Source organism: Aulonocara sp. 'chitande type north' Nkhata Bay, linkage group LG20 (assembly GCF_057382095.1).
Source record: "Aulonocara sp. 'chitande type north' Nkhata Bay isolate Kocher_YH1m ecotype deep benthic linkage group LG20, A_spYH_male_GT1.1, whole genome shotgun sequence".
Classification (NCBI taxonomy): Eukaryota; Metazoa; Chordata; class Actinopteri; order Cichliformes; family Cichlidae; genus Aulonocara; species Aulonocara sp. 'chitande type north' Nkhata Bay.
In genome coordinates, this window is record NC_141363.1 from 24,034,363 (window position 1) to 24,106,451 (window position 72,089).

General features: G+C 38.5%; 1 long non-coding RNA gene across 1 annotated transcript; it reads left to right on the forward strand.

The window, feature by feature from the left end:
• Positions 1-22,216: 22,216 nt before the first annotated feature.
• Positions 22,217-52,993, forward strand: LOC147305661 (uncharacterized). Its single transcript, XR_015126671.1, has 3 exons — positions 22,217-22,389; positions 49,880-50,027; positions 52,212-52,993. It is a non-coding gene; the product is annotated as an uncharacterized LOC147305661 (long non-coding RNA).
• Positions 52,994-72,089: the final 19,096 nt, after the last annotated feature.

Genomic DNA, 72,089 nt, shown 5'->3' on the forward strand with positions numbered 1-72,089 from the left:
ATAAATTTAATAAAGAAATAATATTGGACAATAAGTCAGATATATTTAAAGTTGACTGCAAAGCAAACTAAAGTGAAGCAACTAATGGTGAGGTGTGGCGCTTACTCTGTGTGGCTTGCCATCACACCGCCCCTCCCTGAGCCTGGTTCTGCTGGAGGCTTCTTCCCATTAAAAGGGAGTTTTTCCTTCTCACTGTCGCCAGTGCGCTTGCTCACTGGGGGGCCATGTGATTGTTGGAGTTTTTTCTGTTTCCTTTGTATTATTTTGGGTCTTGGCCTTACAATATACAGCATCATAAGGCAACTGTTGTTGTGATTTGGCGCTATTTAGATAAAAGTGAAGTGAACTAAACTCATTTATTCAAATCGTTTATATTACTTTGGAAGTAAATCTTAAATAGATTTGTTTGACATTTGGTGGGGGAGAACAGCCTTAGTTGCACTTCCTGAACTTACGGCTGTTTCAGCTCCTGCTCAAAGCAGGTGGACACTTCTTACCAGAGACAATGAATGACTCTATATAACATGATCAGCCCTGCTCATTGTTGGTGCCTCACTGGTAGATGTGTATGTGGATATATATGATTGGTTGTTTTGTAATTTTTCTACTCTAAATCTATCCTATCCTATTTTTAATAATATAATGATGAAAGCCAGCTTAGCAAAGTTGTACTAAAACATTTGACAGATTTTCGAGCGCCGTGTACCACATAAAATTGTTTCAAGGTCAGTTAAAACAACCAGAATTCCTACATAAGGCACACGGGATTATAAGCGGCACTGTCGATTTTCAGAAAAATCAAAGGATTTATTTTAAGTGTGCCGTATTTTCCACACCACTAAAGTTGCAGCATTTTTACAAACCAATTCTGGTTCATCCATTTCATTCAACGATCCGCTTTCGCCCTTCTCATTTTTGCGCCACGTACGTATGAAAACAAAGGTACTGCGCATGCGTGTTTTACCCATATTCTATCGCAATATTTAATTTTCTTATCGTTGCCCGACATTATACCGGTATTACTGTGAACGGTATGATATGGCCCAGCCCTACTGCATGGACCATGGAAGTAGGTGAAATTGTGCCAAAAACCACTTTTTTTTTTAAAGTATTCTAACTCTTTTAGCAAACCTAACCAAGCAGGTCCCAGTCATATTGTCATGGTCCTGGGTCGTGCGACCCAGTGTTTTGTGTTTTAGCCTATTTTGATGTTTATTCTTTGTTTAGGGTCACTAAGGCAGTCCAGCCATTTGTACATATTACCCGTGTATTAAGTCTCCCTTGCCCTTCGTGTGTTTATGTCTGCGTGTCTTATATTGTCAAGTCCATGCTGTCGGTTATGTCATCTCCCCTGTACTACGTCTCCCCGGTTCATGTGTCTTGTCTAATCTCCATGTTTCCTGTTTTACTTTGAAAGTCTGTATTCACGGTCAGTGTATTCAGTTTCACTCCTTCTGTCCTGTCGTTAAGTTCATGTGTGTCAGCTGTGTTCCCATGTGTGGCCACTTCCCCTGATCATCCCTCATGTGTATTTAGTCTCTGTGTTTCATACAGTCTGTCTCGCGTCGTCTGTGTTACCACCTCCTGTGTTCTGTACCTCCAGCCATAGTCTTTCCTTAGTTTTGTCCAGTTTAGGTTTTCTGTTGAGTACTACACGTATGCTGCCCTCATTCTGTTTTTGTTCTTTTCATCAGCCATAATAAAAGGCTCGTTTTGTTGGAATCCACTCCTGCATCCTCGTTTGTGTTCGCACCTGGGTCCACCACACACCTTTCCGCACGGTCTGCCTCCGCAGACCGTGACACATAATCTGTGATGACCCCAGTGATGTAGCCAAAGAGAAAAACAAAACATGACTTTTGAAATCCATCAATTATACTTTTTGTCTACTCCATAACAGTACTTGGAAGAATAAATTCTAAAAAAGACAAACAAAAAATACTGTTGATGACTTAGCCCTCATGGGGTCAACCAGGCAAAGGGAAGCAAAACCTAACAGTAATTGAAACACCCCGCCTCCCTATGTGGATGTTGGGGCTCTTTCAACCAGGAGTGGCACAGATGCCAAAGGACAGCGTTCAGCATCTAAAGCAGCTTTAACAGAATGGCAGTATTTGACTCCCTGAATGATGAAGGGTTGGCTTTTTTGTTGGTGCCAGCTGAGTAAAAGCCCCAAACCTGCTTGATAGTACAACAGCTGCTCCTGGGGGCTACACATGAATATGTCAACAGACTCTTCCAGCCCATTTATTTGATTTATCCTCCTTTTTGCAAATACTGCTTATTTATTTGTCTGTTTATTTGTATTTATGGAAATTAACTTACAAGGATCTTGTTTATTTGAAAACGTTTTAGCAAGTTGCTCCATGTAAAGGCTGCTTGAGTCAGTAACCCAACAGCAATGGCAATTTCATTTATTTGGCACATTTCATTATGTGTAAACTCAATGTGCTTAACACAGGTGATAAAAAACAGTGTAGCTTTAGAATGCCTTAAGGCAGTGAAAACTGGAGTAAACTGAGTAAAAGGAAACAGTATTATTAGCCTGATTATATGTAACTGCACAAGCCACCATCATGTTGTTTGAATTAACATGTACAGAAAAAAGTCCCGATCACTCTGTGACATGTGGCCTCTAGTGCTTTAAGTTTGTTTTTATAAACTGTTTACCTTTAGAGTGATGCCACTTAGTTGTCATAAAAGATAAAAGATATCTACATCTGTCTCTCTTCCCTTGATTTTTTTTATTTCAAAAAGAGCTTTAGGTAATAAATGCACTCATACTATCTAAAACCTAAAGCTGCATGCTCCCATAGGTCCTCATTACTGCCTGAATTTTGTATGTCTTGTTTTTTGCTGTGCAGAACTCACCAGATCCAATAATAGATGGGCCCCAAGATGTTTCAGAACATTACAGTATATTTAATTCATTTTTTTATTATGAATATCTGTTGGTACCACTGCTGGCCATGTCCCCCAGCAGCTATTTAAACGACTTAATAGCCAGGCACAGCAGCTATATTTCACATATACTTCTTTCCTGTGTACTTACAGAGGCAAGCAGTAGAGGCACAGCAGTGATTGAAGTGAAGCCCTTAGTGGTGACAGTTCCAGCCTTGATATTAATGGAAGCCCACATAATTGCGCAAGCCATTAAGGAAGTACAGATGCTATCAGGGAGTGCACACATCGTTATTTCTCAGTGTAACACCTCATTAATATTTGTTGTTTTTTAATTTTTTTTTCTCCACCTCCCTCCTACTTTGAGAGGATGAAGGGAGGACTGGATGCTGTGCGAGATAGAAAATGACAGCGAGATGAATCTTCCTGACTCCAGGCAGATGTTTCCTGTTAAGCATTCAAATTAGAGGCACACCTTGATGAGAGCTTCAACAGGACACCCAGTAGAAATATTTTGGTAGATCATAAAATAGATGTAGGCATCCTCATCGCATGACTGAAACTTCCCTGAGTATTTCAAAGGTCAGATGGCTAAGAGCGAGGTGTGATCTATTCAGAGCTGGCAGAAACAGCAGCATCCCTCTCTAACCTTTTACTACTCAGGTCATTGTTGGGTTTGTTGTCACCTCTGGTCTTTTTTTACAGTCTCTGGAAACATCAAGTGTTGGACCTGAAGTGTTGAACTGGCAAACATGGCCATGCTGTAAATATTTTACTTGCAATGTGTCACTTGTTCAATTTAGCTGATCTTTAGTAATTAAAAAGATGCTCTGATGATACAGATTCTCTCATGCAGATTTGGTTATTGAACTAGAGCAATGATGCTGGAGAAGCGGTTGACCTTCGTGTATACCTGAAGGAAAATGATCTCAAGAATAAAACTAGGTCTGATTTCAATTAAGCACACTGCCACACTTCCTGTATGATTTGTGTGTATATCAGAGTTAGCTAATCACCCCACATCATTTAGGATTTAGGATATTTAACAAATAATATTTAGAACATACCTGTTCAAAATGCCAGATATACAGTAGATGAAAAGCTCTCTTTCCAAGTACTTGCTAAAATTGTACCAAATAGACAATTAGCCATGGTTGCTAATTAACCAAATACATATATTCCTGAATTAATTTAGAATAACGTTAATTGTACATTTTTAATTCCAGAGGTCATGACAACTGATCAAACATAGAACATTAAAATAATTCCAATCTAATCCATTGACAAGGTGTCCAAATATATTTGAATATAATGTTTTCTGTTTTATATCCATGTGGGCATCGATTGATGGATTGACCTCAATCATTCATCTATTCTATTGTTCTATTTTTTGCTCTTTTCTATTTTTTCCCGTCGAGGAAAAAGCCGTTCCATTTACCAATGTTGCAGGTATCTGGATCCAAACTTCGCAGCTGCTCCAGGATGAAAATTTCCAGTTTGGCTGTTGCAGAATTTCAGGGTGGCTCTTGTTGACTTTAATCGCCACGGCTTGGTTGGTTTCTGTGTTACGACATTTGGTTACAAACCAAAGCCCCCTTCTCCAAGGAAAGCCTCTACCTCGTGGTGCTTTCCCAAAATGCTCCCTTCAAATATTTCGGGCTCATTTGAGTTGAAGGATGGGTTCACACTAAATCTGACCCTAATCAACTTAATATGAATCAATCAAAGAAAATTTTGTTTTGGAGAATTTTGAAATGATGAAACTGACAATTATGAAACATTTTGTTAGTGTATTTATTTCTTTTTTCTTTTGCATACCATGTCTAGCTTTTCTGTATATGGTCATGTTGTAGATTTGGGAGCAAACAAGAAATCGATTAAAATGTTCTGTTTTATTTTAACAATCATTAACTTCATATATTCATATTTATACAAGCAGTGCTTTTATACCTGTGTGTGTGTGTGCGTGCGTGCGTGCGTGCGTGTGTGCGTGTGTAGGTGTGTCATTAATAACCTTTCTGTGTGGAACTTCAGGAAGCAGTTGCTGGTAAATGTGAGGTGGACATCACATTTCTGACTTTTGGAGTACCATTGAATTCCTGTACTTTCTGCACCCCTTTGTAGTCCTATCTATGTTCCTAACACACACACACACCAACACAGATGTGCACATGCCCTCCTTTACATGCACATACTATTGCTTACCCACACACATTACTTGAGTCTTACCTGAACTGACCCCTGACCTCCTAATTGCACCTCAAAACTGTTTCTGGGTCTATTTCAGTTTAAACATGGATTAAAAAAAAAAGAAGGATTTTACGTTCCTGTTGGGGAACCATCAACATGCTGCTGTGTTGTTACCTACACTTACATAACAAGCACACAAAGAGCTTTGCTTATGTTTTAGACTCCAGCCACCACTTTTATTCTTAATTATGTACAAAATCTTTCACATTAAAATTAACACAGGTTTTAGTCTTTGTAGGATTGATTTATACAAGGCAAATTTTTCCTGTAAAAAGAGAACACATATTGTTAATATAAACAAAACCGCGGTTACCTGATTTAAGATCTAGTTTGCTCTCTTGTTTTTACATTTCTTATTACATAACAAATCCATGCTTCATTATTCTTAATTTGTGTTGTTCTTCCATGAAAATACATGAATTAATCTTATTTTCTACTTTAAAAAAATAATTTCAGTTCAAAACAATAGCTAAATGGGTGATAATTTCCATTTAAATTTAATTCAGAAGTGTCATCAAAGAAGAAGAGATATACAGATACATAAGTGTTTGTGTTTGATAGTTGCAGTTTGGCACATCAACAGTTCGTATAGGCAACAAAAGAGTTAAGCTGCTGTAGTTGGACACTGCAGAGGTAGTTACGTTTGTTGCACTTCCTATGACCCCACAGTTTCCCAAGACACATTACAAACAAAAGTAATAGTAGTAAATACTAAAGTCATAGTGAATGTAAAACTCCTTGAAACCATGAATTCAGGAAAGTAATCACAGGATTCTCAAGAGTACAGAGAGGATTACTGTCATACTTTTATAAGGCATCACCTAAAAAAAATCACATCCATAACAACCAATTAACTCATATGAAAAATAGATGAAATGAGTAAGATTTATGCAAAGATTCCCTACATGTTTCAGCAGTCGTGATGCAATAATTTATTTAAACAGAGAGCTCAAGGAGAAATGATTGAATGTATTAAACATCTAACCCATAATCTGCAAAAGATTAAAAATTACACATAATGCCCAGTATGTAAACCAAATGCTGCAAATAATTTTTCATTGATTACCGACCATGGTGGAGGATCAATATTCACCCTTTAATAACCTCAACTTGGGCATTCCCACTGCTTGTGTGGCAATCCCACATAGAAACATTACTGTAATATATAGCTTTGTTTACAGTTAGAACCCTTTGTGCCACTACAGTTATTTATCTCCACCACCTTATTACTGTTATTTGCAGTGAGGTAACTACTTCAAGGCAGTTTTCCAGCTTCTAACTAGACCAACTGGGAATATGTTTGTTGAGAATGATATGACTGGGAAACATCACCATCACTCCTCCCCAAATTACTGTCATGTTATAGTGCTCCAATATAATTACTGTATATGAATAATGCTGTGCAATATCGCTTTCTAAATGAAGCAGGCCTTAAATTGGCCCCTGAAGGAAGTCTAAGTCGTTGAAATTGAGAAAGTATTTGATGAACTGGTCTAAGTTTTATATTGTTTCGACTTGCAAATCCAGTTTTCCTCTGTATATACTACTTGACAACAAACCAACCTAGGCCAAGTGTGGTAATCTATTGGAAGCTGCTTGGGAACGCTGTAAAATAACAAAATAGGACTTAAAGTAATCAATAATATGATGCGTATTTTTCTTTTAAGATTAAGGTTCAACATACAATGCATTAGATACAAAATAGTACATTTTTTATTCAAGTCATGTTTATGATTCACTCTCGGAGAAAATAGTTGCTTTGTATTTAATTTCGCCAGTGTCGTCACAGTACCTTTGCTTGCAGATCCCTTCCCAGACGCCTTAACGCCCACTCACATCCTGGGCCAGCTGACCTCAGGAATTCGCATGATAAGGTGGGGCCAGGTTTCACAATGAGCTCACCCGAAACTCTGGCTGATTGGGACCCACGCCCAGTTTCACACCTTGGCTCAGGCGATTAGAGGATCATCAGGGGGTCCTTTTGTCCCTCTGTGGGGGGAAACTCCCACTAGGTTTATATCTGGGACTCTCCACCATTTGACCTTAGAACTGAAGAAGCTTCTCGGATGAGAGGTGAAACGTCTTCAAGCAACTTAAAGAAGTCCAGACGCTTTTCTTTGCAAGCTCCTTTGACTACGATGACCTGGATGACTGAGAACCTTCACAGACACCTTGCTTGCATCCTTTACTTATTCCTCTGAATAGCATTAAGAAAACTTGGATGTCCTCAATGATGGTGGTCTAGATTGATTTCCAGGTCAAGCGGAGAATGGAGGACAAAGAAAAAAATAGAATACGAAAAATGAGATGCACTAATAACTTGGCTGAAGCTGAAAGAAGTCAAACTAAGTTTTAGAAAAAGTTTGTGTCGTCAGGGGCCAAGCTTACATCAGATAGACCTTGTTCTGTTCCTCCTAGTTATTAACTTAATACATGAAGGTAACTTATCTTATCTCGAAATGATGTGAAAGCCTCTGCACATTATCTGTGTGGAGAAAACTGCCTTTAGCTTCTTGTGAGCACAGGCATATTATCCCCAAGGGTTGATTAGACTGACCTAGTGACTTCGGGATGATTATTGGCATAACTATTATAGCCAAAATATTTAAATTGGGCTATTTCAGAATTTGCTGCTCCCTGGGGATATCACACCACCTGTGTCTGCTCCTCAACGCCTCAATCCCTGTGGGGCTGAAACCTTCACCAAACACAGGCCAGCAAAATGCAAACAGACTAATGAGGGATTTATCTTCTTCCCTCCTTTTAACTCATACATCCCAGCTCCACTTCTGCCCTGTATTAGCATGGTTTTGTCCACACTGAGATCATAATCCATTTGTATGTCCTTGAATGTAGCACAGTAAAGTCTTTTCTGTCAACAGCCCTGAAATCACCCCAAGTGCTCAGCAATCTAATTAGAATTATTCTTCCTTTCCCTCGCAGTGCCATCCGACCAGCTTTGTGGGGGGTTGTTAAGCATGTATTACTCCCTGTGGGTGGCTTGCCACAAAGAGACGGCAACACCCCATCAGAAGAAATATTATACAGTGCCTTCATTACCCTGTGAACCAGCAACATTTCCCACAGCTAATAAGTAGTATAAGAAATACTTTTGGTTTAGCTTAAACAGTGTTTCTTTCTTTTCTGTCTTTCTATTTTTTTCCTTTTTGGTGGCATTTGGACAGATGACATGTATTTCATGTAATTAACGTGCTATATTTTTTGTCACAAACTCAAAGCAATTTGAAGTAGAAGTTCATGTTTCAAGAAAACATCAATTACAGTCTTTTTAATAGGAAACTCATGTGAGCATCCTGAGACAGGGATGAGGAATTCTCTCCACAGTCATCCTAAATATCTTTGCACTCTTTATCCACTTCCATTTCCTCTGTTTCTCTTCCCCTCCCTCTTCATTTTGTTCCCCTTTCAAATATCCATTCTTTCTAATTGGATCTGATGAGGATGGGGATTTCATTACCGGCTTGCAATGAATTATTATGTGGTGTAATTGGCCCTCCAGTCCCATAGGAGGTGCCCTGCTCCAGCTGACTCAACTGGAGGAGGCTCTTCTGGCCCAGGTGGAGGCTTTTGTACAGCTGAGGTCGAACTTTATCTCAGTAGATCAATTTGTCTTTGTGTCAGAATTTCCAACAGATTCTTACTGGAGTTGTTCGAAGATGAAATTTAATGGGTCTTCAACAGATGCTTTAGAATTGCCCATATTTATAGTTTCAGAAAACTAATGATCAAAATCTTTCTGTTCCATAGTCATGAGTTAATTAACATGTGTTAATGACTTCTGAGATGCTAATTGAGAGACAGTGTTTACACCACAATAAGCAATGCATTCAGGTGGCCGAAAAGAGCTCATGACTGATGTATGGCTGGCTAGTGGTGCATGGCCCACATGACTCTCCAAAATATATATTTAATAAATCAGAGTGACTGATAATTACCCTAAAGACACTGAAAGATTATCAGATGTTTTCCTGTTTTACTCATTGCAGCTATGGCTGTATCCTTTCTCATTTCAGCAGATTAGCAAACAATGCAAGCAATGTGGTCCTGGAGAAAAAAAAAAAACCTAATGTTGATTGTTAATTGAAAAATTAGAAAGTCAATCAGAGGCTAGAGATCTAATTAAACTGGAATGGAAATCCTGCTACAGACTCAATTGCTCTCTCCAATTTATAATCTCCTGAAGGTTCTGATTTGCCTGGTAAGTGAATGCAGCTCTCCTCTGTGTGATGCTAAAATACAATTGGCTTTTCTAGCTTAGCCATCTGACAGGCTGATTTGGATTCAATCACAGTCCCTTCTCTGGCTGTGAAAAAGATGAAAATAATAATCTAAAGTCATTATGCGGATGGGAAGTCTCTAAACAAGGACAGACCTGAGTATCTGCTTCTCCCCTGAGAAGCCCATGTGGAGTCATTTTCTAATTCAGGCCCGAAGCTTACAGGATAGAGTAAGCAGTGGAGTCTGCTCTGAGCTGGCATGCTTGAGCAATGCCTCAAATGTCTTAGTTAAGGACAGCACATTATTCGTTAAGGAACTGATGGCAAAATGAAGATGTCACTTATGACAAACTAGTCTGAGTGCACTGGGTTGCTGCTCATCAGTTATGTTGTCAGAATCTGAGGTAGCTGTGCCTGAAATCTCTTGCAACCTATGAAGACTGTTGCCTCCACTCACATCATTGTTTACCTTACAGTTAGTGTTTCTTGTGGAAAGGGACGGGCAAACCTTGTTAATTATAAATAACAAGAGCCAGATAATGTAAAGAGATTCTGAAACCCAGCAACGCTGTGTCTGTGGGGGAGTTCTTTGACAAACACGTGAAAATGAAAATTCTCTTAGCCACATGTAATCTATATTGGCTGTCTCTAATATGTTATGGGATTTCATGGGTGCTGACTGCAGCAATTTTTATTTCTGCCCAAACATTTTTCTTTCTGCCTCCCGGTGATCATTACAGAGATCCATGGAAATGACTGATTGAGGGTTGTTGAATATGTGAATTGTCAATAATCAAACCCATGCCACAAAAATATTCACCATCCGACTTTGAATTTAATTTGGCAAAAAAAAAATCCTAATTCTACAGCTGCAACAATAAAAATGTCTTTGCTAAATACCAGCATGAGCATTGCCATTTCAAATAGGGCAACTAGCTAAAAGCACTAAGAAGTACTGTCTCACAAAGCCAGTAATATGGCTGCACACTGCTTTTATGGCTACTGATCGTGATGGCGTCACCAGTGTTGGTAAGGTTACTTTTAAAATGTATTCCATTACAGATTACCCCAAAATGTATTTTGTAACGTATTCCGTTACGTAGTCTGAATACTTTGGATTACCTATTATATTATCATACTTTTTACAACTACATGAATGTTCTATTGCTGTGTGAATTATTACTTTTACTGAAGGTTACTCGCCATACCAATACCGACGAAAAAAGTGTACAGGCGAGTCTTAATAGCTTACTTCAGGCACTCTTTTTGGCTGCAGTGGTTATTATTATGTTTGCATGCTTCCATCTCCCGTTTCTAGTCGGTGACAACTTGTACTTTTCAACTATCCTTTTTTTCCCTCCCTGGCGCTCACAAACACATAACAAGTATGGCAGTCCATTCTCCCTGCAGCACGGACTACACCGCCCATGGGGCTACATTCTTTAGGGCTATGCCTGTAAAACTCTGCCTATTGCCTTCATATTAAATCATTTTTGTGAATAATTTTTTTAATATTTCTTCATGTCGTTATGCGGGTCACAAGTAGGGGTGACATAGGCCGCGAGATTGAGACACAGGCATTAGAGCCTCTTAATACGTGTTTTGTTTGGGGTGTGGAAACCAAAAATAGAGAGGGTGTAGCCGAACATATGAAACAGGAGAATACCGCCGTGTAATCCCTTTATTTCAGCAAAGTAACTGTATTCTGAATATCACCTTTTTAAACGGTAACTGTAACGGAATACAGTTACTCATATTTTGTATTTTAAACAGGTAACGGCGGTACATGTATTCCGTTACTCCCCAACACTGGACGTCACTCATATGAAAAACATGAAAATTAGCATGTGGAGATGTACTGTTTCATAATGAATAGAATTAAACAAAATAAAAATAAAAATATTCAATAAAGTTTGAGGGTATTCTGAAAAGATATCCCCAGATGAATGATATCATTTAAATGCTATCTATTTCACAAAAGGAGCATAGAGCTCCTCTCTGTGCTTTATTATGTAAAAAGCTCTCTGCAAACAAACTGAACAGTCATTTGTTCAGTTTGGAGTTGGCTCCACTAAGCCATTTATCCCCTCTCATTATCTAAGGCGTTCTCTTTCCCTGATGGGGAAGGCAAGGGCAAACGTTCACCTTCGCATCCCTACTTGATCTAGTTCTCCTAGGTTGACAGACAAAGGCTAAAGCAGGACAGACTGGATTTTCTCTGCAGCATGTCTTTATAATCCTACTTTGAAACATCCAGGATGATCTGTCTCTTTGAAAACAAAACTGCAGGTTCATAGAAAAATATATATTTAAATCACAATCTGATTTGAGTGACGTTAGTTTTCAGAACCAACCTGCAATTCAGGTTTTGATTGGTGGATTGTTAAGCTTTTTCAGCTTTTTTCTTCAAATACACTTAGACATAAATTATACTTGTGCTGTCCAGACGTACTAGTTTGTAGAAAAAAACTTTTAAATTGCTATCAGCAGAAATGGCAAACATTGTGCTTCTGGTGATATTATACAGTACTCAGAGTAGTCCAAGCTACCTTGGCTGTGCCCTTGTCTGACTTGGCACATTTTTACACCAGGTGCCCTTCCTGACCTGATGCAGCCTTCAAGAAATCTGAATCTCTTCCTGGGATCAAACCAGGGCTCTTTTGCTCACTGGACAAACATGTACACCACTTGGCTATGGAAGGGCAGAATACAGCACTAAGGATTTACAATTCATTTAAAAGTACTACTTTAAAAAAACCCCATCTCATATTAAGTAAAATGAGCTTTATCAAGGCATCTCTAAATTCTATTAATTTTCAAGATATACGAGCAATCTCTGTGTTCTTTCCCTGCCTATTTTTCCTTTTCTCTTCTTTGCTGGCTGCATATAGTGTCTACTTCAATTACTGTAATTTTTAAAATAATTTATTGTTTTATTTTTTTTCTATAGTACCGAGTCTTGAATGGATTTCTAAAAATTTTCTTGGCACTCCAGCCTCTTAAGTGGATTGACTTGTGGCTATTATAGAAAAAGAAATTGCTTGTGTAATAGTCCTTTAAGAAGCCATTAGGGAGTCAACAGTAATAAATTATGAACAATACTGTAATGAGCTTCCAAGATAGAAACCTCATAGAACTTATTAATGATGACTGGTCACAGACACTTAATTTGAAGCATTAACTCTCATTCATTTGTTAATATTTATCAGAATTGGGGGGTGTATAAAAAATGACTTTGAGGAGCCGAAATGTTATTAAGCTCGGAGCTGAAATTACTTTTGCTGCCTTGCAGGGCACAGGACTCTTGAGTCTTCAAATGAACTCCCTCGCTTTAGAGTTAGGAGGAGTTCAACCTTATCCACTGTCTAGTACTCTACATGTGCTAGTCTGAACCTTGGAGAGAAAATGAGACCAAAAAAGTGAAACAGAATAAAAATTTCTCCAAGTTTGTACATATTATTTTCACAGCCTTGCTGCTGGGTAGGAGGCTACACAAGCGACCTTTGAACAGCCTGAGGGATGTCAGACACCTCAGCACTCCCAGCAGAGTTCTGGTGCCTAAGAATTAAAATCATTTATAGAGCGTGGAGTAAGGACCAAGGAAGAGAAGGGTGACGGAGATAAACAGTAGGGGTCAGAGTCTTACTTCACTCTCTGGTGGCCTATCTCCCTATGTCTGATTATCCTGTGGGATCACCGGCTTGCCCCCGCTCTTTCTGATGCTTTGTCCAGCAGCTGTGTGTGACAAGGCCTAGAGAGAAGGGCGGGGCAAAGTCACTCCCATCTGGTACAGTCGGATCAGCTTGGTCTGAGATGCGGGTGTGGGGGTCATGTGTCCCTCTGCATCAGTGACAAGACTGTTCTGCTAGTGATGACACTCTATCCACTGGGGAAGAATGTTTTCTTCGCTTGAAAGAAATAGGACAATTGCGTTACTTTTTTGTGAGTATTTTTTTTAACACAATAAAGAAATTCCTTATCAGGTTAAATACAGGGAGTGCAAAATTATTAGGCAAGTTGTATTTTTGAGGAATAATTTTATTATTGAACAACAACCATGTTCTCAATGAACCCAAAAAACTCATTAATATCAAAGCTGAATGTTTTTGGAAGTAGTTCTTAGTTTGTTTTTAGTTTTAGCTATTTTAGGGGGATATCTGTGTGTGCAGGTAACTATTACTGTGCATAATTATTAGGCAACTTAACAAAAAACAAATATATACCCATTTCAATTACTTATTTTTACCAGTGAAACCAATATAACATCTCCACATTCACAAATATACATTTCTGACATTCAAAAACAAAACAAAAACAAATCAGCGACCAATATAGCCACCTTTCTTTGCAAGGACACTCAAAAGCCTGCCATCCATGGATTCTGTCAGTGTTTTGATCTGTTCACCATCAACATTGCGTGCAGCAGCAACCACAGCCTCCCAGTGTCATGGGCTGGGTCTGTGACCCAGTGTTTGAGTTCTTATATGTATCTTTTGTATTCATTTGTGCCCTAGTTTAGCTCACCTAGTTAATTTCTAGATTGCTGTTTAGTCTTGTTCCTTAGTTGTTTATGTCATCTCCCCCTGTACTAAATCTCCCTGGTTCATGCGTCATGTCTGCGTGGTTATGTTTAGTTCATGTCATGTCTAATCTCCATGTTTCCTGTTTTACTTTGAAAGTCTGTATTCAATGTCAGTGTATTTAGTTTCACTTCTCCTGTCCTGTCGTTAGGTTCATGTGTGTCAGCTGTGCTCCCATGTGTGGCCACTTCCCCTGATCATCCCTCATGTGTATTTAGTCTCTGTGTTTCATGTAGTCTGTGTTGCGTCGTCTGTGTTCCCACCCTCCATGTTGTCACAGCCAGTCTTAGCATTCATAGTTATGGTTTCCTGTGTCTTCATAGTTTTTCCTAGTTTTACTTTCCCAGTTTAGTCATAGTTTAGTTTGTCACTGCGTTTCTGCCTTGTCTGCACTCCCTGTCACCAGCCACAATAAAGGCTCACTTTCAGTTAAGTTTACTCCAGTCTACTCTCGTGTGTTCGCACCTGGGTCCACCACACACACCACCGCACGGTCTGCCTCCGCAGATCATGACACCCAGACACTGTTCAGAGAGGTGTACTGTTTTCCCTCCTTGTAAAGCTCACATTTGATGATGGACCACAGGTTCTCAATGGGGTTCAGATCAGGTGAACAAGGTGGCCATGTCATTAGTTTTTCTTCTTTTATACCCTTTCTTGCCAGCCACGCTGTGGAGTACTTGGACGCGTGTGATGGAGCATTGTCCTGCATGAAAATCATGTTTTTCTTGAAGGATGCAGACTTCTTCCTGTACCACTGCTTGAAGAAGGTGTCTTCCAGAAACTGGCAGTAGGACTGGGAGTTGAGCTTGACTCCATCCTCAACCCGAAAAGGCCCCACAAGCTCATCTTTGATGATACCAGCCCAAACCAGTACTCCACCTCCACCTTGCTGGCGTCTGAGTCGGACTGGAGCTCTCTGCCCTTTACCAATCCAGCCACGGGCCCATCCATCTGGCCCATCAAGACTCACTCTCATTTCATCAGTCCATAAAACCTTAGAAAAATCAGTCTTGAGATATTTCTTGGCCCAGTCTTGACGTTTCAGCTTGTGTGTCTTGTTCAGTGGTGCTCGTCTTTCAGCCTTTCTTACCTTGGCCATGTCTCTGAGTATTGCACACCTTGTGCTTTTGGGCACTCCAGTGATGTTGCAGCTCTGAAATATGGCCAAACTGGTGGCAAGTGGCATCTTGGCAGCTGCACGCTTGACTTTTCTCAGTTCATGGGCAGTTATTTTGCGCCTTGGTTTTTCCACACGCTTCTTGCGACCCTGTTGACTATTTTGAATGAAACGCTTGATTGTTCGATGATCACGCTTCAGAAGCTTTGCAATTTTGAGACTGCTGCATCCCTCTGCAAGATATCTCACTATTTTTGACTTTTCTGAGCCTGTCAAGTCCTTCTTTTGACCCATTTTGCCAAAGGAAAGGAAGTTGCCTAATAATTATGCACACCTGATATAGGGTGTTGATGTCATTAGACCACACCCCTTCTCATTACAGAGATGCACATCACCTAATATGCTTAATTGGTAGTAGGCTTTCGAGCCTATACAGCTTGGAGTAAGACAACATGCATGAAGAGGATGATGTGGACAAAATACTCATTTGCCTAATAATTCCGCACTCCCTGTAGTTACATTTTCCACTAACTTTAGGGACTTCAATTCTGAATTTTATCACTGAGTCTGGAAGAAAAAGTTCTAGGTTTTCTACTCTCATGGATCCCAGCACAGCAACTCTTTAATAACTTTAAAATGCATTTGAGCCCCCTGCCTTTTAAAGTACTAAACATTAAGGTTCCCTGCACTGGTATGAATTGTTCTCATTGCGATCTAAATTATACAGCTTACAGTGGGAGTACTTTTAGATAAAGCTAATGATCTATCTTAATGTGTTATCTTTCATCTTTTAAGCATTTGCACAACCACAAACATTATTCCACTTTTGGGGATAAATGATTGGATGCTTGTTTTTCATTTCTTTCCTTTCTAGATCCATTACAAATACGTTTTATTCATATTCCCTCACTAATTAGTAGTGAATGGTGGAACTCTAAGAGGGGGTTAGTAGTTTGAAGAGATATCGATGTGGCGATATTCACTGCTCTTTGTTGATTTAGCCACTCAAATTCAGCAGGATACAAGCAGATATTACATGAGGTCTGTGGCTGATTTCCAACTCCTAGACACTAAAGAAAGAATTAAAAGTAGAATTCAATGGAAGAAACTTGGCATCAACCCCTAAAATATAAGTTGATGCTTGCCATCCTTGATGTAATGAACCATAGATGTGATCAGTCCAGCATGGTATATCACTATAAACTTTAAACCGTCGCAACACTGCAAAGTAATCCTTTACATAGCACAAAGTTAGTATACTCCAGTTTATTCCACAAAAACATAATTCAGCAAAACATCTTGTATAAATCCCAAGAAGTATATTCTGTTCATTTGGATGCAGCATTTTCAATGCAAGTTTTTTTCAGTGAACTTTTTCATCCAATGACGTCTTTAGTCTCAGCTGACTGCAGGTTTCCCCAGTTTTATAAACGGCACAGTTGAATAATGAATGAAACAAGTATCACTGACTAACAATAGGCTGTGAGCTCAATTTCATGAGTGAACAGTGTAAGCTTTTTGGAATTTCCTTACCTGGACTGCTGTGCATGCATTAAGACATAGATAGTATAGATGTGTATGTGTACTGCATGTACAGTTTAAATTTCCAGTCTATAAAATTCCATTTGCTGAGCAGTCCTTACATGTAAAAATAACATCCCATCTACCTCTGCTGTCATCTCATTCTTACATTTTTTTAAATTTATTTATCAGGGTCACACATTAATGCTATTTTCATTCCCAGGAAAAACCAGCGACTGTATATTCATCTCACAGACACATTTTGTAACAAAATACACTGGAATAGTTTGTGTGATATTTGCTGAGCTGTTTGAAAAGGTGGTTATACTTCCTCTTCTGTAACTAGCTAAGATGTTGAAGTACCACAACCACCACTTTATGTCTACACCATGAATGTATGACATGGATGAGAAGAAAAAAAGGATGTGTCGAGGCTGTAAGTGCCTGTGAGATCTCATTATTTATGCTGTCACTGGAAGCAACACCACGCTGGAGGACATGAAACATTAACACATTCAGTAGTAATATGCATCAGTCTCCCTATAAGATTTAGTTGCTCATTAACTAAAGGTTGTAGAATTTACTGTATTTATTGAAAATCAATCTTTTTGTGTGTGTGTTCATAATGACTACAAATAAGAAAACTTTATAGATGTTCCAGTACTCTTTTATGGCACTTTCTTGTCTATTTTCAAAGTTATTTAGAGTCTCATGATTGTGTAGGTAGAAACCACACAGGTCAGTGCTCCTTGCTTCTTTCTGGACTTCAAACAGTCCTGATAAAGCTTTGATGTATGTTTATGGTCACTGGTGTATAGGATGAGATTGAGCCAGATGATCTGGTATGGCAAACCCTAAAAAGAGGAGCGGAGAGAAGAAGTACATTTCCAACAAACTTAAAGCAGCTGAAAAGAGTGGCAGCTCTCTTTGGTTACTGGTTGATCATGTGCAAGTGGAGAATCGTCAAAATACTTCCACATTACATCAGCTTTCTTTAAACTAATGGGATTAGTGTGGCTATTATAATTATCGGTGGGATTTGTAATTATTATATGACAGCTCTCTGAGGATTAATTTGGGGGGATGAGAAATTAGACTGCAGTGAGAGAACCACGTTTTCTCAAAGGCAGAAATTAGATGCACTGATATTCACTGAGATTCACTGTTTCTATTTGCCCTTCCCCTCTGGTTTGCTTTACCTCCATGCCTAATCCCCTTTCCTTTGGTGATGAGCCAGTCAGTAATTGCTTGATGAGGAGTAAGAGTACATGAGCTACAATTCCACCTTGTTTTCAGAGGGCTCGCAGTGTGAAGGGCAGAGAGAGAACCTATAAGGTAAGTTAAATTACAAATTATTCCCTGTGCTTGTTAGCTGGATGGTCAGTGGACCATGCCAGCTGTCCTGCCCTCTGCCCCCAAACTGCCTCAGCTGTTAATCACAATGTCACAGTGACTGATTACTTGGCAGCACTTCGGTCATTCTAAAGCGGGATGGATATATGGAATAATGACCCCTTTAATACAATCTTTATTAGCCACGTGTATAAAATTGCTTCATAAGTGCCACAAAACAGATAATTATAGTCAATTCAGATTAAAAACAATTCGAAACAATATACTCAAAACCATGTTTTTCTCCATAATACTGAGAGATTCTCTAAGTCTTTATTTCTCTGAATAAAAGGAAGTAACTAGATAAGTAGATGATGACTGGGGTTTCTCAATGCCATCTCAAATTGATGTCTAACTTCTCTGCATGGCCATTCCAGTAAATCAAAATGAATAACAGTGATGAAAGTGAACAAATCAAATAAAACAGGGTCACACATCACTGGAAGGGCAACAAATGGGTACTGAATTGGAAGTAATTTTTCCCCCCTGTGTCTCAACAAAAATGGGAAAAAAAGCCATCAGCTCTGGTCAAAAAGCAAGTTGTCATTTTGCCTAAAGCACCGCTAACCGCATCAACAAAAATATAGGTCTGTGTGGAACTTTGCATGACAGAGGAGGGTCACTCATTTTAATGTAAAAAGACAGTTCTTTTGTGAAAAAGCGCTGAGCGATCCAGAACTCGGGCGAGGTAAAAGCGGTTTGAAAGACCTGACCTTTGTTCGATTTGATTTCTTTTCTGTTCTGCAGTGTCAAAGGTATTGTAGAAGTTAGAAAACTCAGTAGTTCCCACATTAATCTGCTGAAAGTGGAGGGACGTGTAAAAGTTGCTAAATTTAATCCAACAAATACCACGTAAGTAGAATTCCATTTATTAAAATGATGTAATAAAAGTGATAGTATAATGGGTTCCATGTGTCAAGACTCCTGATTCCCTGAAATAAATTATATAGAGAGACAGGAAACCATTGATCCATCAATATGATCCTGATAATGTAAAAAACACAGGAATACTAATTATGATGAATATAAAATACTCACTAGATTTAAATAAAAGCTCCTTTTTTTGAGAACACTTTCAAACATGCATGAGGCCAGTCCAGGGTTTCCACCGATGAACCTAACTACTTGTGACAGTTGTGAAAGAGCAGCATTTTAAAATGGAACAAAATCATAGAAACTGAATCCAGGGAGACAGCCAAAGTCCGTGACAGGGTTGTCCCTTACTTGCTGGTGACGTTGCAGCCTTCCACCTACTCATCAGAATTTTAAATGGCTCTTTACTTTCTACATTTTATATTTTTTCACTATGATTTGTATCTATTTTTTTGGATTGTTTCTTAAATGTTGATATGAGAGTGTAAAATCATCATCTCATTGATGTAAGCTAAATCCCATCAGAGTTTATTTAACACTTATGACAGTTTTGCGCAGCTGCCCCAGAAACACATCTGCTGCAAGCAGACAAACAAACCCAGAGTCAACTGAATACACACAATATCTAAACAAACAAAAAAACACTCCCACAATTATCATGAACAATATAAATGCATAATTGCATTGTTCAAAAATGCATATTCATACAATAAAAAAAAAAAAAAATACAGCTATTTTCACAAAAGTAGAAACATGCGGTCCTTGCTTACATTTTTTCCCCTCCATCTACCTCACCGGCTGCTGCCCTAGAGAGCACTGCGATGTACAGTTCATTTGCCCTGGCAAGCCTCTTTCTCTAGGGGGGGTATGAAACATGCTGGAGCCCATTAAGAGTCAGTGGCCACCATGTTTAGTATTGAGGATGTGGCCTCGCCTCTTTTCTAATGATGTAAATACTCACTGACAGCATCCCCGCATGTAGCTTGCATGATGAATCACATGGAGCGGGTAAACAGTAAGTATTACCTGTCTCACTGTTGATGTACAATTATGTGTGTGGGCGCCTGCAGACATGACAGACTGGGGAGGTAACAGCTCATATTTTTCAAACATGAAGATAACACAGGTAATACAGTGAGGCCAGATGTATTATTTTTCTGAGAACTTCAGGAACTTTTTCTTTTGCTCTTCTCTGAGTACTGAAATGAAATTAGGCATGTGCTTATGTTGTTGTTGTTTTTAATCTTTCCTCTCTAGTCATGGTAATTTCTGCACAGTTTCCATTGTATGCTTAAGAGTTCTTTAGTTTTATTTTTACTGTCTTTTAGCCCTGACTAGTTGAATCATTGAGAGAAACATGAGTAAAGGCTCTAACTGAAGCCCATGCCCCTGTGGGGAGCCCAAATCCTCTGCATATTCAGACTCAGTTTCTCTCACCTCCCCCTCTACCCCTGCAGGCCTGGCACATGTGTGACATATAATTGATTCATTAATAATGTGAACAGATGTTTCTGGTCCAGTCTGGCATCATTCCGGCTCTCCAGCATAGTATTTTACTGTCACAGCCTGCCTATCTGCATCCCATTAAATGCTCATTGACACAGAAAGGAAGAAGGTTATTTATTTTTGATCCTCAAGAGAGTGGAAGGAAAGAAATTACACATACACATAGGTTAGATAAATTGTACTATTTATGCATGAGCATGTCAGTGAGATGAGTGCTCCACCAGTACTCTCTGAAAGGGTCAATTTAACTGTGAACTTGGAGACATAACTGGAGATTTTGAACCTCCAGTGCCAAATTATTAATCAAGCGTTCATTTCTTTATATGCCTTTATATATATATTCAAACTCTGCTTCTGTGAATTGAACAAATTTTACATAACACCCATTTACACTACATTGTGTTTGCACAATGAAAACGGTCATTTGATTGGCTAGACTGTGATAATAAAAGGCACTTATTGGGATTCTTATCATGTTACAAATTGCACACGAGAGTTCTTCTGTTATAAGCATATGAGGGTGTTTGTTTTTGTTTGGCCATTTATGTGGTCACTTCACACAAATGAAAGTCCATCATAGCCTCATGCTGTTGAGACCCATTGCCCTTTCACACCCGGTCAGCTTCCAGCCCTCTCACTGGTACAATAAGAGATGACAAATAATCAGGAGGGACTGAAATTGAGTGAAAATATAACTGTGGGATGTGCAGCAGGAAGAAGAGCAAAATGTCATCTTCATCCATAGCAGCAACATACTACACTAAACCTTATCATCAGGTAATTGTACATGCAGAGAATATCACTTTTCACTACTCTGAAAGGATAATAAGTATTGTAGCCAAGATGTGGGGGCTTTTGTTCTAATGAGATGGAAAGAGAGGCTTTAGAGCTCATAGTGATGGACTAATTAATCAGTCTATGTGGCAGTTTCCCACAGCTATCCATTAGGGTTTCATTCAACAAGTCACTGGAGCTTCAATCTTAGTTCCATTGTTGAAAATAGGTCCATAATAATAACATGATTGCGGATTGATCACTAGAAGGTTTTGGAGGGAAATGCATGTGGTGAGGAATAATGATGCCCCGTGCAGATAGCCCTCAACAAAAGCATTTTCTACAAATTCAAGATCCAGAATCGTTTTTGAAATTGTACAAAATCAATTATGTTTTTCCATCAATGTGAAACAGCAAAATGACAGCCACAGTTACTTATATTGTCTCATTTTTTTGTTAGAAGTAGAAACTACCGCAGGTAGCTATCTGGGCCTTCATCATTAAGTATGAACTCTTGTTATCCAATAGCCTATTTGGCTTGGGAGCTGTCTGTTATAAATAAACAAGATACAAGCCATTTAGTCCCGTCTCGATATCAGAGTCCAAAGACCTGGTTTCGATGACTGAATTTGTTCAAAATGCAGCAGTCTTCAAATCACCCCGGTACAACCTGAGAGGGATGTCCTAACATGTACATAAATGTAAAATAGATAGTTGAATACTTACTGTTTAAATATATCCAACAAGCTTTCAATTAATCCCTGTCTCATGGCAATGATTTTTCAGATTAGGTGGAATGCAGTCAGTAGCTTGATTATGTTAAGAGGCAACTGTTTTTTCCAGTTCAAGTAAAGCACCATATTTGTGAACTACAATAGTCTGCAGGAGGAGTTCAATCTGTTGTTCAAGCTCATTGTAACCCCTATAGACATGGTTACTAGTATTTTCTTGTTTTTACCTGGTAATATTATTTCCGACACCCCTTGAACACACTTTGATTTTCTGTAGTTCAGTGAATGCAACAAAATCACGTTGCTGCATTAAGCTAGGCAAAACGGAGCAAGACACCGAGAGCAATTAACAAGCTACACAGTGAGTCTTTTGGTATAAAATAAGTGTTATAAAGTATTTTCAACAGTCTCTAACTTAAAGTTATGTACTTTTCAGAGGCCTTTATGTGTTTTACTCTCGACCAAAACCAGGCAGAGCGTGTATTTGTTTCTTGGGAATTCCGGTGAGTTACTAGAGATGATAAGTTAGCAGGAAAACTTATGCTAATTGTACATGTGGTAAACACTGCAACAGTGCGAATTCTGTATTGTCTAAAAAAAGCTAAAACCAGTCGGAGTACTTGAATTGTGTGTGAAATGGAATGTCGTATTTTTATTGTCTATTTGATTGGGCATCTTCACAAATGCGCAAAACTAATGCAGGATGCACTTTTCTTTTAGCCATAAATGTTGTCCAGTGCCTTTCCTGCACTTTGTAATTTCAGTTATAGGTTAATACATGTAACTAGTTTTAAATAACTTATTTACGTTACAAACATTTCATGATGTGATTACATATGCCTTAAAAAGGGGTATATAAATACAATTGATTGTAATGCTGTAAAGCAATACAAATGGAATTCATAGAGACAGAACAATGTTAAAACAACAGTGTACTTGATTTTGAAAACTTTATGAGATCTCATTTTATTTAGAAAAACTGTTAAGAACTATTTTGTTTATTGCTCTGTACTGTATGTGCAGACTGGTTTTTTGTGATCCTGGATCTGAAGTGGTTCTGGATATGGATGGCGATCCAGACCCTGTGAAAACTCTTGGCGAATCCAAAAGCAGTGTGGCCAGCTGTTCTGGATGCAGGAGTAGAGTTACAGTCTGAATTACTTCGAATCGCAGGATTTCAGATAAGCAAGAACAAAAACTGCTTACTTGATACGGATTGTTTCTCTGGGAAACAGTTGAACTCCCAATATCCTGCTCATCAGGAGTCAGGTCTAAAGAGACTACTTATTTTATTTTATTTTGTTGTTATTTTCAAAAGAGCGCTCTTCTCTGTTGATTTTCTGTTAATTTTCTATGCTGTTTACATTGGGTTATTGCACCACTGTAACATTGTAATAAATCTGCCGGCTGTTCAACACTCAATTCTCTCAAATTTATTTTACTCCTCTCGAATCTAGTCTATAAGTTTAATCCTACTATACTAAGCAGGTGTTACATCATTCTACAGAATAGGTCAGTGAATGTCATGTTGATTGCATTTTAGGGCAATAATAGAGGAACAAGCTTGCATTTTCACTACTAGTGGCACATCACAAGTGTGGCATAACATGTGACCTTGCTGTTATTGCTGTCCAGCTGACAAAAAGAAATTTTGACCAACCAATTAGGTATATAGGGTATATAAAAAGTTAAATCTTACAGCATTTACTTAAGCAACACAAAAATTAAAATGTGCTACATGCTTTCCTTCTCATAGTGAAATTGCAAAGTATAAATGTCTGACATTGATACTGTGGACCATCATATTCTGCTAGATAGGCTGAGAGACTGGATGGGTATATCAGGGGCTGCTTTGGACTGGTTTGAATCCTATTTGCATGAACGATCCTTTTCTGTGGCTACCTCTAAGTACAGTTCCTCTTCTACTTTTCTTGCCTATGGTGTGCCACAAGGTTCAGTTTTGGGGCCTTTATTGTTCTTACTGTATTTACTTCCTCTTCAACACTTATTGAGCACTTTTAAGGACATTTCATATCACTGCTATGCAGATGATATTCAGGTATATATCTCCTTTAAGCCCCATGATGTTTCCAAGCTACAAATTTTGCACAAGTGCATAGACTCCATTAGATGTTGGATGGCTGGAAACTTTCTTCAACTAAATGAGGAGAAGACTGAAGTTCTTGTTTGTGCTCCTAAAACTTTTGTACCTAGTGTTATGGAAAACTTGGGTCCACTTGCTACATTTGCAAAACCGTCTATCAGGAGCCTTGGTGTTAGTATTGACTCAGCTCTGACTTTGGATGCCCATGTAAAATCTTTGGTTCGCTCCTGTTTTTATCATTTGAGAAACATTGCTAAGCTGAGTCCCATTGTATCGCGCTCCGAATTAGAAATTGTCATTCATGCATTTGTTTCATCTCGTCTGGACTACTGTAATTCTTTGTTTACTTGTTTATGTAAAGCCTCTTTGGATCGTCTGCAAGTTGTTCAGAATGCTGCTGCAAAGCTTCTGACCAAGTCCTCCAAGTTTTCCCATGTCACACCCCTGCTGATTCAGCTGCACTGGCTCCCCGTTAAATTCAGGATCCAGTTTAAGGTTTTGACCTTGACTTTCAGGGCCCTGCATGGACAAGCACCAACATATATAAGTGAACTTTTGCATCCATACATTCCCATCAGGTCCCTGAGGTCATGTGACCAGGGCTTGCTTGCTGTCCAGCACACGAGGCTGAAAACAAAAGGCGACAAAGCTTTTGGAACTGTGGCCCCCAGATTGTGGAACTCTCTCCCTTTGAGCCTGAGATCTGTGGACTCAGTGGTCACTTTTAAAAAACAGCTAAAAACCCATCTTTTTAAACTTGCTTTTAGTTGATTTTTAGGTTTTAGCTTCTGTGAAGCACTTTGTGATTTTTATCTTGAAAGGTGCTATATAAATAAAGTTTTACTTACTTACTTACTTACTTACATTAGGATTTTTTCCTTCTTGTGCCCTTTACTTCATATCCTCCTTCTGAGTGCTTGGTCTGGCTAAATGCTTGTGTCAGTAAACGTTTGTGGCTTACTTTGCAGCAGCTGGTGAATTGACCAAAAGCCACCCCTCAGGCTTAACACTGCAGGCCTCATTAATGCAAATCTAGCTTTAACAGACTGATGGGAAATTGGCTCCCTCCACTCCACTGTGAGACTGTAGAAAAGGCAGGAACAAGGTGAGAACAGAGATGGGTTAAGTAGCCCGGACATGGGATTTAAAAGCAAAGGTTTGCATCAATCAACTGGTGTGGACATAGATACCAAAACCACAAAAGCCTGAAATGAGAAATATGGTCTAGAAAAGTAGATTTTTCAAGCAGTTAAGTGCTTTTGCACTTGCAGTGTCTGCCACTGTCTACTGTTGTCAGTTGCAAAAACTGTTGCTACTGCAATAGAAAGTCATGATATTTTTTTACAAAGGATCCACTGAAAATACAGTGTGGGAAAGGATACAGGAAGAGGTTATTCAACAGCAGAGAATGAACAGAACAATGAAAAAGCCCATAATGGAATGAACATCTGCTTATAATATGGGGTAGTAAACAAATTCTATAATATTTGTTAATAGGGCGCTCCATATAAGTTTATTGTGTCATATGGCTAACCATATCCCTGATTTTAAGCAGCAACTCACTGTGTCTGAACAGTGACAAGCAGCAGCCTGGGGTGTACATGCTGTTAAGATGAAGTTAGTTGCATGCCACTGCTGTGGCACGGCATCCTGCTGCTGCCGCTGTTCAAGACAGAAAGAAAAGCTTCCAGGCAGCATCCACGATAGCAAATGCTCACTGTCTGAAAGCAGCATCGCTTGCATTGATGGGAAAGGTTGGAGAATAAATCATTATTCCAGAATCGCAATGTGAAGGAGAGTGAAGCCAAACCAAGCGGTTAACATGTCACTGCTCACAAGACGCTGGCGCTGCTGTCTTGTGTGGAGTCAAATGGAGAAAATAATCATTCTAACAAAGGCAAGAATGCCAAGAGTTCCTATACCGCTAAAATTAGCAAATGTTAGTCACCGTGGTTGTTGTTTTTCTTCTTGCCACTTCAAGGTTCTTGGATATTGTTCTGTCATGCAAATCAGATGACGCTTAGTAGCACCAATTAAATTGACATGGCCCAAAAGTTTTGACATTAGCTTGAGTATTTTATAATGAGGAGAATTCAGTTCAAACAAGCACACGTGTGTCCGTGTTTATTTTGTCTGTTTTCACAAAGAAACTCAAATGTACTGCTCAAAAAAAGCTCAAAAAAACAAAGTTAAAAATGATAAAATAATATTTTTCTAAGCAAAGAACAGGAAAACAAGTGATTCATTGCACGTGTTTTGATTTTTAAATGGTCTGGTAAAGGTGAATCAGAACAGTGCAAAAATATATAATAACTAATAATAACTGCTTTCACATTATAACCAAGTGCTTCTACTGTAGCACAGAGTGAGACTTTCTCTTACTCCAAATACTTTATTTTGGACCTTGCAATTTCTTAATTACAAACCATTTAAAAATATCTGGCTGTGCAAATGATTAGTTTAATGGTTACACCTACCCTCAGTGATTATTGCCATGCGACAGGCTGAAATCTGATGAAGTTAGACAGTCATATTGGTAGAAAATTAGATTGAGGGCATGTTGTTCATGGTTTCATGGCAATATTACAGTAAAGCGTGACACACAGAAGCAAAAGAAAATCCTGCACTTTGTTTGAGGATTCATTTCTCACCATCATGTCGCTTTGAAACAATAAATGCAAAAAAAGTGATCTAGACCAAAACATCTAGACTGGTGTTTACTTTGTGTCAGTAAATACCACTGAAAGAAGATAACAGAAACATTATATCTCAGCAAGTACAGTCAGCACCTAAACGTGTCATGAGGTTTAGTTCATCTGGAGTGCTACAATGATTTAAAGACATGACTATTTACGTGGGAGGAGGAAGTCACTACGCCTGCCTCTGTCTTTTGGTCCCTGCCACTATGTAATGAAGGGGCACAGCAGCTCTGCAGGTTAACATTCTGTCCATCTCCTGAAGACAACACGTCAGTATGGATTAGGGAACTGAAGTAGCCATGAAGGGGAAAAAAACTCTCCCATCTCCAATTACAATAAGCAAACAGCTCCTGGGAATGAAAGGAAGAGAAGGGATGATATGCACTCTAGCAGCACCCAGTTCAGCCCACACAAGACAAAGCAAACATTATTAGCTTAATAACATTTTCAGTTCACGGCAACCAGCATAACAACAAGCTAATGGAACACGAAAGCCCAAATTAATGAGAACAAATAATTTGTAATTACAACACAGTTTAAAGGCTCTCACAGGTCCTAAGTTGAATGATTGCACAGAGAGTTTGGCCTAATTCTCTGTAGTCAGCTTTGTGTGAATACAGTGTGCGGGTATGGTTTCCCTGTACCATGCAGGACTTTACAGGAGCCTGATGTTTCTCAGATAATAGTCCCATTAGCAGGTCCTCTTTTCCTGCTACCTAGCCTATGTTATGGGTTATTACCACTGCCATATTGAAGATTGCACCCTTCTGACATGTTTATGGCACATTACAGCACACGTACACTTGTCTGTATAATAACTGTCTAGCCTACAGTGTTCTTAATGATAAAACGAGGTAGAAACTGGTTTATGATTTAAGTGGCTGCAGAACATCAAGCCATCTGCTTCCGCTAGCATCATCTGCTTGTTTTGTGCTCATTTTGATTAATGCAGACTTAGGATTTACATTTACAACCAATGTAAAAGTAATCAGGACAAGATGTTTTCTGATTTTTTTAACTATGTTTTATTTTTCACTATGAATGAGCTTTCGGCAGCTCATCTCCCTCAGACTCATTCATTCCAACCTTTAGCTTTTGAGTTATTATTATTCTCAAATCTATTATATATTATTATATATATTATTTGTTCATTCAGTCTGGCTGTTTTTCATAAGACGGAAGTCTGTAAATGTGCTAATGGATTGACTGCTGTGCCGTGATGATCTATAATCAGCACCAGTGGAAAGATATCACACTCAGTTCCTTAGTAAAAGGAGAATCTTGACATGATGTCTGGACTATAGCCCGAGCTAAATGTTCTGCACCAGCCCTAGAAGAGCTGTCTAGCTTCTCTCAGCTGTCCATGCAAAGAACCCGTTACAGTTGACTGGAGCATAAACAAACTGAATAAATCAGCAAAGACAATGTGAAAGCCAATTCATCCCCTAATGATGCAATTTTAAGTATGGGCAGAATACTCCTGATTCAGAAGTCTGGAAATAAGAGAACTCATAACATTTTCCAATCTTTTGTAGGCATCTTCCTCTTAAAATGATCACAGGAACTTTGCTTTTTGTCAATACCTGTGCTTTTAGAACACCATGGCATGCTCTTTCCAAGGTTATTGTTTAAAGCGTATGGCACATTTAGATAGCTGAGCTCTCTAAGTGTGCTCAGCTGGGGGGGGGGAGATGTTTTGGGTTCCCATGTCTTATGGGAGTTGCTTTAAATGGTTTTTACTGGAGAGTCATTAATATTTTACAGAGTGTAATAGGCCCTGAGCCTAGGGACCATGTTGGCACCATGATTACAGCACACATAGCTATTAAAACCGATAAGCTCTGATGTGAAGGAAGCCTATGTCCAGAGAACAGTTTGATAATAATTTTATTCAAAGCATTAAATGTTGGGGCCTTTTGAGTCAAGTGAACAAACAAAACCTTTGCCTCATCACAGCCTGTGAAAGTGAAAAACACATCCCCGGGGTACTAAACAACTTCCATCAAAGCCTGACAAATGATTTCGCCACCTCTTTATTATGCATGCCATACCAGCTTGGGAAGAGAAATGACTGTGCTTGAATCGCCTGAGCACCATGAAATGATACAACTAATGCAGAAGTCAGTTGTTGTGGTTCAAAAATGTTACGTACAGCCACATTGCATGTTCTGTCTTTTTCTTGTCATCTATCTCTAAATGTGTATAATCGGGCAGAAAGGTCACAGACACACAGATGGCTCATATTTAAAAAAAAAAGTTTTTTTAAAACTCTAATTTTGCTGACTTTCTGAATCAACTCAGTATTCTGTGAACATGGCAGTATAAAAGCATTGTGCAGTATTAGTTCATGCGAAAGATGTTTTCAGTGGAGGTGCAGGTGCTTGGGTAATACTGGAGACTTGCTGCTGCTAAGTGTAGTTTCCTGCGGCTTTATGAAGACCGTGCCGCACTGCAGGGAAAATTCCTGAGAGCTGGACACCATGTGGGAAAGATATGGCCATTACTGCTAGCAATCCCTCTAGTACTGGAACAGGCCACATTAGTGTGGGGCTGTGGGTCCTTGTTAACATTATTGGCAGGTGGTGCGTGAAGCCAGTTGTCCTTGTGAGGACCCTAAAGGCAACTTCTCAAACAAAACTAAAAGCCTCGAAGTCTTGTAAACTTTTCAACCACAAGCATCGGTGCCTTGATGGATCAGGGGAAGAAGCATTCTTGGTTTAGCTGTAAAAAATAAACCAGACACATAAAATGCTGCAGAAAACTGAACTTCATACTCTGAAGAGAGATATCAATACTTCTATTGCCAGCGTTTTATTGTTTTAAAAAAATGTTTTTGTATTTAAGAATGTTACGTCTCCTCAGAGAGTCGCTGATTTAACTATCTGCTAATAGATGAAGTGTTAGTGTGAACACATGATATAAAAACGAATTTAAATATGTTCAACACATGGATGGTTTTCCCAGGACAGCGTATTAACATCACTCAACTGACACAACAGCAGATGGTACACTGTGTGATTTTTTTTTCTTTATTTTTTTGCTGCTGTTACAACACTACATGCACAACACAACAATACAAAACATAAAACAGAATAAAATGTAAAAATTAAAGTAAAAAAAAAAGATGTTTTGACATCACACTCGGTGCACATTGTTTAAATTGTCATATGTTTACAACCAGTAAATATAAGCTCTGTAAATGATGGCTTTGGTAAGAAGCCTGTGATTCGAGACAGTCTCATTCACTTTCCTTTCAAAAACAAAGTAATCAAAAGGTGAGAGACTGGGATGACTGAAGGAAGTGCGCAAGAACTGAAACTACTGGAAAAAAAAAATGTATTGAAGAGAGACAAAACCTGCAGGGCTGAAGTGTTTTAGAGGCTATCTTTACCTCTTGTGCACAAGTACACTCAATGTTTCTGCGTTCTTCTGTGAGCCCTCACCCACACAAGGTTAAACCGTGCAAACATTTAAAGCTTTTAATTTATGGGAATGCACTGTTGTTCTTGCCACACTGGACCTCACAGACGGGGGCTCTGGTAGAGGCCAGAGTTGACGAGGTTTAGTTTACAAGTGCTCGTGTGTGGGTGGGTGCAAAAATCTATCGTATGTGAACCTGCCTTAGTGTTTAATTTTTTCAAAGTCTTTAATTGGCAGTCTCATTAAGATTGCAGTCTCTTTGACTGCTGAATGCTACTGAGTGCACAAAATGTATTTCTCAATGAGGATATTTTCCTGCAAGTATGCAGACACCATAGATTTTATTTCCCTTGCCAAAATAATTTCGTTGTAATCACATGAAAAGTGTATTTTCACTTAATGAAACAGTACATTTTTAAGCAACTATGCCACTTTGCAACAATTTGGTTCTCTTTAAAGCCTGCTTATTAAAATGCTGCATAAATATTTCCTTTCCCCCCACTACATTAATCTTTTTGCCACAGACAGACACTTCAGCCAACCTTCTGAAAAAAAGCCTCACCAGCTGTCGGGAAAATTGAAAAAATCTCTGACAAGAGGCTCTCCATTCTACCGACAGCCCATATGTTCACCACTAGATCTCTACTCCAGGAGCTTATGCAGCTGTTGGCATGTCTTGAAGTCCAGGTGAAACCAGGAAAAAGACAGATGAGAAGATATCAGCAGATGATAAGCTTTAATGTTGGCAAGAAATCAAATCCAGATCCTCAACCAGTGTGCCTAACACTCATTAGGGTGGAGGCTTGGATATACTGTATAAATATACATGCAGATGTTTATTTGATCTCTTCCTCTGGCAGGTTATCTTGAACAGATTGTGGCTCCTTAGCACTGACACTTAGGTGCTGACAGATAGACAGATGGCCTGCTAGTTGCCCCCTTGGTCTCCTTCTGATGGCGTCTATGAGGATGGATGGGATTATTTTTAAGGTACAATTGGTCATCTCAAACACTGCTGTGTATTTACTCAATGATCTACTTGCATAGATCTTGTTTACTCTTTGTAAACAGCAGTAATTATGGCCACATGCTGTGCTTTAAACAAGAGCCAAATGATTAAATCCTGATAGTCCATAGCTCACTATGTATCAGGGGAGAAAAAGTGTGCTGTGCAAACACACGACAGCAATTTTTGGCTATTTTAACAACATGCTGGAAAGATTACATCTTTGCCACATGACACAGTTGTTCACATTTGATGCCAGTTAGCAGCTACAGAAAATGGAAGCAAACAGCTTTCTGAAGATGCTACTTTAATTTGCGAACTACAGTATAATGACAACAGGCTCTGTGTGTGTAAGTGCGTGTGTGTGTGCGCTTGTAAGTCTGTCTGTCTGTCTATCTGGCAGGCTACTATGCCTGGGTAGAGAGGGAGTCAGGAACAGTCCACAGATCTAGGCATTAAACTAATGTGCTGGGATCAGGGGCCAGCGCCTCGCAAGCTGTCTCTTTGGCTGAAGGCTGTAATACGAATGGGCAGTGAGTGAGCACTGGCACTAGTGATGGCACAAAAACCAAACACCTGCCTAAGTCCTGTTCCAGTCCCCATAAACACTATATTTTCATCTATCCAATGTCTCCTCCGGTTGTGATTAGTGTGATCAACAATGGACCCAGGTGATGAGATTAAAGTCCCCGCTTTGTTGGCCAAAGGGGATATTGAGAACCCATGACTGGATGCACTCATGGATGGGATCTTAATTGGAAATGCCATTATACTTTCAGCAAGTACATGGTACTCTTTGTTCAATTTAAACCTACTGCTATTTATTATTTACCTCTGATTTATCTGTTACTGACTAATTTATTGACACAGCTGGTGAAACTCTGACTGAATGCACTTAACTGAATGCATGGGAGAGTGTATCTGTGCCTGAGAGGTTTTATGACAAAAACAGATTTATTTTAAAAAGAGTTTTAGACGTTTACTTATTTAGATATAATATGAACTAGACACTGCATTTTATCAGCATGGATAACTGCTGGGAGGAAGACTTTGACTTACTAACTTGATATGAAGGGAGATTTACTTTTATTCCCAGTGATGAATTCCTCCTGACACACTCACTAGTGGAAGAAGTTTCTTGACAGTGCTCTGGAGTGTAGCCGCTTCTTCTGTTCTCCTTTAGACATCTTTATGTCTCTCTAATTTCTTCTCTGATCTGCTTCTGCCACAGCGTTGCAGCGACGGGTTCAAGTAATGGGGAAATGAAATGGGGGGAGTGGATTTGTTGTCATAGTGCCATCAAGTTTAAGCCCCTTGACACTGAGCGTAAGGTAAAGAAAATGAAACCTGGCTCTGTCTGAGACCTGAAAGCACTGTGTCTTTTCAAAAAGGATATGATGTGGAGTTTATTTTTATTATCAACTGAGAGAGTTGGGGGGTGATTAGGTTGCACTTGAGTGGTGAAGGCTGCTGTTACTTTTTCCCCTGGAAATTGTGTCTTGCTATACGTTCCCCTCTCAAAGTCACCGGGTCCGTTCATGATAGTGCGGCTCATAAGAGACTTAGATTCTTTCCTTGTCTGGCATTAGCAATTACTGCCACCGTGGAAAGGTCAGGAGATGTTTTTAAAATGCGACCCAGGTCTTTGCCTGACTGCTTCACTGAAATGTTGTCATACATTTATTGGGTATCAAATGAGGCTCCTGCAAGTAGTGCCAAGTAGAAAGCCTTGACATTGTGACATTTTATACCAAGGTGAAAGCCTGTCAGAAGACTTTCTCTCGCTTTCTGTCATTTGTCTCTTAGTGTGATCCCTGCTGTTTAATCAATTAAAAGTAATTTTGCAAGCAACAGAGCATTTTGGAGTATTTCAATATGAGAAATGTATGAGATTAATTAAATAAACAGAAAGATGATTTTTAAAGTTGATTCAGGCTTTATTTGTCTTTTGCTGCTCTAAATGTATATATATATTAATTTCCATAATTGGGGAAGTTTTTAATAGATATGAATCTAAATGACTGTGTGACTGTAGAGATAATCATACCTGGACAGACAATACAATTTTCAGCAAGCTAGAAAATTAATTCCCATATTCACCAGATGTTTAATTTATCTAAAGGTTGATAACTCAATTTTCAAATATGTGCTATAAGCACATTACGTATTATAATTAGTCATTTCTACGTTATATGCAAGATTACACAGAGATGCTACAGAATATGAGCATACAAAGGCGCACACATACATTTCAGGTAGCATATATATATATTAGATAACCCTTGACAGTCTTATCTAAATTTTTAATTGCTCTTAGTTTCATCCCATTTTAATCCATTTCATTACGTTGAGTCTGTGCTATAAGGTGTGGGCTCTTTTAGCAGATGAATATAGCTTGCCTACTCTCTTCCATTTTGATTGTTATGGTAAAGTGTAAGCGCTAATGTGAACCTAATTCACTTCACCCCTCAGCAGTTTAGGCTTTGCCTCATCCATCTCACTTAGAAACTGCACAGCTAGCCAGATCCCTTCTGTATAAAGAGATCAGCTATATTATAATGTCCAGCACAATGATGCTAAATTATTTATCTTACTTAGCTATGGTACAGCAAATAACTGTTAGACACTGAGGAGAAACAACATTCTAGTTATAGACTGTCCTGTTCACTTTTTTTTTCTCTACTGGATTGTGAAGGAGGTGCATAAATAATAGATAAGTAGAAAGCTTTTTTTTTTTTTTAAAGGTTAGACCTGTATATATTAGGTTTTTGTTTGGCTCTATGAATGTCCACAAACAATGCTAAATATAACTGAGTTTCCTGTCTTGGCATAACACGCATGTATGTGCGTTTGTGTGCGTGTGTGTTTTAATCAAAAAACTAATTAATGTCTTCATGTATCAAAAGGAGATGTGGCAGCAAAACAGGTGTTCTATTCACAACAGCAATTTGATAAGAATATTAAAAAGCAGGAATAAAGAGCAAACACACATCACACAGACTTTATATTTATAAATGAGACAGGCTACTCTTTGTAACAAGTAAGGCCCCATATATATTAATAGAAATGCAGGCTTTGATATGGATTTGCTCCAGGCTAAACAGAGATTGTGGCCTTCTGATTAATGCATTTTTCATGTCAAACCCATGAGAAAGGACTGGGCCAATGCATGCAAAACTTGTGATAAGTTTGAATGTGGTTGCACTCTTGCAAGTTCAATGTATTTATCATATGTATTTATCATTTTGCTGCTTAGTGGTTTAACATCTTAGTAATGTTTTCAATTCAGAAAAGGAAGTGATTAATGGGTAATAAGACATTTACAAGTTATACGAAACTAGAAACTAAGAAACAGAATATTAACACATCTGTTTTTGTGGTAATATGTTTGTTAAGATGTAATTTTTAATATGTTTATCGGAACAGGTGTCTTTTGTATATGAGCCATTGAGTCTCAATGGGACTATCTGTAAGGTTTAATAAAAAATAATTAATAAATAAAATAACTATTGATCTTTTGTTGTTGCTTTAGTGAGATTAATGCCTTGATTGTGGACATGAAACTGAACAACCGTAGACGTGACATCTGAGTAGCCATTGCTGTTGTGCGCCTAAAGTAAAATGAAGGCTTAGTTCATAAATTATTGTGTAGCATTGTGTAGTTATTAGTAGATATATGCTTTCACAGCCTCTAGAAAGAAGCTTTTTTTTTTTTACTTTTAACGTGACAACATGTATTGGTAATTTCGGATGTGGCAGCTGAAAATTCAACTCAATTTAATTCAATTCAATTTAAATTATATAGCACCAAGTTACAACAGTAGCCTCAAGGCACTTTGTATTGTAAGCCGAAGACCCTACGATAATAGAGAGAAAATCCCAGCAATCAGACTATAAACAAGCACTTGGCAACAATGGGAAAGAAAAACTCCTTTTTAATAGGAAGACACTAAAAACAGAATCAGGCTCTGGGAGGGGCACCAATCTGGTTAGGGATCAGGGGAGGAAGACAGGATAAAAGACACAGTGTAGAAGAAGATTAAGCATGGCATAATAGTTAAGTTCACTCAATAATCCAAAATGTGCTTGTAATGCTATAAAACGAGAAGAAACCCAATGACTTTGCTTAGGCCTCTGTGTCTGCTTGTGTTGTGTCTGCTGCTCGTGTGCTCTCCCTTTTCCCCTCAGTACTTCCAGGAAAACATAAGGTAACAAGAGCAATGCTAAAGCAATGTATCATTTGTTTAGCTGAGAAATTATAGATGCCATATGCCAAGGAAACAGCATGTTATGAGTTTTGTTTTTCTTTGAAAGAGATGAAATAAAGTTAAAGAAAGGCACTGGAAGCAGGTTTCCAAATGAGACTTATGTAGTGTACTGCTTTGATATCTGCCATTAATCCAGTCCAGTTCTTAATTTTCAACACTTTTGTTCCTGTTATCACCGTGACTTTTAACACGTCTATATAAGAGCACAACTTTGCACTTTTTTTTGAAAAACCAAAAGGTGTAGATCTAAAAAATCTAAAAATCTTCAGATCCAACAAGTGTCTAATCAAGAATCTATGTAATATAGAATTATTTAAGGGACTACAGTAAACCAGATAATTTTTTTTCATATGATGGAGAACAAAAAAAAGTTAAATTTCACTTTTTATGATCCAAATGGAGGCAAACAACAAAAATAGCCACAAACAAGAAACATAGTCACTGAGCAGAAGTAATCAAAGCTCCCACACTGAAAATGGAAAAATAACACCTTGATTTACTGAGAGCAAGAGTTACATCCCGGCGAAAGAAACTCCTCTGAAAAGTAGTTCTTGAACAGTAACAAGGACACATGTGTGCCATTTCAAAGCCACAGTCAGGAGATAGAGATGGAAAGTGAAGAGAAAGCTTTTTTTTTTTTTTTGCTGTCGTCCTATGTCTTACACTCTTATCTGCCTCTTGGTGGGATTAATGCCACCTAAAAGCTCCTCTAACCTTTCCGATTGATTCATGGAGTTCATTTTACAATAACTTAGAGTTTCCTTGTGCATTAATTTCCCCTGCACTGATATTTATCCTTTGCAGGGTTCAAATTCTGGCCTTTTCCCTCCTGCATAAATTGTTGCATCCAGGTTGACTGTCTCCTGGTCCCTCAAGCTTGTGAGTGGTGTAAGTGCTCTGGTGTCATCTCCATGGGTACAGCATAATTAACTTGCAAAGTATATGTTTGTAACTGGGAAGCTCCTTTTTCAGTTAACCAATGCTGATGTCCAATTGGCCTTATCAGTTTTATAGTGTAAAAAGGTGATGTGTATAATTCAACTCTGTAGCCTCTAACCCTATTTTACAGGCAACATTTTGTGATATTTAGCTCACATCATATGTAAATCCAACACTTACATCTGTATCATTTGCTATGTAGTACCATTTTATATATTATGCGTATTTTTACGCTGAAAATACGCATATTTACATTTGAACTGCACGTAAAAAGGGATCAGACCACAGCACAATTTCTGGCCCATGTAATGAAGACAGCAGATGTTTTTTATATTCTTGGTATTTACTTTGTCATAGGTTTATATCTGTTCCATGTTAGTACACCAAAAACAACATTTGTAGACATAAATAGGTGAAAATACATAAATCAATTAATAATTTGTAGAATACTGTCATAAAAACGTCAGTTATTTTCAGCAAATTAAAGTGGCTCGATGTAAGAATTGCTTTCATATTCATTATTTTTTTTTGTCTTTTTAGAAACATTGTTATGGCGGGGAAGCCAAAGCGTGAGGTGGACCCAAGAGCAGAGGCTCGGAGTAGGCGTGAACAACTTTATTTACAAACACGAACACTTATTAGGAACGGTGAACATGAAACATAAGCTACGGGTTTCCGAGGCTATGGGCTGTGAACATGGGTCGTGAATGACCGTGAGCTCAACGAGGAAATAGTGCTTCGAGATCCGGTAGTCAGAGGCATTGTTTGCAGGTGGAGATACAAGGGATGGATAAGTGTGGTCAATGAGGTCTGCGTGAGTATGGAGTGATACAGGAATTCCAGATGGTGAGGCAGGCAGGCGAAGCTCAAGAGCATATAGTGAATGGGTCGCGACTGAGATTGAATGAAGAAGACCCATTTACTATATGCTCTCAAGCTTCACCTGCCTGCCTCCCCATACAGGTGAGTGTGGTTATTATAAACTGGAGGACTAGGGTTTCTTTGGAACAACTAGAAGCCCAAGATAACTAGCTAAGTAAACGAGAACAATGATTAGCTAAGGACATGAGAGGCTGAGAACTAACGTAAGGTTAGCAGACAACCTGGCGAACACTAGTTGTGTGCACTGATCTTACATACAGCCGGCCTAATTAACCCACATGAGGATCCTGGTTGGAATGAAGATGGCTCCGCCCAGAGGAAGATACCATAGCATTGTGGAAAATGACTGCCACTCATCCAGACCATGGCAAACACAGAATTAGATAGTGGATATATGTTTAATAGTCATAATACTCACATTACTTTAAGGACTAAAATCAAAATCTAAAACACAGGGAACTGTTAAAATAAACCCAGCCTGCTAAAATAATCCACCCACAATCAATAAACCATCATGGAACAAGAAAAAGGAGCTAGGAAAAACGGCACCTGTTGTTTGTTGTACATTTATGGTGCATTTTAGCCATATTGCTAAAATACAGCAGCGTCACTGTTAGTTGATATACTACTTTTGTTCATATTTGGAGGTATTCAACTGGCCCATGGACATACTGCTCTAATGTGTCTGGAAATGAAGAGGCTATTTCTTTTTAGCATGCGTTCTCACCATATTATTTTTACATTATCCGATTACCAGACAACAAACTTTCCTCTCATACCTGGTTTGTAGCTAGTGATTGGCCCACTCAATGTTTATTTATTATTTAGAAATCGTGAAAGGGTAGCAGTACAAAGTAGTATTGATGTCTTATAGCAACCACTCAGCCCATTCTCCTGTGAATGCAAGGGCAGCACATTGGTTGAGGTTATAGATGTTATCCAGCATGGTCTAGGTGAAGATGGTAAACAGGGTTTTGTTGTTAAAAAGGAGGGTTGGGGCTGTGGGGTAAACATATTGCCTTATATTAGCAATTTTATTGTAGCTCTCGGGGGCCATGATGCTGGAAATGTGGACCTACCAGTGTCTATCTCCAAAACAGTCTTGGATCTAACAGCATATATATGTGATATTAAGGACAAGTCATGAGAGTTAGTAGATCAATGTTTGGAATATAACTGAATAACAGCTTGAATTACAGACCCCTTTCTCACACATTTTACTGCTGAGTCTACAACATGTGCTGTAAACACACTTTAATAAGACATAAGGCAACAAATCAATAGAAAGGTTTCCCTGTCCCATATGAAAAAAATCTGCCAGTCAGTAGATTTCAGCCTTGTGTTTTGCATTGGCTAGATTAAGGTGAAGTCTTTAAAAAAATCAATAGGTTAGACCCTAAGAATTTCAGTGTCAGATGTCATATATTTTTACACAGACCGTGGATTTAGGCTCTGCTTATTTAAAAGCTTCTGAATTGTTTACCGTCTATCTTTTTGTTTCAACTCATAGGTTGGGTTCGTTCTGACATCTGTAGTGGATAAAAGGTTAATTATTGATAAGTGAACCAAGTCAAATGTTCTGGGGGTTTTTTGGTTTCACTGATAAATATGTGTGTACTATTCAGTGTTTTTTCTATTCTCTCGTGTTTGAGATGTGAGATTTGTGAAAAATGAATTTTAAGTGAATTAATTTTAAATCCGATAATTCAATTCATCTTATATTTTTTGCAGCAACATAGGACTCCATACTGAGCCAAGTTCACAGCAAAATGTGGTTACAGTGCTTTGCAACATAAATAGTTATTTTGCTGTGTTTTCAGTATGCTTGTTTTGTCTGTTTTTCTGTTTTTATTCATATTATAGTTGGCTGGACTCATTAGCTAAAGATTTTTTCCTTTAACTCCAACTACTTTTTCCAACTAAACTAATCAAGAATGAACTGAAACAAAAACAAAATATTAAAATATTAAGTGAATTCACGATAGAGTTCTGAAAAAATTAAATTTCAGTGTCTGAAATTTGAATTGAACACTGACTGAAAGCAAAGTTTAAAAATGCCATTGGTGCCAGGGGTTGTACATTATGAATATAAAAACCCTGACAGTCCTGGAGTTACAAAAATAACAACTCAACAAAATAAATTATGTCAATAACAGTAATGGTAGTGATTTGTCCTGAGGGACAGGTAGACCTACAAGGACCCACATGACAGCTGGTTATCTGTGGTAGCTGTGCCGAACCATGAATGCGATTCAGCTGAATATTACTGATGTTGGTGTGCAGAGCGAAACATGATTGTGTGGGCATATGGAGATATGCAGAGTGCGCAGTGCCCTTGTCAGGACTGGCAGATGGAAAAGGTTAATTAATAACAGTTGTTTTAGATTAAGGAGCAGAGCCACTTTTGCTGATTTACGGTTATCATCATCACCATTCATTAATAAAAGCAGGAAAAAAATAATCAGTGTGTGGTTGTTTCTTTCACAGTGATAGTCATTGTGTTTACCAATTGGTACAAGCCTAAGCAACAGTATTATTCAAGTTTTATTTGTCCTTGCACACAATTTGAGTATGGTTTCAATTTTTACTTTCAGGATTTTTCTCCAAGATGCAGATTTAGTTTTTTAAGCTGAGTGGGCATCAGCTCAGAGGAGAGTTTCACATGTTCTTAGAATGCTATTAATCTGTTTCATAATATCAAGATAAGATATGAAGACTAAACTCTATTAGAGCAGTTAAGATTAAATTATCGGTCTGCTTTTAATATTGTCTGAAGATTGCATGTAATTCATACGGGTATAACACACATTTAAGAGTCATCATACAAAATGTTGTCATTAAAAATATTTTATTAAAAACATAGTGAGCCAATTACTTATTAATATGCAGCTCATTCATTTATTTCTTTTTGGTACATAAGTTACAAATTAGATTTTATTTATCTTGGATTGACACTAGCACAAGGAAGTCGTTAGTATAATAAACAGCTATTTTCTCTACTGTGTAAGTAGATGATGTATGATCCGTTTTTTTAAATACCAAAGAGCTGTTGCTGCAAACCACTCTTTTCTTGTCAGCTACTAATGTCTGACCTCTACCCCTTTTAGCTGAATGGTTCTATTGGTCATTAACGGTAGAAGACGGCTCACTCAGCTTTCTTTTCACATCAGTTAAGGTTAGTGTTATGAGTTTGTTAGAACCGGGCACTGCTGGAGGCAGCAGAGAGACAGTGCTTGATACACAGCACACCCATTATTTTTCTCACATTTTGCAGTATAACTTTATAAAAAAAAAAGAAAGAAAGAAAACAACAACGGGAGAGTAAATGTCATGAGAGTGGCGTGCTGTTCAAACAAAACTTGTGGGTTTATTACATCGACAACCACAGTGCAGGTCATTTCAGTCACTTGCTTACAGCCTATTTGTGAACATTTCTTTTATTCTCTTTCTGACAGATGAAATCCTTTCTTCACATTTTTGTCATTTACTTTCCAATGATAAAGCTCAACAATTAAATTATCCCACTAATATGTGTTGCTAAGTACACAGCTTGGCATTTTCAGTGCATTAAAAGGCATTGTAAGAATAATTTATCTGTATAGCATCTTTCACTGACATCAAACAACATAATTTCATCACGACTAGATATCAAATTTAAGATTAGAATTTAATAATAATGAATAATAATGGATTGCATTTATATAGCGCTTTTTGGGGCCCTCAAAGCACTGTACAATTCCACTATTCATTCACTCTCACATTCACACACTGGTGGAGGCAGCTACAGTTGTAGCCACAGCTGCCCTGTGGCAGACTGACAGAAGCGAGGCTGCCATATCGCGCCATCGGCCCCTCTGGCCATCACCAGTAGGCGGTAGGTGACACAGGAATCAAAATGAAGTAAATAGTGGAAAAATCAACAGTATTTAGTACATTACTTTATTGTATACTTAATGCATTCTACAAAAATAAATAAATAAAAAAATGTATCGCACATCCATTTGTAAAACAACAAACAGACAAACTGAACGTTACCTTTATGCTCTTCATTGACGTAGCTTTCTATAAATCTGAAGCTATGGGATGGGCCAAAGTGTTCAAAGACAGATTTTCAGACAGATTGTCTCACAACTTAACAAGAACAGACAGCTCCCTTTTTGCCTCCAATGATTGTTCGGAGACCTCAGACAAACCCCTTCTTGAAATTTGGAACCTACATGGAGCTCTCCATCTCAGTGAGTAAGTATAGTTAGGTCCCAGGCAGACACCGTGAAATGGGCACTGCTCTGGATCACAGAGCAGGCCAGTGAGCCCATACTACTCATAGCTGGTCCATTTACCATGGCCCATTAGTAAGATCATACTCTGCTGGCTACACAGCACTGCCATTCATTCATCCTTCTACGCTGAGAGTGTTTGACCACACTAATGTTCAAGGTACTCTGTTCAGCTCACTAGCTTGCTGCAGCACTAATAGCTCTGGGCTCTGGAGGCTGGTAATGACTACACACCAGGCTAGACATGTAGGATTGATAGTTTAAATTAGATAGTGTATCTTAACGAATGCAGTGCTTAGACTTATTGATTTGTTTTGTGTGTGATATCAATCGTGACAACAGCCACATTCCAGGTGATGGAATTCTTATGAACCTCCAGGCTATTATCTTTTAATTGGCAAAACAAATGAACTCATATGATATACAATAAGAAAATGTAAATATCAATACAATAACTTGCAGTCCTAGAGGAGAACTTGGGTTCTTATAATATACTGTATGACTGAGTTGTTGCACATGCACTGTATGTGTTGTGTAAGTGTGTGTCATAATGCAACGGCAACTATTCCTGTCATCTCAGTGATTTATTACCCGACTAGAGGCTCTGTGGCCTGGCCGTGGCCATCTCCTCAGGCCACAGGAGTCACGGTATGCAGCTACATCACATCGGCAAACAGCACAATATTGCCCTGCTTCGCTTCGCTGATGCCAGCTGACACATGAATCTGTCTGTTGACAACGTGGTGTTATGTTGGAAACCTTGCAGGTCAAGTATCAGAGCAAAGGGTTAATGTGAAAATAGATTAAAACCCACAAGGCTTAAGTGGGATTGTGCTTCATACTTCTTTCAAACTTTGGTAAAGTGGTTTATATGAGTTACACACTCGTGTGTGCCGTCCACCCTCAGAGTGCTCGAAACGCAGCAACTCTGGGGCCAAGAACGCCATCTAGTTAACGGTAATTTTATTTGGAACCGGTGAAGACAGATGTGATGACTGAGCTGTTCTGGCCTCTTCAGCTCTATAATCATTTCTCCATTCTCTTTAAGTCACCATATGTATTAAAATACTATTGTTGCAGGCCTGTTTAAGCCAGAATTATTTCTGCTCTAAATTGTGCTTTTAACTGTAGCGGTGAGGACGGGACATTGTCGTACTCAACCATCAGAAAATATTTTTAAAAATTACAAAAGGTCTTATTTTCACCTTTAGGCATTTGATCGGTACCCACAGAAAGGGCATGCAATGTTTTATTTATTCATTAATTTATTTTAAATTACTTAATTTTTAGTTGCAAGGTGTGCCTAAGTGCAAGAGTGTGTGATATTTTAATAAAAGTACCTTTAAAGCTATATTACAAAGCATTTTGTTCCTGAACTTGAACTGGACACTTTTAAGACAACTGCAATATTTTTTCTGCACTTATCTTGTGAATTTAGTTTTAAAAGTAATTTAAATATTACTTTATTTAACTAGAATGTATTATTTTTGACTAGAAGTATCGTGTGGGATTGTATTCATATTTTTAAATGTGTTCTGAAATAATTAATAATTGCAAAAATAACTTAACTAAGTGAATATAAAAAGCTAATGCTTGCATAATAACTGATGATTTGATATTACACTTCTTTTTTGTGAATTTTAGTTCAGTGAATACTTCTCTAAACATGGTACCGTCTAAATATTAGCATGTCGGCTTTATCATTATCTCTGTCAGTATGCAAGGTTGATTTTTGCATTTAGGTCAAACCACCTCTGTGCCCATGCACAGAGTTGCTAGTATTACTATAGACTCCAAATCTTCTTATAAGAAGTTTATCTTTCAAAGGAACCGAAGACTCGCTAGGTTTTCAACGCAGAGCAGCCGCAGAAAGTGTAGACTGTATTTCCAGAGGTGCGAACAGATTACTTGATGACAGCTCCAGTAGCAATTCAAGGGAGAGGCTATTTTGAGATCAATATCTGCAGATGAAAGAACAAGAAAGGAGAGAAATGAAAATCCCATCAACTGTCTGCTTTGCAGTTTTAACCAAATGAGCAAAACTTTTCACTTTATCTCAGTTCAGTAAATGACCCGTGTAGTCAGTCTCAGGTTGTCTCAACTTAATCTGTGAATTTCATAGTTTTAGAAACACATATATTTCTGTGCTATATTAAAAGTATTTAGTCCTGAATCTTGTTTAGATCTGTTACCAAAAATCAAATACAAAATTAGGCTCTTGGAACTATGATCTGAACCATATGTCCTATAATGCTTTTAACAAGAAGCTGGTAAGGGCCACCAACATGTCCACCTCAGTCGACGCTTGCTAACATCACTGCCATGTTAACAACCTCCAGGATGAGGAACATGGAAGGTAATCATAATGGTGGGCGCTCTTCTATCTTAACATAAATCCTGCAACCCAATCTGACAAACCAGAGCATATTTAACATGCACCGTAACTGCCGTGTTAATTATTAACCGTAATGAAGGTCATGATGCTCTGATGTTACCGGAACTGCTAGGTGAGTCTCTCCACAGCAAAAGAAGATATAAAATTATTGTTTTTTAATACCTGAGAACCCAAAGATCACAGGTATCCAGCCCATTGTTGCTCTCCTCAATTTTTTTTGACAGATGTCACTACCATCAAATTCAAAATGAACAAATAGTTTTCTTAAAATTATACATATTCTAATTTCAAATATTTTACATGTTTTCTGTGTCCTATTGTGAATAAAATCTGGGTGTATGAGATTTGCAAATCATTGCATTCTGTTATATACATTTTACACAGGTTTCTAACTTTTTCAGAAATGGGTTTGTGTTATTAATTCTCTCGCCGACAGCAGATGCTTAAACTAGGCTTAGTCCAAATTCATGCATTTAATATGATGCTATAATTAGTTCTTATATTTTGAGTCTTAACTCTAATCTGGTTTCCTCATTCCTTATGTTCAAAAGTACACCCGGAGAACAAGAAGCACTGCATAAATATACATTCTTCCTACCAGTGTTTCCTACCTTTTTTGCTATTCTAAGTGCTGACAAAGATTTAATTTATTTGCTGATTCAAGCATAAATGTTCACAATTTCCAGCGCTCAAAACTCATAACATTCTCTATGTTGAATAATTCAACATGTTTTAAATTAATAATGATTTTCTACTCTCTCTGTAATTGACATTGTAAATGTCACACTTTGTACATTTGAATGACTTATACATTTGATTTGGATGCAGCTTCGTTTGCAGGAAGAATATAAAAGAGAGCGATTACTGTATACTGAAGAATGGAGGAAATTCAATGTTGTTTGATGCTATTGACATTATGCTTGGTGAATTTTTTTCTCTTGTCCCAGGGTGCACTAGGCTGGTGGAATCTCTTGTAACCTCTAAGCAAGGATCCCAAGGATATAGACTGATGTGTCTCACCTTTTGTCCCTCTGCTTTCTATTTCAGCTTAGACCTCCTTATTCACAGTGTTCAGTAACACCAGTGTTTGGTTCCTCTAGCTGGAAGCAAGCCAGTTATAAATGCCATTTTACAAATGGGCCACCACTGTGATGAATGTTCTCCTGTCTTAGGATCATGACCCTGACACTGTAAAGCAATGAGATAAGGCTATTCATAGAGAAACCCAAAGAGACAAGTACATTAGCAATGAGGAAACTTTCTACTCATGCATCTTTTACAGAAGGATATTTACTTCTTATGCTTAAATCTATTTGGAGGTGGCTGTAGCTCAGAAAGACCAGGTAATCTACTAATTGGAAGGTTGGTAGTTCGATTCCAGGCTACTACAGTCTGCATGCCAAATATCTAAGGTATTAACCTCAAGTTGCTCTGTGATGCATCCCTTAGAGCAGCGGTCTCCAACCTTTTTTGCGCCACGGACCAGTTTATGCCTGACAATATTTTCAGAGACCGGCCTTTAATGTGTCGCGGATAAATACAACAAAATAAAACTAGTACCGGTATCGAAAAAAAGAAGATTTATTCATAACACACATGAAAAGACCCAGGAAAACCGAGTTAACGATCAAAACGATAACAAAATAACGCTGAAAACCGATAAAAACCCTGAAAACCATACATTTCACACCTGAGCCTCAACTCTCGCGGCCCGGTACCAAACAATTCAAGGACCGGTACCGGTCCGAGGCCCGGGGGTTGGGGACCGCTGCTTTAGAGTATGAACGTGTAGGAAGGAAGCATGGAAAAAAGCTCTTGTATGAATGGGTAAATGAAGCAAGTCGTATGCAGTGCTTTGAGTGCTCCGGTAGAGTATAAAAGTGCTATATATATAAAATCCAGTCCATTTACCATCTGTGTGCAGATTCACGTCTGTTCAAGTCTTTTTAAAGTCTTATCAAAAATAAATGTCGAGATGTTAAAAAAAAAACCCTCTATGTTATTACAAATAAACCTCTGTTTTCACAGAACTGGATATACATGCACAGTCCTAATATTTATGGAGACTTATTTGCTATTCCAGCTATCAGTGGACATAGTGGAGATTTGTATTCTATCTCCACCTTTCATAGACCTGCCAATGAGGAAAACAGCAATTTTAAAAAAAGAAAAAAAAAGCAGTTGAAGTGTAGGGAAAGTTTTAATAAAATCACATCTCTAATCCTGTATCTAATCTCCTTATCATTTCACCTGCATCTGGCTCTAGAATGCTGTGTGCATGCCAGGATGGAAGGAATGCATGAGGTACGCACATTTTTCTATAAATGCCATTTTAATATGGAACATGCCATCTCCATTTATGTGTGTGTGTGTGTGTGAGAGAGAGAGAGTGCGAGAGTGTGTGTTTGTGTGTGTCTCCAGTCCAGTCTCCTGTGTGTGTGCACATAAATATTACTTCAGTATGTCTAGGGACTGGAGACATGAGTTCCCGAAGGTTTATCCCAGTGATTCCTTAAATGAGAAAAGGCAACAGTTCCATTTAAGATTTAATTCTGCAAATATTGATGCAACTCATCCAAATTTATGAGTGCTGGAGCATTTAGTAGTAACCTGCACAATAACCCTGGGACTGTGTTCAGACTGAACAATCTGCAATCAAACCATTTCTGCCCAATGGCTGCTTCTTCCCAAATGACAAGATTAGCTACCACAACCCGTAGCTTAAGTTCTTTTTGCAAGATTAACTGAACATTATTAGCTAAATTAAAGGTGATTAATTAATGATGGTGTAATAACACAGTGATTACAGAACACTAATATTTCATTGGAAAGAACGAATGAGGTAATTTCACGACATGAATTTTTAATATAAGGGATTAAATTCTGCTGACTTGCATTTTAGATATTTTCTTAATTATATTTTGGATTAACAGCTCGTGTACTTTTTAAAATTCTGGCAGTCTTATTGTTCAGTATCTGAAATAAAAATCTTTCTTTCATTTTATTTACTCTTTAAAAACTGCAGCAGATCTTTTCTATGTCACAATCCCGTAATGATCACCAAACTGTTAACTATATTCTTTTTGCCTCAGTTTTTTGTTTGAAGATATGCGTGTGTGTTTATATCGTGCGTGTGTCTAGTGTTTTTGTACAGTTCTGTTCTTCTGTTTTGTTGTACTTACGGATTAGCCACATCTGGGCCATTATTTTATCAAGGGGTTTGTGTAAGTTTGTTATTTTGTGCTGACTGTGCTAACTGTAGGTCAGGCGTCTCTGTTGAGTCCCAATTCTGGAACCATCAGCTCCCCAGTGTCCCCTGCAGCCAAACATCCACACTAGCTGCCAGGCCCATATAATTCCTGCTGCTGACAACTCACTGAGACATCTTTGTAATTTAAGATGTAATTCTCTTTTCCTGGGAGCTGTATAAAATCTATATTGCAACCATAAACAATCCAGGCTTTCCTGTGAGCCTCACCATCTTCCTTTTTTATGTATGCAGCGAGATATTGTTGGAGATGTGCAATAGCAAGCAGTTCTGTTGCCTGAAAGGCCAAGCAGCAATAAGGTGGAAAGAGGCCGTGTCCCTGGTCATCCTGATGGAGGTGGATGTTCCCTCTTTACATAATTTTTGTACTCTTTTCACCTTGTTCATATTCTCCACCTTACAAGTTGAAGCAGCTATCTAAAGATATATATACACTTTTTATTCGAGTCTAACAGGTTTCTCAGTGCCATCATAATCTGCAAGACCAACATTTTTAAAACTAAGACTACTCATCATCACCAGAGGCTTGAGTTCACAATGTTAAGAATATTTTTGTATGTGGTGGTTGAGGTCCTCATTATTCCATGGAGTCACTGTCCTTTTGGTGAGACGTTTTACGTCCCCCCCCCCCCCCCCCTTCCATTTAGAGCGCTGGAAACTGATTTGTGACAAATACAGTAAGTGAAATAATCATCATCATTATTTTTTTCTGGTTATTTATCATTTGCCTGACAGAATGTCAAAAGCACTGAATTTCAATTTTGTATTGTTCTGCAGTAAGGCTAATTATGCATGTCTAAGTCTCCAGCTACCGTAACAATTTGTGCTTATGAGGCTGCTCATTGTGGCAGTTCCATGTGTCTGCTGCTGCAGACGCTCCAGGCATTATTCCACTTCAGCCTGACACCAGTGTCTCTTCAAATTCCATCTCATTGCATTAGTCATTAAGCTCGGCACTGACACCACCCATCATATCATTGCCTTAATCACATCTGAGCTCAACTGTGTACATATGACCATATCATTAACACAGACTTCCATCCCTTCTCTACGCCCCCATCCTTCCATGCCCTTCCATTTTGCTCTTGCTTTATTTTCTATCTCAGTCTTGACCCCGTGTTTAATTCATCACACTGGGTAGTCCAGGTATCTGTACAGTGACAAATGACATTCACTTTAAAATGATTCATTCAGTGATTATTTCCACTACCTCACATGCAAAATTATTCATCCTCAGGGTGGGTTGTTGGGGGTGACTGGGATAACTAACAGTGATGGAGTGCAATGTAGGTTACTAACCTTGTGCAAAATGGAAAAAATGTTCACCATCCACTAGTGCAGAAAAATATGATGTTGGTGAGATTTTTCTATATCCTGTCTCTCTGGGTAATGATGAGCATAGCTCGGCCAGCTACACTGATTATTAAAAGATCTATTTTGTGTGTGTGTGTGTGTGTGTGTGTGTGTGTGTGTGTGTGTGTGTGTGTGTGTGTGTGTGTAGGGACTGAACTTTGCTGATGTGGTGATTACAGATATCCTGTCACCCGTCTAATAGTCAACTGTGGTTAGACCAGGATTCTGACACACATGTACCATTGTAGCTAAGCATGCACAACACATTGACACTGTGAAAGAACACACCAAGTTTCACTTAGACAGAAAAGCTAAATAACACCGGTGATATTTTTACTATATAGACTTAGCTATACGATGCGTCAGGCCATCCATCTTTTTATTTATTTTGCTCCAGCTTGCTTGCTCTGACTAAGTGATTGTAATATGTGAATTGACAAATCTAATTCAGGAGACAGTATTCTCCCATGCTGGCAAAATAAAATTTACTGTTATATTTGCTTCTTGTGCTCCCTATGCCCATAACAGCATCCCAAGATGTTGTATATCTAACTATTTTTAGCCTTGAGTAGAAACCTGCAAGCAGCATCATTTCTGGACATAAATGCATAAAACTACTTTCATCTGCTGGATGACTCATAAATGTGACAAGGGGCAAAGTGTGATTTTATTTGGCCGTCAGCTCATAATGTGTTCATAGTTTAGTTTGACAGTGCAGCTCATATTTTCTTGTTAACATATGTTTGGCTAGGCAACACTTTCATCTCATTCTGATGCATATAGACGGCTCAATCTGCAATTTCTTTTGTACTCTCATTTTCATTTTAGGAAAAATTATGATTAAGGTGGCCAATGCATGATTGAGGCCTTTCAAGAAAGGCGAGCGTTTGATGGATTAAATGCACAGATGCCGTGACATTTTATCACTCCGCCGCAAAAGAGGTCATTGCATGAAACCGTTGCACAGCGCTTTCCCGTTGTAAAACATTCTGTGGTAACTTTAAAGAGCCTCCAACTTCAGTTATAGGACTGTTATATGAATTGTCATTGATTTATCTTGTATCATTAAAGCAGATCATGGATGCATGAAAAGAATCACTTTTTTTTTGCTGCAGCACAATTGCATTATATAGATAAGCCAGCTAAGCTGTTCCTCGACCTGAAATTAGATTGAATATGCAAGGACTTTGAGGCTTGCACCAATTGGGTTACAACAAGCCGGATTATTGGAATTCTTAAAATGGGCTTTTATTGTGCGGTTTAATATTGTGAGGAAACTAGCACATGTGCTGCAGGGACCAGCAGTATCTGTAACAAAAGGGATTTTGGCACTTCCTCTGGCTATGGTGGATTAACCCTATCTGTAATATGCTCTATTTTAGGGCCTGACTGATGGTTGTCACTTCCCAGGTTCTCAGGAGACACTGTGGTCTGCAGCAGTCAGAGATTTATATGGAATTAACATGGCTGGAGTTGATGGTAAATGACAGCTGCTGACTCTCACTTGGGATCCACCTTAGCAGGATAAAGGTATTTCTGCTTGGTCTTTCTTCAGCCTCTGTGATTCACAGTAATGAGGTTTGCCTAGCCACTCAAGTCCTCAGAGAGACAGGTGATCGTCTGTTGACTCTCCTCACCACGTTGACAAGATATTACTGCAGAATCAAATATAATTACAGGAACATGTCAGCGCCATCTGCAGTAGAGAATCGGGGTCTTACATCTAATAATGATTTTCTTTGTCAATTACTCTTTTAGCCATTATATGTTCTGGAATATACAAAAGAAGAGTAACAAAGGCTGTGGGTGTCATTTTTCTCTATAGACAGTGAATGGCTGCAGTTAATGGTACTTTAAGATGACTTTCAAGTGAACTACAACTTGTAATAGCATAAAAGAGGGAATAATTAGGAAAGAGATGGAGAAGGTATATGTTGTTAGTAATATATGTGACATGAGATAAACAATAAATAAGGTTTAGTGTTTCATTTGCCTCTTAGGTGCTTCTCTACAGACGTAAATCTAAGTGTTGCCCGCTCACAACAAGAGGTAATAACCCTCGGGGCTGCCTAAGCCCTAAGCTATTGTTATCCAGTGCCAATACCCATCCCTCTGCAATGCACTGTTAAAATTTACTGTCAAAGAGTGAAGTGGAGCTTCATTTTGACCTGATTTGGTCAAACAGCTTAATAAAGCCAAATAGTCTGAGATCGAGATGGAGGAAAACAAAGTTTTTTTTTACAGCAGCAACTGCTTTCATGCCTTTGCTTGGGCAATTTCACAGAATTATTCAATACATAAATTATATCATAATCCTGTTTAAAAGAGAGCTTTGATATGATCTATAGCTGATAAGACTTTTGCTTGTAGGATCTAAATTCTTTCATTGGCGGATTCAAGATCTGTAAGTGCAGCTCGGTATTTGGAGCACGGTTCAAAAACTGTGTTGTGTTATGTTCTGGTTAGAATGAGATACTACAACTGTAGTGACTATGGATAAGCGCTTTGGTTTCATTTTCCACAGTCACGGTCAGTCAAATATTTATCAGAATATTCAAATTCAATCCTGGTTTTCCACAAAGGTTTTATTAATGAGATTATATTTCCAGATAGACGTATGATTGCCATACTGTTGCCAGCACTAATTTCTATAATTTTTGCTCATTTTTCTAAATGGTGACTTGACTTGAGGACATCCTAGTGAAGTCCCCATGCTCCGAAAGGAAACCAAAGGACACAAACATTGCTTATTGTCCATAATTCAAGTAATTTTTATCTGGTTTTGACAGCGCTTCCAACTCTTAAAAGGTATCCAACTAGGTTTTTTGCTACAGTGATTTTAGTTGTTATTACTGATTTTGGACATTTCCTAAGACATACTTATTTAGTTAAATTAACTGATGATTTCCAACAGAAATGCCTTTTGATTCATTTATGTTCCATAACTGCCTTATCAGTTTGTGTGGAGCAGGAAAGATAATACATGGGCATATATTTGGTTAATCTTATATCTAACAAGCAAGCAGATGTTGTGGAGTAACACAAAGTAATGCTAATAATTATTAGTGCATTTTCTAGTTTTATAGACTACTCAAAGCACATTATGAGATACATTCACTCATTTAGACACACATTCAACAGTTCTTTTATTGGCTCATTGTCACTCTTGGTTTGGTTCAATATTACACATAGAAACATGTACTGCTAACCCATTGGGGGGAGATTTTTCAGATCATTTTCTTGCTCAAGGACATACTGATATGCAGGCTAGAGAAGCCAGGGATCAAACAACCAACCTACTTATTAGTCGATGACCTACTCTAACTAAGAGCCGTAGACCCTACAAGCAGTGTAGCAAGTAAGTTCCTTTACTTTGTATCGTGGTAAAATAAGCAAAATAATACTTAATCTTTATGGGTAACAACTCGTGACCTGACAAATACCATTTCATTCCCAACTTCTGAAATAGTTTGTGATACACCTCAAGTATACAATCTAAAGTGGCACTAAGACTTTGCATATAATATTACTTTTTCCATTACAATTCCAATACATAACTGAGCTGATTCATATAAGAACAAAAATGGAACAGCCTTGAACTATCTAGGCATCTGTCCAGTAAATACAAGTTTTAAATTCAGTGACCCCAATGCAAGTGGCAGGCCTGTCCTATTAAAAGGTCTTTCCTCCCTGTCTTTGTCTCTTTGTAAACAGATCTTTAAAAGGCGATGACTTTGCCTGGCCTGTGCTGCTTCATCTGCGAAGTTAGAATCATCAAGAGAAGAAGCCCCAAGCTATTGATTTGTGATCCCTCATATAAACACACACACCTACTCTGTTTGGCTTAGTGTCACTCTTGCTTTGGCCTTTTAAAATGTTATTTCTGGCCAGCTCGTATGGGTTGCAGGCAAACATTAAAAACAAAGGTCTAACAAACTTATGGCCACATCAGAAAAATTCTTTTTTACCCTTTACATTTCACTGCTCAACAAAAGGAAGATGGATAATTACATACCGCATGATAAAAAAGCCATCTGGACAATTATTAAAACACAGCTTCTTTTTCCTCCACAACCTTGCTATTTCTTGTCACTTAGCAGAGGCTTGACTGTGTCAAATCAATGTCAAATTTAAATGTTAATAGAATCCTAAATTATTCACCATCTAGTTTAGCCCATTTGACCCAGTCCCTGCTCGAAATACCTCTCCCATATAAATATATGATGGAGAATTATGGATCTGGCCAAGTCCAAGGGATCTCAAGGTGGGGAAATAGGAATTATTATTGTTGTTGTGTTTTTTGATTTTTTACTATCACTATTAAGATTTTTCACATCCTTAGTTTTACTTTTGTAATTAAGCTGACAGAAATTATTAGTTATACTATGAGATAACTCAGAACATTTATTAGTCTATATTAAACACTTTACACATATTATTTCATATATATTGAAGATATGGAAATTTCCAGTTGTTCAGCTACTCCCTGCCAATTCCCAGATACCATTTGCCTGTACTGTAAATCTACTTGACCCATAATATTTCAAGATTTCATGGTTTTAGGCTGGAAATTAGCCTGGCACTTGCAGTGAACCTCTGCCTTATCTCCGGTGTCAAGTTCAGTCCAGTCCCAGACTGTTTCCAGTCAAAAAACAAAGTCTGCAACACAAAACGGACCTACACATCATCAGGCCTACCAGTTGTGAACTGCCAAGTTCAGTCTATAACTTTTCCTTCAAAGTAGCAAAGTACATTTCTTTGGTAATTTTTAATAACATACAGATTATTTAAAATGAAATGTATTACTTCCTTACACTTACAATATTATGGCAGAGTATTACATCTGCATTCTGCTGTTAAAATCTTCATTTGGACAATAAACCTTAGTATCAAAGTGATGCTTATGAAGGATCACAGTCACTGCAGCCCTGTATAAGCCTGTGATGCTGTCACCCTTAACTTAGAAGAACTTACAAGAAAGTAAAGTTGATTTCTCAGTGCATCTGAATGTATCACATGTGTAGGCAGTGGTTATATATATATATATATATATATATATATATATATATATATATATATAACAATGAAAATACAGTCAGAAAAGTGTGTGGTGTTTGACTGGGATAAAATGTCATTGTGAGGTAGAGACTGTAGGCAGTGAGTGGGCTCGTGGCATCATCACAGAATGTGATTTATTATTGCAATGGAAAAGCACTGAAACTTTCATTGAATCGCCAAGAAATCATTTATCACTTTTATTAGTCTCAAGTATTCCCTTTGCCATTCAGCCTACAGCCATCCAAATAAGCACGGAGGAGGAAGTCAGATAGATTCAACACCTAATGGCAGCAGCAAAGGGACTGATTCAGATATGTTCCAGATGTTTTATGATTAGACATAATGTCCTTTTTGAAAAGGCAACCACGGCTGCAGCCAGAGCAATTAAACTGTCTATTTTCAGCCATCTGAGAACAATGTACTGCCCCAGAGAATACTAAACATCTATTACGTAATTAGAGGGACTGCACACCATATGTAAAATCAAGTCTTCCAGAAATCATGAAAATGACAGTAAATGGTAGTGGTAAATGGCAGTTGTCATTATTCCATCTGTTCTCGTCACATATCACATGAATCACATGGTACTTTAACAATTTGGCACAGACAACCACCTGCTCACATGCTAATGCTATAGACATCTGTTGGCCGAGACACAAAAGTAAAGTTTTATCATTTTGCCTTGAAGAAAGACATTCCATTATTTTCTTGAATCTACCGAATGATTAATTCCACAGGGCCAAACCATTTTTATTAGACTCCATTGAGATGAAAATAACTAATGACAGGTTCATTGTACTTCACTGAACCTTTGCTTTGACTTATGTGATATTTTCAGCCAGCTGGTCTGAAATGTCTTGGCACCAGTCTGTGACTTTGTAAAACTCTAACAGGCTGCATCCCTGTTTTATTTGTCTTGACCTTGACATTTTCCTACTGTTCCATATGCATGCTTTTATGAAACCACATGTCACTCTTAATGCAGTTGGTGCCGTGCTGTGTCAGTTTGATGCACTAAAATATGTGACACGCTTTGAGAACAACAAAGCCCCCACACTTCAATCAGGGGAATAAAATACGCACGTAGGAGACATGCACACAAAGACAAGGACAAAATCCACACACGGCCATATGTGATAGCTTGCAGTCATTAGCAGACACAAAATGTATGTAATAAAAATCGTGATGAAGCACATCAGCAGTAGCCACTGTGCAGTGTTTCATCCCTGCAGCGCAGTCATTTAACGAACAATACCCAACAGCGGACAGCCAAATATTAGTTTTCCCGTTCTCCCTCTGTATCCAATGTAACTAGAGGGGTTTACTCCACCCCCTCTACTCTACCCCCAAATTGCTCCTGCACTCATTACTTCAGCAGGATTGATGTTTTCTTTTCATAAAGCACCAAGTTGATATCCCATGGATTTAGAATTAATAAAATATGAAGGACATTAATATTCCCGGCATTCGTATTTTGCTATTATTGCAGAGGGGCTATTGAAGCCCCTGCCTCACACAGCTGTCAATCAACCTGCAGGTATGCTGTTGCTGCTCTGACCCAGTCAGGCTGAAGGTGAACACCAGTGACAGACTTCAAGCAGCTCCTGCTAGGACATTAAAGGGCATGTAATGTTGCAGAGGAGGCGCATGCATTTGAGATCTCCTCAGTGTTGATGTAAACCATGTTCTAAATGAGAATTATTGTTTGGCTTTGATGTTTACTCTTTGTGTGTATTTCAAATGTCACAACGCAGATCAATAAGGTTTTCATTTTTGACAAACAATAATATAAATTTTCCCTAGTGTGAAAACCAGTAAAGATCTTTAAAATAAATGGAAAATTCTTTGAAATGTGACAGTATGCTGTTAGTGTCTCTTTTTAATCTATTGGCTGTGGCTATTGGGAGTAGCTGTACCACCTAAAAACACATCTATTAATTTTTTTTATTTTTATTGTTGCATTAATTCTATTGTCATATATTCACCATTTGTAAAAAACAACAACATTTCTTCTGGCAAACCTGTAGATAAATAGTTACAAATTTCCACATTCAGCAGTGAAAATAGAACAACATTTGTCATTTTTAGTCTTAAATCACAAAATGCAATGATAGCAAAGAGATATCACATATGGAGATATACAGAATCTGTAATCAAGAGACAAAATCTTTGGTACCAGACAATTTCTGTTTTTAGTTTACAGTCCACCTTTAATCAGAACAGGCTACTTTTTACTATCTAAGCAGGCTTTCCTGCAAATAATCCATCTACAGAGCAAAAGAGCATTGAAATGCAATCTGGAAACCATTAACTATTGTCTGATTATTATTACGTTTGAAATGAAGCTGCATTTGTAAATAATATCCTACAGAACAGGAAGTCTCGATCTTTACTGGTTTTACCAGAAGTCCCAAAATACTGACATTTCCAAATGGCTTACTCAACAGACTAGCCAAAGGATGCTCAAATTTCTGACATCCAGTCCAATAAATTATTTATATATTGGTTATTCAACATAGTAGTTGAATGCATCTAATAAAACAGAAGTCTTGGCAGCACCTTTGCATTCACACAGAATGAGCAAATCTAACATGGGCTCCTTGTTCTTTTCTTACATTTTAGCATACATCGTCCAGGACTGTGGCTCTGGGTGGGTTTGTCTGACAGTCTTTAAACATGACAGATAAGAGAGAATAATTAATTTATCACAGCAGGCCAGGCTTTAATCCCTGGTGTCCTGGTGATAAGGGAAGGTTTCTTCTCCCCTGATCCCCCTGCCGATAGGGGCTTTTTCCTTGACGGTTTCCCGTTAATAAGCCTGTCAAAGAGGCACACGACACTGGGCTCTGTCCCATACAGGTTATCTCACCGGCACACATTCCCATCTACTACCTGACAGCCGACAGCAACCAGGTCGCTGGGCCTTTGAAACCTGGGGAGAGGAGGGCCTGTGGGCATCTCTCTGAGGCGGCCCTGTCATTTAAAACCCACTAATTCAAACATCAGGTGGGTCTAAACCCACAGAAGAGACTGGACATGCGATAATAATGCCCCGTGGATAGAACACACTACTACCAAAAGCTGAATTTCTCTTTAATCAAAAAAGTAACTCAAGAATATTTTGAGTATTAATTATGTTTTTACTGTTTTTTTACTTGTCTTCAGTCTTGATGAATTGAGCACTGTTTTGGAAGACAAAAAGAAAATAAAAAGTAAACCTTAAGGACACACTATGGATATACACCAAATAATAGATGGAGGGCTCATTTAGTTTTTAATTTGGAGTCTGAGTGGCCCGCAGAGTTAGTGAGGGGGACAGTGTGTATCTCATGGGAACAGCAGGATGTCTGCTAAGCAGCAGTGTGCGTGGTGGCCTTCGCTGCACTGCGGTCCTTCATCATTTCCCTAAAGCCTCACCTATTTTCTAGACTGACTGCATACATTATCATATTTTATATGGGTCATGAAAAGCACAAAGGAGTAGCATTGCTCAGGAGAGTTTGTGTGCAAGTATGCATTGTGTGCGTGTGTGTGTGTGTGTCGATGTGCATGATGCGGTTTAAGTTGTATGTACACAATGCCTTAGGAATGCACCGCAAAGTTAAATCTTGAGCATTTGGTCTCCAAATGAAATGTTGTAACAACATGAAACATCTTTGCTTTTGTTACGTCAAACCACATAGTTCCAGATTTTCAAATCAACTTTTTGAAACTATGTTGTTTACTTATTGATCTTGTGTACTCAGCTTTTTATCATTGAACCAGCAGACCAGTTTACACACAATCAAGTCAAGGTCAGTTCTGAATGATTCACTTTGTGTCCTATCCCTGCCAGTCTGTCTCTGTGTATTTGTCTGTCTTCTGGCTAACTGGAGCACTTCAGCTTTTTCGATCAGTCCAACCCAGGAAGAAAAAAAAAACATTTAGCCAATGCTGCTCCTTATCTTTCTCGCTCTCTAATCTCCCGTGAGCTGCAGGAGTGCAGGCAGAGGGGTTGTCATTGTCCAGGGATGTGAACCTGCAACCTTTTCAATTTCACCCTACGCTTCAAAGCCCTTATGCCTGGACGATCTCACGTCCTGGACAAAGGTGCCATTTGCTTTTCATTTCCTCTATGATAAGAGAAGAGAGAAAAGCATTGTACATTGTAATGCTCTCTCACCTTTCTGACATCAGCAAAATTGAGGTACAGGTGAAAGATCAATACAAATTAAAAGTAAATACAAAAGAGGCAATGAAAAGGAGGCGATACATGTTTGAAAGTCCATTTGTTTTGTCTGGGTTTTAAAGAAAATTTATTGTTTATTAAAGTGGTGTGAGCAGATGAGGAGGAGAGAAAGAGAAAATCTGAAAAAAGGCTATTCATTAATATTTTTTACAATCATTGGTTTTTAATTGAAATACTTGTAATTATTGAATGTGAATGTGAATTTAATGTGTACAGTTTAAAAAAAAAAACAATTTTCCCTGTAGGTTGTTTTCAAAAATCCAGACTTACTTCTACTATTATGCAGCAGCTGGTGTCATCACAAAACTGTGATGTCATCTGGACTGGTTTAACTGGGGTCCCAGCTGTGTGGTCAATGTGGTGGAGAAACAGTGTGTTTTTACACGCTTTGCTTTCATGTTATGCCTCTGTGCAATGAGCCACGATGCTGCGCTTTTAGCTTTTCGTCTTGATTTATTGCAACAATTGTCCTTCTTGTTCCAACTGGACATTTCACATTAACCATTTCACCATATACACTCCTGTCATCTTTTCCCAACTCCTCTGCTGTGTTACAGAAAAACTGCAATATGATATTTTGTTATTATAGAAGCAATATCTACACAACATTAAGCAGATTACATCTGGGTGGAAACATGTTCCAGTGCCTAAGCACACCTCACGGCATGGCAGGTGGCCTTACATCGATCAGACACAACACTGCCAAGATTGGTCGGCAGAATGAGGAAAATGGCAGCTCACAGTAATTGTGTTTGTCTTCCTACTATTCTGTTTCACAAAAGGTTCTCCATTTCCATAGGAATGGCCTGATGATATTGAACATATCCACAGGAGTCGGGAGCATTGAAAAAATGAAGATGCACTGTTTATTTTTACACCTACACTACAGTTATGGCTTGGGCAGGTGTAAATGTAGAGATACAGCAGTAAAACACAGAAAATGGACATAAAAATGCTAAATCGGCACATACCCTGGAGTAACTGCATATTCTGTTTATGCAAATATAAAAAAAAGTACCATCCACTCTGGATTAAAGTTAAACAAAAACTAGCATTTAGAAGAATATATTTTCAGATATATATACAGCACTGCACAAAAGTTGTGAGCCACCAGTCATATCTTTTTATTTGGCTAGAAAAATGGGAAATATCTACTGGCTGTTATATAAGAATAACAGAAAAAAGAATAAGACAAATAACGCCTGACTACAAACTGGTATTTCACAAAATCCCATAATATTCTATATAATCTCTGACTCGACTTCAGCACTACTTGCTGTATAAAGTATATGGTGTAACTCATACAGTCTGACTTCACATCAGTACTAGTGTATTGAGTATGAGTATGACAAAATTATGAGTTGTTGTTAAATTGTGCTCCGACTTCAAAGAAAATAGCTATGAAAGAGTTAGGTTAATTAATTAAGGTTAATTAATTTTAAGGGCAGTCTCTTAAAATAGAGTTCCCCGATTTAGTGTTTCAGTTTCCAGCCCTAAAAAATCCTTGATAAATGCCAGTAGGTCAACAATAACAATAAAGAATTTTTTACCACCAATAGACATTCTCAAAGATTCATGAAGACTTATTCATTTGTGGTTGTGTATCTTATCTCTATATGTGATTGGTTTAATAAATTATCTTGGGGCCAGAATTAATCTGCACTCTCAGTTGAGCTGACTGATCATCGTGACATCTAGCATCAGGATATAAAAGAAAACGATTCCACTGGTTCCACAATCAGTGCTGCAGGAACACTAAAAATTAGCCAGTTATTGCCCTGGGTGGATTAACACCATTGGCAAATTTTATCAAATACTATCCAGCTGTGTGCCCTCACATTATTTTAAATGGCCAGTGCTGACTTGTTTTCAGCAATCCTAATGCATGGTCATTAAACCACTAAGAGACATTAAACCACTAACTCTTAGAAATCCAGCAGAATAAGTATGTTAGAACAGCTATGCAAAAGTGTGGACTTAAAATTACAGTAGATTCAGGCTTATGTATTGCAAAGAGAAAATCGAATCTGGAGGAATTTGGAGGCAACATGTCTCTTAACTGGAAAAGGAGTTGACAATGAAGTCATATATCGGGCAGAGTTTATGAAGAAAAAATGTATTACAAGCTAAGGCGTTGACCACTAAAGGGTCCACTTCACAATAATTGTAAAAACAGATGACAACCATCCTGGGAGATGTACTGGTATTTCCGTTGTTATTGCTTCTTTAAATCTGAGCAGAGATTTGGGATTACTATCTGTTCAAATTAAAGCGAATAAAGGATGATTAGAGAAACAGAAGACAAAAAAAGACAAACTGGATCTATTATGCTCTGATTTTTGGACCTGTGGTTCATAGAGGCCTGGGTCAGTGAGCTAGTGAGCAGCCCCATTGCCAACTCACCTGCCAGTCAATATCCTATTTAATTTAATGTCACAGCCTATACGAGCAAAGCATATTGACAAGCTGCCGAATGCAGCTTCAAGAGGCCCCCAGCTGCAAGTGCCAGATAAACTGCATTTGAAAAATTCAATCTTGCGTTCATGGATGCCCCTGAGTCCCTATAAATTATTAAAGCTTGTCCACCAAAAAAGTATGGAAAAAAACTTATAGTTAAGGAGCTAATGTCAGTCATTTCATAGGTGGCATGAGTGATCTGTTGTTACACAGACAAACTGCTATTCCCGCGTCACATTTTTAGCTAAAACCATCTGTTCTGAAAGGTGACACAGTCTAACTGGCCTTTATGAATGTTTCAGGGGAGACGAAGGAAAAGATGGCATTTCAACATTTAATAAAGTGTCCTTCCTTGTGTGTAACGATGGTTCTATATGTTATGATGTAGACTGACATTTTAAATAAGGCCTCTTTTGCTTTCTGAATACGATGAAGAAGATGGCAAATCAAAGCGCATAATGAGACTTGTGGCAGCTCCATTTGAACTCTCTGTCTCACTAAACAAAATCAAATGTTGGCACACAATTGCCTCTGATGCATCCCTTTTGTGTCTCCAAGAGTTCACTGGTTGAATGACATCTGAAGGTGACTTCCTCTACAAGTCTACATTTTTGATGCCTCTGTCCTGTCGCAGTCAATAAGCCATTTAATCTTGGTGCTGAGCCGAGTCGATGCAGCCGATGTCGTGTCCAGGGCTTATAGTAGACAAGATGAGGGTTCTGCCCGGGCCTGATAAACCATTCATTTCCTTGAGCTCCTTTGTTTTCCATTTGTTTCAGAGAAAAGAGCTCTTGGCCTATTTCAATCATGGGTGCCTCCCTTTAATGAGCTACTTTAATCCTTAGCAGTGAACGCAGCATGCCTAGCCAGCATGACAAAAATGTACAAGATTAGAGGATTACTCACATTTTTGAAGCCATGTGCTAATTTATGAACACAAGCAATTCTAGGAATCCCTTGCAAATTAATAACTATAATGAGAGTAGGTCTGTATCAGTGTTCATCTGAAAAGCTTGTGTTGCACAAACTGGCCTTACTGATATGGGTTAGGTTATTTTTTTTTCATTTACCTACATAGATAGGTTTTCATGTTTGTCGTATTAGTTTGAAAAAAAAACTGTTATAGTTATTGAAGAGGAGGATTACTGCTTTGAAATCAGTTAATAGGAACAGTTGGAAAGACACAAATGTTACCCACGCTGTTTCTTTTTTACTTGTGATCTAGCAACTGCCATCAACACAGCTCATGGAACGAAGAATAGAGATGAAAACCTATGTTCACTGCTCAGAGGCATAAAAATGTCAATATTTTGTTGCCGTATGTACTCCTTTTTTTAACATACTGCATTCTGACGCTCCTGTTTTTACAAAGAAAACAGAAGGAATGAGTTCTTTGTTTGTATTAGCAATCTCTCAAGAGTCCCTACATGTTTTGCAAGCTAATCTTATATTTCCATTCATTGACATGCATAATAACAGACAAATGTTTTTGTTTTTTTTTGCATAAACCAAATTCACAGGCCAGTGTTTATTTGTGTCTAATGACACATTTCAGTAGCATGAATAAAGTGGTAGCCACAACAGGCAAAGGTCACATGAAAATACTGAGTTGGATCTGTTACTTACTGATGATAATAATTAGTCGCTCCATGGTGTAGTGGTTTACACAGTTACCTCGTAAGTGCAAAGCTCCTGGTTGAATTCCAGCTGGAGACAGACATTCTTGGAGACAGAAATTCCTCACACTCTTGCACTAGGATGGGTGTCTAGTATAAAAAATGCTAACACGCAGAGTTACCAACTATGGTGACCCTTTGTGACTAAGGGAGCAGTCAAACATAGCTTAATGACAAGTAGAAAAAAATGCTAGCTGGAGTATTTGTTTTGAAGCCTTTTAAGTCCTGAAGCTGTCGCCGTCATGTAAATGATTGTCCCAGGCTAACTGTTAACCAACTCTATCAATTTCCCTCTTTGCCTTCTTTGCTTGCATTTCCAAAAGTGCTTATATTTCCACTATACCAGCTAACTAAAGATATCTCAAGATAAAAATCTAATCAGAATCAGAATCAGAATGGGGTTTATTGCCAAATGTTGAGCAGGTTTACAACATTAGGAAATTGCTGCGGTGCTTCAGTGCAAACATGCTGTCATAAATAGCACTTAAATAGACATGGAAAAAAATAAAAGTAGGGATAAGAATTAAAAGTGCTACGTGGAAAGATATGTGCATGAGATATACATGAGATATATACATGAGAATAAGAATTAAGAGTGCTACGTTGAAAGATATATACATGAGTGCAGGTGGTGATCAGTGCCAAACATAGAATGATGCAGTGACACAGCGTAGGGTCATGTGTTAGTGGCGGGTACAGTCATATGGTTATTGTTCATGTGTCCAACAGCAGAGGGGAAGAAACTGTTCTTATGGCGAGAGGTTCTGGTGCGAATGGACCGGAGCCTCCTGCCTGAGGGGAGCAGGTCAAACAGACTGTGTCCAGGGTGAGAAGGGTCAGCTGAGATCCGAGCTGCACGCCGCAGTGTCCTGGAGGTGTACAGGTCCTGCAAAGATGGGAGTCTGCAGCCAATCACCTTCTCAGCAGAGCGCACAACACGCTGCAGTCTCTGTTTGTCCCTGATAGTGGCTCCAGCGTACCACACGGTGATGGAGGAGGTGAGGATGGACTCGATGATTGCAGTGTAGAACTGCATCATCGTCCGTGTTGGCAGGTTGAATTTCTTCAGCTGCCTCAGGAAGTACATCCTCTGCTGGGCTTTCTTGATGACGGATGCTAGCAGACTCATGGTTAAGTGATGCAGGTTAAAGGCTCTAGCAATCTAACAGTGGCAAACGATTAGCAGCTAACTGCTAGATGGGTACATTTACACTCAAGCAATTATCTGGAGCAGCGGTCCCCACAGACCGGTACCTGTCCGTGAATTGTTTGGTACCGGGCCGCGAGAGTGAGACTCGGGTGTGAAATGTATGGTTTTCAGGGTTTTTATCGGTTTTCAGCATTATTTTGTTATCGTTTTTTTCGTTAACTCTGTTTTCCTGGGTCTTTTCACGTGTGTTATGAATAAAGCTTATTTTTTTCGGTACCGGTACTAGTTTTATTTTGTTGTATTTATCCGCAACACCTTAAAGGCCGGTCGGTGAAAATATTGTCAGGCACAAACCGGTCCGTGGCGCAAAAAAGGTTGGGGACAAAAATGTCAAACTGTATTCTTGTATAGCAAGAAACTGCCAAAACTTGCTGTGGTATTGGCTTCTGAAACTAGTTCTTGCCATTGGCCCAACATTTAATAGTGTCATTTTTCAGTGGCTACTACAAACAACCAAAATATTGCATTTTATAATAAAAAGTTAAGATGCCATCTAATTTCTCTCTAACAACATTATTGTACTATAATTAGCTAAGTATAGAGCCTAATGTTAAAAAAAAATACATATTTTTGTTTGATTAGATGTTAGGAAGTAGGCTATAACACTTTTCCCTCCATAAAATTTTATGAAATGGACAATTAATGTTGCATATTTCAGGTAATTTTGGATACTGGCATAGATCTTGATATAGATACAGAAAATGAATGTGATCAGTTTAGATATTTATTCAAAAATATTAAGATTTTAAACAAGTGCTTTTTCTGTTCAATCACTTGTTTCAAATTTTTCAGTGTTATTATCGTCACAGGTTGATTAATACTGATTGGCTTTTAACTTCACTTTTTAGACTTCTGCAACTATTGTATGTGCGGGTTTCTATATGGAATATGAATATGAATGAAATACTGACTTTTCAATAGAGGTATTATTGTGTGGATGAAAGATCAAGTCCATTGTAGCTTATGTGGGAAACAATGAGTGTGAGGGGTGTTGGTGAGCAGACAAAGTGCCGTGGGACACCTCCCAGGCTCCTCGGGATCTGGCCACAGAACATCTCGGTAAATGCGGTCAGACAGATGAGTCTCGCCTCGGAGCGCTGCCTCCCAAGGGCAGAGTGACATTTTCTGAGGACAATATGGGACTGCAGTGACATAGAAAACACCCCCCTCCTCCTCTACACTGCATTTCTATGGCCCCTCTTCTTTTTTCCATCTCTCTATCCTTTCCTACTTTTCTCTTTGCTTTCCTTTCTCTGCTAATTTCCCTGATCCTGAGTGCTGCAGTAACTGCCTTCCGCCTTTTCATTCTGTTACAGGTCAGAAGACTTGACTAAGTTCCAAAAGCCTGGTGGCACTGCACCAGGGAGCAAAATGGATGAAAATGTGACTGGGTTCAACAAAGAAAAATGATTACTGACAGAAAAGACACACAATGCCAGAACAGTACGATGTTTTCAGAAAATTCTGTATGTAAAACTCAGTCATAAATATCAAAGTTTCTAAAATAAAGTTTTAAAAAACACATTACTAGTCACCAATTTGAGAGATGTTGAGTATATTTTAGGATATTTTTTAGGTTTTTTTTGGTTTGTTTGGCCCTGTCTAAGTAAGTAAGTTTTTAATTTTCTTTACTCTAATGTTCAAAGTTATTATCTTAATATTCAGCAGGTTGAGTTTTGGATTCATCCTCTAATGACTTCAACTAGTAATGTTTGATTATATTTGATTTGTTGTTCCTGTTTAATTTTAAAGAGTTTTAGATTCCTGTCCACCCTCAGTGTATAAATAGTATACTATAAATAGTACAATGGAAAGACATTGGCTTTTTACACTACTTTTTATACTGTTAACAAATAGTATACAAAACAGTATAAATAGTCTTGTCTTTCCATTATCATTTGTCAGAGTTTTGTTTATGTTCTTTGCACCTCACGTTTTAAATTACTATTCCTTTTTATGTTTTTTAACCTAAATTAAGAGTTCACCTTAGGTTATTTAGTGTACAAATATAGAAAGTAATACCTCAATGCTCATTATAGATCATCGCCATAAATGTAGACCAATAGTTTAATTAAGATGTATGTCAGGGTCCCCGCATGTATTTACTGTTCAGCCCCTTGTACAGGGCTGTCATCCATTTGAGTCAGACTGCGCATCTGTCATTGTGCATCGGTACAGTGGTCTGTATGACAGATGAGTCCTTCCCCCTCAGCAGGCACTCTCTCCGGGGAGGTGCAAATTTCTGCGCATCGAAGCATTGGCAATCACGCACAGCACCTTGATGAGAGACAGGCCCCTGCCACTTGATTGACTGGCATACTAACATGACGCGAAGGCTACAAACACCACAGGCACGGAAACATAAAGACCACAGGCAACAAGCCACATCCTTGATACACAGAAACATGCTTGGACACACAGAACAAATCACTGCACATTAAGAGCTCATCTTTCACTCGCTCTCCTGGACTGAATAGTGTGAGTAGCTTATATCCATGGTTAATCTCATTTGGGTATGTCACAGAGGAGGGGACAGGTTGCTATTGAAGCTGCACGAATTGGGTATTACTGCTGATTACACAAACACAAGACTCTCCATCATGGTTGAGGATGTTTTATTGTCCACTTCAGAGGTAGGATAATATATTCAATCAGGGTTTGGAGAGTTTCTTGACATGGGTAGCAGAGGGTCAAAGACAATTAACTTTCAAGGGTCTGGTGAATCAGGGTTAAAAGCATCCAATCAAGTCAGGCAAGTAATTTGCTGTCTCCCTTGTTGCACTGCTAAAGCCAGTTAGTGGTCGATACAATTAAGACTTTGGTTCAAAACTGGCCCCGTTTCCCCTTGCAGTGACACCCTGCAGGTAGAGACGCACAGAGCAGGAAAAGATCTCTGCGGAGAGCTGTCTGTTGCACGGGGATTGTTTGACACTCTACTTTGATTGCTCTATTTTTCTGCGCTGGGTTTCACTGTAGGAGGCTAACGGGCTCAGTTCAAGACCGTCTTTCTGTCTGTCCTCCGCAATGACACCAAGCATAGCGCTCCCACAGCAGGACACTGATTGGGTGAGAGATTCAGCGCCTGGCAAGAGTGAGAGAGAGAGAGGAAGGACTCAGTGGTCCTGCTGTTTGTTTAAGAGCAGGAAGCCGTGTGGAAAGGCCTAATGTCTTAATTGGTGTGAGTGGCAACGGACGGTACCTGACGAGACCCATTAATCAGGATGGGTTGAAAAGACTAGAGGCTTGGATACCAAGAGAGAAGTGGAGGGGGCTGGTGAGTATCAGACCAGTGCTGTATTTCAAGCAGGGCCCTTTAGCAGCCTTCTCCTCCTGCCTCCCACAATCTCAGACACCCACTGACACCCTTGCAGCTGTGTCTGTCACTCTGAGTTACTCAACCACAGAGCGCAAAACAATGCAAAAATAATTTGAATTTATTTAGACTCACACACAGGCATGCAATCCATGGCATAATAACACAGCAACACAGCAATATTAAGTGTGGTATGTGAACAATAACATTGATCACTGATATGTGCAGGAGTGCTGAGGTTGTTGTTCCTCTGGGAGTTTTTCATCTCTGTTTGTCATGTTTAACATTGCTTTTGCTTCTGGGTGACAATGAAAGCTGTGTCTCACATCTCAAAGAGCTACCCTCCAGAGAATGATGCTGTAAAACAACAACACTTGTGCATAATACACACATACAAAAGTTTTCCCCTAAGTCGAGCCCATCAGACAGCAGCCATTATGTAGGGACTGATGTTCTCTGCACAGCGATTCTTTTTTCATCATTATATTTCTCAGTGCATTCTTTCACCATGTTTGCCCTGATCTCGTCTAGGTCACTTCACCCAATGGAGTAAAATGGAGACCCCAAGGCCAGGAGTTGTCCCGTGGACACAAACACCCATGTTTCGGGACAAAAACTGTGCCTCTGCTCCAGGCTTGCAATGAGAGATGTCACTTAAATGCCTTTTGCATTGCCTTTTTCTCTGGCCATTCATGGGCATACCATTAAAGCAAGGCCCTCTCTACATCTGTGTCACTGCATTTATGGCTGTCCTGCATTTCTGTCATTCACATAAGAATCCTTTTTAACATGATACCACTGTGATGCTGCAATAGAAATGCCCCATACTGTAAGTCATAAATACAATATGTTATTATTCATTTTGTAGCCACCTTTTTATATTTTCAAAACTTTAATGGATCTCCTACGCAGTGAGAATTTGGAGCATTTTGTGGACTTAGATGATAGTAACTCATTTTCAGCTAGGTGTAGTTATGCTGTGTTTACGCAAAATAATCACTTAAGTTCACTTTTTTAAATTTGCTCTCTGTACTGTTAATTGTCTCTTACATGTACAGTATGTTAAGAATTTCTCTTCAGCTTACATAACAATATATTTTTTTTCTAGTTTCTTTGAGCAGTGTTAGTCCTTCTGATGGAATTTCATTCACAGATGTGTCAGTTTCCAAACTCACTGGTGAATTTACCTCTCACTTTTCATTATTTGCAGGATGGTGTAAAAGAAAAAAGAGAGCATTTACACTCTGTTTCCTTCTAAAAAATTGTTCCCCAAACTGAGTGTAATGTCTTTATCACACAGGAACAATCAATTTCAAAATAATCACTGCAGGCTTTGACAGACCATGACCTAGTACCTACCCACAATAAGAGCATTCCAGCTGTATAACCCACCAACATTTCCAACCCCACACAATTGTTCCCATCAGGAAAAGTAAGCTGTGGAGGGACAGTTTGCTTGGTGGGCATTGTTTTCTTCAACTGTCCGCCCACCAAAACTCATCATCTTAATTGTCCCTTCTGTTGATGTGAAATTCAATAAACGTGGCAGGGACCATTTTGAATTGATTTTGAATAGATGCCACTGCCTGGGTGTCTACAATCGTGACAGCTCGAGGAAAGTTGATGTACTGTATTAGACAAAGTGTGCATGTAGTTGGGGGTGCGGGTGGGGGCCTTCTTCATTATCTTGACTTGAAAAGTGTTTTGCTCAGAAATGTGGCACACCAGTGACAAATTGTGTCGGCATCGCCCACCCTCCATTTTTTTTTTTAACATAACCTTGCTAGTAGTGCATAGCAAATCTGTCTCTTCACATTTGTATAGATATGTTCAATTGCTTACAGGGCATGAATTTCTCTTTGGCGCTGGAAAAGAGGGAGGTAAAAATGAAAGACCACCAAGTCCTTACTTTTCACATGGCTGCACTCAACCCATTGCTCTTTGATAGCATGCCTCTGCAACTTAAGCTGTGAATAATGATGCTTTTTTTTTTAGCCCTTTTAACCTTGACTCATATACAGCTTGACCAATCTTTAACATGCAGCAATTCCTAGTGCTAGTGCTGTCCCCTGGGAAACCACCAGTAAAATACTGGTGGTGTTGGTTTCAAAGAAGATAAAGCTTGTCAATTTCAAAATGAGGTGTGTAATAACAGGTGATCATTTGGAGAAATGCATTCATTTATTCATCTAGAGAATTAATATTCTAGAGGTTAGGACCTACTTTAGTGTACTGAATGCACTAATGGTGGTAAATCATACAGACATAGAAAAAGGACATGTAATTCTCCCAATTAATTGATCTCTTTCCATGGCTATTTTTCTTTATTACAAAATAGGATGAAATGCATTTGACTGCTCTTTCTTGATAAATCAGCAGTATTGATCTGTAGAATCAACGGATGTGTTCTACTCTCCAGACAGCAATCAAGACATTCCAGCGCTTGGCACCCATTTCCTCTCTCCTCCTCAGGCTACATTGATTTTATGAAAGAGGGGCTCTTCTAAATCTAGTCGGTACTTTAAAACATCATAGTCCTCTATAGCCCATTATCATCATGGCTCATGAGGCCTTTCTGCCATTTGGAATGACAGCTATTTTGGAGAATCTTGCCAGGAGGTTTGCCTTATTCCCATTTCATCTATGTTTTTAAAAACTCCATTGCTTTCATCCTCTTAATTTGTAATTTTCCGTGTCAAAGAGGTTTGATGTTTTTTTTTTTTCTTTACAGCTTGCGAATATTAACTCACTGCATCACTTTATGTCATATTATATCGACACTCTATATTATATACTGATATTGGGTGACTGCTGCTCCCACACGAGAACCTGAAACTGCAATAAGATGCAAGTGGACAAGCTGTCTGTTTCTCAGCAGATTAAGGCCCAGTGATTGTAGTTCTGAAATAATATTTGTGTGAGACCTGGAGCTGTTTGGCAAACTCAAGAAGTCACTATAACAAGAAAAGATTCGCATGATTTGGAAAGATAACTATTAGTAAAACAGTAACTTGTCTGCTCATACTGGGAGGTTGTAAGCCTTGAAGAACAATATACCATTCTTTAAATGCTTTGAAAAATGATTCCTAATTATTTGAACTTTATTTACTCATAACAAGTTATTATTCAAACAAGGAAACAATGTCCAATTTTAAAATTATTAATCAAGCAAGTCAAATTTTTGAAAAAATGACCACCCTTCTAAACAAATATGGGGTTATAGTCATATAGTTTAGCAGATTGTGAAAATTACATACATGAACAGATTCCTTTATATGAAAGTTTGCACCCATTTCAAATTGAAATTATTAAGAACATGTTAGATCAGATTACATTCAGTCTAACAAATAATCATTATTCTGACAGAAGCTCAGAGTTTTTGCAACATAACATATAAGTTGTGGATTACTCTTTATTCATTTCACACTCGGCATCAGTAGCGCTTTTCACAGCACAAGGTTAACTTCGCCTAGGGAACCTGCTGTCTATAATGCCTAATCTACTTACAGAACATTTGGCCTTTTTTCTGGAATAAACCCTGGTCAGGTTTGTGGCTCATGTATCTTATTTTGTGTGGATCAGGCCTAAAGGTCTGGAGATTTTTAAAATGATAGAAGCTTTCAGCCTTTGTCTTTAGGGCTCCAGATTATGTGGATTTGGAACTGACAGTGGAGAGCTGACCCTTCTAAAGTCAAGCATGTGAGATATGTCTGTGCAGTTGTTCAATCTCTGTGAAACTGCTTCATGTTGTTTCCTACTGGAGTAGATTAGATAGACTAAAACACTTTTTATGCTTAATAAATTCCTCCTACAGTGAAAAGCATTAGATTTAACCCCATCTTTGTAATGTATAATGTATGTTTTTGTTATTATAACATTACTGCAATGTATTCCACCATATCTGTGGTGTATGGATTGGATTAGATACAGAATACATAAAGGGATTAGTACGATCAGCGTCAATCTCCGGCAGAAATGATTTATAATGCCTAGGGTGTACTTGTTCTTTTGAGACAAAGACAAGTCATGATTAATTAGTTGCAAAACATTGCAATATTGCAGTGACGCATAAGGTGAAGAAAAAACAAATTTAATTTGGAATATCTGTTCCGTCTGATGTATGAATTTTTCTGGTGCGCTTGTAATTGTGCTCTTGCACAGTAAATCTCCCATTCTGTTCGGTGAAACGCAACCCTCACAACTCACCTGGGAAATACATTCTGTTATTGCTTTGGATAAATAAATAAATTCAATTATGTCCTATGCATCGAATAACTTGGCTCAGCTGTGCCTGTTTCAAAGTGACTAATGTTACAATGGGGAGCAGTAACAGAAACATGGGAGAGTGTTCCTGACATTAAAGCAGATATCATCATACAAACTCAGACTCAGCCTATCAATGCTGGCGTCACTCCCACGTCCAACACCTATGCAGAACAGATTGAGAAGTTTCTAATTTCAGCCAGGTTTATTGAGGCGTCAGATTGCACCTGCTGTGGGCATACACACCGATGGCCTTTCAGACCTTAACTTTCTGTCTCAATCAGGGAAAATGATTGCCTGCCTGGCTGCTACCTGCCTGCATCATCCTGTAATTATACTTACTTCCATTTAGAAACACATGCCTAGCAGCTCTGACTGGAACCTGACAGCTCCCACTGAAAGACTATGGGCTGGGTATCATAAAGGACACAGCTAGTAGATGAGGTACCAGATGAGGTCTTCTTGTGCTGCCTCTGTTTTTATTTAAGGATAAACGACTGATTCTATAGTAATCACAATCACAATATCTTGTTAACACATTTGTCTTCTTATGCTAAGTTAAATCTTCACATTGTGCATTTCTGTTCCAGAATCATTCAAACAGTACTGTCTATCTATGTAGGACTACAGCTTTGAGATTCTTTTAAACATAAATCCAAAACTGCCCAACAGGATCCAGCAAAACAACAGCACCTCCAGCACACACGATAATAATGCTCACATTTTTCAAACAACGCCCCGAGAGACCACAGTGGGTCCATCCTAACAACTGCAATAGTTCACAAGTTTGGCTTAATTTCACAAAGCGTCTGTTGTGCACAGTTTTGTTTGTTGTGTAAGTTCCGCCAAAGGATTTTTGTGCTTTTTGTCTAAACCGAGCCTAGTTGTTTAGAAGTTAGCTGGGTAGAGTCATGACACAATAAGCTGTGTCGCCATCTGTTTAGAGAAGGAAACATTAAACACTCCTGTACACAAGTTTGTTTTCTCTTTCCTTACTACATTTTTAAATAGTTACTTTAGAAAAGATGCTACAAAAAGAACTGTGTATTTGAATGGGATCTTCTATGTTTTTTGGTGCTTATATTAAAGGAAAATAATTACCATTATCCTCATATGCCATAGACCGAGCATCCTGTTTCAATTTGGTGTTCTGTTTAAGCCATCTTTCCCTCATGACCATTGTTGCCCTGCATTGTTGTCTGCTCTTTCAACCACTGTACCACCAAGGCATCAGCTTATAGGCTCTGAGGAGATGTTTACTTGTCACTTTCCAAATTTATTTGTATCATTTTTGTGAGTTTGGAGCCTAGATGCCAAACTCTGTATATTCTTCTTCAGTAATTATTTTAAAGGTGATTTGTAAGAATAAAAGAACAAAAACAAACCA